Source organism: Mesocricetus auratus, unplaced genomic scaffold (genome assembly GCF_017639785.1).
Source record: "Mesocricetus auratus isolate SY011 unplaced genomic scaffold, BCM_Maur_2.0 Super-Scaffold_100015, whole genome shotgun sequence".
NCBI classification, from domain to species: domain Eukaryota; kingdom Metazoa; phylum Chordata; class Mammalia; order Rodentia; family Cricetidae; genus Mesocricetus; species Mesocricetus auratus.
This window is the reverse complement of record NW_024429198.1, coordinates 34,939,064-35,011,152: the sequence shown is the minus strand read 5'-3', so window position 1 is coordinate 35,011,152 and position 72,089 is coordinate 34,939,064. Positions and strand designations below refer to the sequence as shown.

Below are 72,089 nucleotides of genomic sequence, written 5' to 3'. Positions count from 1 at the left end.
GTGGGGGGTGTTTCTTTACCTGGCTCACAGGCCGCACTCCCCACCCCTAGCCCTTCCACCCACTTTCCCTCCAGCTTCCCACTGCCTTGGGAGGAGTCCCCCGTGACTCCCCTGGGCTCTGTACCATGGTTAGCCAAGCCTGTCGTGACTGAACATTCAAACAGACCTCTACCTGAGTGCTTCTCACCAATGTTACTGTCTTCTTCCTGGTTTCAGCTGACATGCTTTGCCTTGACACTGCCCTGCCAATGGAAAAATAATGAAGTCAGGCCTCCTTGCTCAGGGCTCGGACAGTACAACTTTTCCCCTTATCGGTGTGTTTCTCATCTACTCGAAAAGATACTGGTTGTCTTATATTTCTCATTCCTACCCTGGTTTTCCAAGAGCAGGGCCTACTTCAAACGTTTGCCCTCAGTTCCTAGAACCTTCTGGGGGCTGTAAGAGGAACTGAACAGTGTGAGTGATTTATGGGAAAGATAATTCCTGACACAGAGTGGCAGGGAGGACCAGAGCACTCTGTCTTAAGGGCTGCTGCCCCCATCTTACACTTGGCCAGTGAGGTCCTTGATGTTGCTTAACTCTCAGTGTGTCATTGGCAGATAACTCTCCAGGTTGCTGTCTTAGTTAGGGTTTCTATTGCTGTAAAGAGGCACCCTGACCACAGCAACTCTCATTGGGGCTGACTTACAGCTCAGAGGCTTAGTCCATTATCATCATGGTCAGGCAGACATGAGGCTGGAGAGGTAGCTGAGAGTTCTACATCTGGATAGGTGGGCATCAGGCAGAGAGAGTGACCACAAGGCCACACATCATAATCTTTTCAAATAATGGCATTCCCCATGAGCCTATGGGAGCCATTTGCATTCAAATGACTGGAGCTGTTTTGATTGTTTTTAATTAATAAAAATTGTGTTGCTAATTCAAGCTTCTACTTCTTGGGTAGAAATATTGGCAGCTTTATTTTAGCATTACTTCAGATCTTATCCCTGGCATGGACACATCACTTTACCATTGGATCAAGACCTGACAATGTTATCGTCACCAGAGGTAAACGTGCTGCCATGCTGCTTTTTCAGGCACTGTGTGAAAGGGCCATTTGCTCTCCAAAGGGGTCCAGACATAGAGGTTGAGAAACACTGGCTTAAATGGTGCTTCAGGGACAGGGACTTTGGAGGTCCGGCCTCCTGGATTTCCCTCTGTGGAGGGGGTTATCCTAGATAATGTAGCTCAGTGGCAGCATCTTGGTCCCCATTTACAAGATGTCAGTGCCTCATCTAACAGTTGCAGAAGCCATGCATGGGCCTGCTGACTTTACACCTCGTCCCACAGGAGATGCTGATGCCCCAGGTGAAGTCACTCTTGGACATGTTATGGCTGCATTGTCACTCCCTGCAGAGCCCCAGGCTTTGTTCTCAACCGTGAAGTTCTGAGGGAGATTATGTAGTATGACAAGTGATGACCAGGTCCTGGAGGACGAGTGACAGTTCATCAGGAAATGGTCTGTGATCCAGCAAGTCAATTAACCACTTCACTGAGCAGTACCAGGCCCCAGGACTTCTGGGCACAAAGGTCTCATCTGCAGTATTAGGATGGTTCTCCAAGGGTGATACTAGTTGTTGCCATAGCAACTCCACTTGCAAATAGAATGTTTAACCAGAGCCAAAGTGAGCAGCAGCTACATAGGGACTCTCTCCACACATATCTGTCTTGAAAATCAACACATTCAACCCCAATGACATATTTATTCCAATTAAATTAAAAATAGGCCCACTTGGAGAGGTGGCTCAGTGGTTAAGAACACTGGTTGCTCTTCCAGAGGACACAGGTTTGGTTCCCAGCATCCTTAGGGTAATGCATCTGGAGCTTCAGACCTAGGGAGTCTAATGCCCTCTTTTGGCCTTTGTGGGCATTGCACACACATGGTGCACAGACATACATGTAGGCAAAATACCCATACACATGAAAAAAAAAGGCCCACTTAACATCTTTTAACTTAACAAAAGTGCTCAGATCATAGGGTTTTGTGGTGATTTAATGAGACAATGAAAATATTAATCTCTTAATGTATGTTAACTATACTGTAATTATAAATCATATCCACAGTGGAAAATGAGGATTATCAATGGAAATAATGACCATATTAATAATAATAGTGATAGCTATGGTATCTCTCTGTAATTAGACATTGCTTACAATGGGAAAGGAGAGGCTCAGAGAGCCAACTGTTATGATGGAGTCCTTCAGAATATTTACAGTGTGAACTCAAGTGTCTTTTAAAGTTAAGCTAATGCTCCCCCTGCAGAAACATCCTGAACACATGAGCAAATGAGGCCAACATCCCTTCATGGGAGCTGGAGAAACTTGCAAAGAATGAAACTCTCTTGGTCACAGACTTGTTGCCCAGGGATGATCACAGACCTTGGAGCTCCTCTGTACCTTGGTTTGAGATAGGTGGGGAAAATGACCTGTATCATAGCGCAAGTGAAGCCTGAGTATGCCAGTCACCATAGCCCCTCCTGCCAACTCTTCTCTCCATGGCTCTTTGTGGTGATCCTGTACCGTGGCTTGCCTTTCCCAGAGGCCCATCTGAAGTTATATTCCCTTTAAACCTCCCCTGAGTTCTGGGCCTGTGGCTGTTACCATAAAATACCAGATCTTCAATGGGTTTGCAAAGTACTTCAGACCTGAGGTGAATAATGGAATCCTGTCTGCTCTGGAACCTCAGAGGTGTAGAATAGCTCCTGCAGGAATGGTATGATTGCTCCAATCCTTTGTCTCCTGGAGGGCTGGTGCTGGGACATGCCAGCCATCATGATATGAAGGCTGTAGAGATAGTATGCCACCAAATAGGTACAACTGTGGCACTACAACTCTGTGTTCAGATATGGAAACCTAAATTTTATGTGCCTTAAAATGTCATTCAGCTTAATTTCTCCCAAATATAATATTTTTAATAATTATTTGGGAATTTCATACAATACACCTAGATCACTCTTTCTTCCCATTTCTCCCAGATCTATCCTCCTACCTTTGCCCCCCCCAAATCCCCAACAAATCCAATTAGTGTTGCCCATATACTCATTGGAGCATGGTCAGATTCCCAGTGGTCAGCCCTGAAAGAAAACTGAGTCCTTCCCTACCTCCCTGACAGAAGCCATCAAGTGAAAAGAGCTACACTTAGCATCTTTATCATAGTTTTAATAACTCTCTTTAATAGATTCCTGCCTCGACTTTTTGGGAGGGAAGTTGGGGGAGGTTGTCACAGAATCTTCCAGTGTCTCTCATTCTCAGTTATGAGTCTGCAGTCATTGATACCACTACAAAAGAAGCTTCCTTGCCCATAGCAGCTGACGGCAGCATGGACCATGGACTTCCAAACAGTTTCCAGTGGTAGTATGGACCACGGACACCAACCTGGTCTCTGGCAGCAACAAGGACCATGGTCATTAACTCGGCCCCCAGCGGCAGCAAGGACCACAAAAGTCTTTCGAGGACACTTGTCCTGACCCACAGGACGTTAACCTGGAGCAAGAGACCTAAGGACTGGGGATAAAGGATGGCTATCTCCTGGCAGGAGGGACACTAAAGAGTGAAGAGCTTGGGTGGGGGAGCATAAGATGTGGGCGGAGAAATTGGAGGTTGCCTAGAAATTGCTGTAGGGAGTGTAGGGTGTAAAGGGAGGCTAGGAGGATCTGAATCTTAGGGGTAAAAATTTGATTTCCTCTGAGCTCATATCCGAGGTAAGAATAAGGCGACTGAAGTTGAATTTTTTGGGGGGACCACTTCAAGATTAAAATGGGACAGGGATTGTTGGAGATCTCTGAGGCATTGAAGGCTTTGTTCATAGGAGGGGCAGGCTAAAAGCACATCATCCATGTAATGAAGAATATAGGCCTGTGGCCACTGGGAACAGACAGGGTTGCTAGCTCTAGCAACAAATTTTGTGCCAGGGTAGGACTGTTTGCCATGCCCTGGGGGAGAACTCACCAATGGAACTGTTGCACTGGGCCTCGAAAATTAATTTCGGGGAGGCTGAAAGCAAAGTAAGGGCAATCCTGCGGATGTAAGGGTGTGGTAAAAAAACAATCTTTAAGATCAATAATAGCTTTGTAGAAATCATGGGGAATAGCAGAAGGAGAAGGAATTCCAGGCTGTAAGGCTCCCATGGGTGTCAGGACTTTAATAATGGCTCTGAGATCTTGAAGGAGCCTCCATTTTCCAATTTTTTTCTTGATTACAAATATGGGAGTATTCCAAGCAGAATTTAAAGGGAGAATTTTTTCTGCCTGTGAAAGCTCCTCTACCAGCATGGTGGCAGCGGGAAGTTTTTCTGTTGTAAGAGGCCGTTGGTCAATCCATACAGGAAATTGGGTGTTCCAAGTAATTTTTTCAGCATGGTATAAGGGGGTGGTCTGGAGTGCAGGTTGAACAATGGCCTTTAAGATAGAGGGTGTCCCAACCCCAGCAGGGCTGGTGGGAGGGAGAAGGGGACTGGTGAGCGGCGTCCCTGGGAGTGTTTCCCAAGGCCCTGACCCAGGAGAAATCCCTGGGAAGCATCTGTATTGTAGCTATCTCGTTGGGGAGCACATTGTTACATTCATCTGAGAGAGGATGTCCGTCCCCCAGAGGTTAAGGGGCAACCCAGGGACCACAAAGAGCTGAACCTGACCTGAATTGCCCTCGGAGTCACGCCAAGTAAGGATTTTGGAGCTCTGACGCGGGTTAGAAGTTTGGCCTATGCCTTGTAGATGAGTAAAGGTATCCGTCAGCGGCCAGGATGAGGGCTGATGGGAAGCGAGATGACAGCTGTGTCATCTCCAAAATCAAGAAGGCCTGAGAATGCCTTCCCACCAAGGGTGAGTATTAGAGTGGGACTGGCGGAAGAGATTTCGGGGACACAAAAAACATCCGTGGAACGGAAGGAAGAGGAGGGGAGGGAGGAAGACTTATAGTTAGAACTTAGGTGGGTAAGGGGTAGGATGACTGGGTGATCCTTTGTCCTTTTAAAAGGGTGTGGACGCCATGGGAAGCATGTACCAAGACATGAATTTCATGGGTAGTTTCAGGGTCAATAACTCCTGGGAAGACTTGGAGGCCTCGCTGAGCAGAGGAGGCTCCGCCCAGAATCAGGTCAAAGGTTCCTGGGGGAAGGGAGCCATGAACCCCAGTGGGCAGGGAGCAAACGCCATCCTCGGGGGTCAATACTGTGACAGAGGAGGGACTGAGGTCCAGTCCTGGGCTTGTTGGGGTTGTTCGCCAGAGATTTGAGACTGATTGGTGAAGGGATGTGGCATTGGTTGGGCGGGGGTAGGTTGAAGGGCAAGGTCCGACCCAAGAGCTCTGGGGGGTCGGATAGGCAGGGGTCTGGAGCGACCCCTGTGGGACCTTTCCCTGTTTAACAGGGAGGAGAGGGCGCCCATCAACATCTGTTTTGGATTTGTATTTATTTTTTCAATGTCGGCCACGCAGGCAGCGCTGGCAAAGAGTGGAGGGTGGAGGGTGAGGAGAGAAGCCAGGAGGGTCCAAAGGGGCGGAAGAATTATCTATCGAGGGGACAAGTGCATGGGCAGATGGGACGTGAGGGGAAGGTCGGGGGTGCGGGCATTCACGGGAAAGCTGACCAGGCTGTTTACAATTAAAGCAGGTTTGGGATTGTTGTTTTGATGTTAAACCTGCTTTTTGGAGTGCCGCTTCAATGGCCAAGCCTATGGCATGACTAGTGCCGGTCCCTGCGCAGAGGCGCACATAGGTTGACAGGGGCTCCTTGCGATGATGTCTGAGAATGTCCTGAAAAGCGGGGTTGGCATTCTGGAAAGCAAGTTGTTTAATGAAGGGATTGTCCGGCTCAGAGGCACCGAAAAGCTGTTCTGCTGTCTCGGTGAGGCGGCTATTAAAGGAGCTATAAGATTCGTCAGATTCTCGAATAATCTTAGTAAGGGACTCCATGGACATTCCCTTAGCAGGGGGTCTGCGCCAGGCACCGAGGCCTCCCTGTCTAATTTGGGCCAATAGTCCAGTCGGATAGGCAGTCTGTACCTGAAGGGTGTGAAGAGGAGGATTTCCTAGGATTTTCTCCATAGTCCGGTATCGGGACTCAGGTGAAGGGCACTTTTTATAGCTATCTCTTTGGCGTTTTCAGCAAATTCTGACTTCCACTGGACAAAATCTGCTTTGGCGCGGGCGAGCTGATGTCATTCATTTGGGGTAAGCCAGGTCTTGGTGGTATTTTCGAGCAGAGCAAAAGTAAAGGGAGCTGTTGGGCCGTAATTGGAAACTGCAGCCTTTAGCTTTTCTAAGACTGTAAGGTCTAAGGGTATATAATGAGGGGGAACAGCAGGAGGGTTAGTCACGGCTTTGCAGATGGGGCAGGCTTGGCGGGTACTTCAGAATCCTCATCAGGCGGCGGTGAGGAGGGGGAGGGGACCTGATTGCTGCTACAAAGGGGGAAAAAAAAAGCTATCATCATAGACTTTTTTGAGTCCCTCCCTTTGCTAGTAGAGAACAGAGACTGGAAAGTTGGGTATCAAGGTCCCTGAGTTTGGTGAGGAGGCAGATTTGTTTTTCTCGGTTGGAAATAAGAGTTTGGAGTGGGTCTAATTGATGGGTTGTCTGCGAAAACTCTTAAAACATTGCCTTGAAGGACCAAGTCTCCAAATAAGGGATTATAGGATGGAAGAAGTTGGGTGGTTGGGACTGGGTATTACTGGGAGGGGGTGGGGAGGATAAATTAAGGGAAGGGAGAGCAGGCTTGGAATAGCAGGCAGCCTCCTCCCTGAGGGTGGCCATGCCTCTGGGGTCAAGGGGCTTGGGGTTATTAAGAACGGGATAGAGGGAGGGTTTTAGGGGGGCTGAATCAGGATTTGGCATAGATATTTTTGTTTCGGGCAGGAAGCAGGGGTTGGGCATCCTTGAGGGGTCAGACAGGGAGTGGGATGAGTGGATGAATAGGGGGGAGTTCTGTCGAGATAATCTTTGGAGGTTTTTTTTTCTCCTTTTATCAGATCAGAACATTGGGGGTCGTGGACATGGACCTTGAGAATATCATTTATCAACTTGAAGTAATTAAAGGCCTCAATCAGTATTTTTTTCAGGGTCAAAGATCTAGTAATATTTCTGTAAAGTGGTCCCTACTTTTTTCCATTTTTGCTCATTAATAGTACCTTTCTGAGGGAACCAAGGACAAATCTCCCCTACAAAAGTAAATAATTTTTGTAACTGTTTTTTCTTGAGTGTAATTCCCAGTGTCTTGAGGGATTCTTTGATCCCAGAAAGATACAAATCTTTCTTGCTAAATTCCTGTACCATTACTCACCTCTCAACCTAGGTGGTGTTTATGAATCCTGGAGTCAGCGGAGAGCAAAGTCAGGCAATTGGCACTCCTCTAAGGGTTGCTTTCGACTGTGTCAGGGACTCCTCAATGCGTGGACGGCCTGTCCTTCTGATGAACACTGAAAATCCCCGGAACAAAGGTCTATTATTCCCCATGTTGGGCGCCAGTTGTCTCGACCTGCCAGGACTTCAACCTGGAGCAAGAGACCTAAGGACCTGGGATGGGAACAAGAGACACGAAAGAAGGGTCACAAGACCAGTATCTGATCAAGTGGCAATTTTTATTATTCTCAGGGCAGTTAATATACTTGGTAGAGCAGTAAAACAAGAGGGGGTTGAGGGGGTGAGAGTGTTGTTTTGTGTACTAGGTGTGCATGTAGCAGGGTATTGTTTAAGCACATAGAGCAGGATATTGGCAAGGTAAAAAGTTCAGGAGGGAGAGGAATGGGTGGGCTAACAGCCGTTGTCTAGGTAATGGTTAGGGCTGGCTGAGTTTGGACAAGCTTTCTGGGTCATGGCGTTCCTATGTTCTACCTATGTTGTTTCCCTTCTGAGTACTCCTTTGTTAAGGATAAGGCCAATTACGTAAATCTTTAGACTTTAGAAAGTACAGGTTTGACTCCAAAAGATCAAGGTACCTGAGGTGCTCCCAACAGCCACTTAAGCCATAAAATGAACCATTCTCCATCTTAGATATCTTGTTGTTCAGAGTCTGGGGGCAGGGCCTGTAAAGCTCCAGGATTTTGCACACCACCCAGCTCTGGGCTCCAGCAGCCCTGCTGGTACCCTGGGCACAGCCATCATGTTTGCAGCCAGTGAGCAGTTCTGAGGCTCCATACTTTCCTCCTCGCAGTAGGACAAGCAGCATGAGCAGCAGCAGCAGTGGTTCCATGCCATTGATCGGGCCTGTGGGCCAAGCAGCAACACTCTGATGGTCTGAGAACTGGCCCTACTCAGCAACGACATGCCCCTTTTCTGCCTTTTCCCAGCCTTTGCCAGTCTGTAAACAGTGTGCATAAGTACATGTGGTGTTTGTATGCTTCTGTGTGTACGTGTCTCTGTTCATATACATATACATACATGAAGGTATAGGGGTATGAGGGTGGTAATGGAAGAGACAGATGGTTCTGGACATTTGGGAGTGTGGGACTTGTGGATGGCTTTGGTTTGAGGAGAGATACATGTACTAATGCCAATGTTCTGTCTTACACAGGAAAGCATGCTACCAGAATGCTTCCCAGAGCTTGTCCATGCTTCTAATGAGACCTGCTGAGACCCGTTCTTTCTGGAACATGCCTACTCAGTTGTGGATGCTCCCTGTAAGCCCACCCTAAGAAGCCTGAAATTTAGCTGACATTTTCTCATCATCTTCCATTTTAGCTGTCTGTGAAGCTCACGGTTTCTGGATGCCATAATCGGATTCTTGAACACCAACTCTTCATCTCTTCTGCTGACCGTTGCTTTTTGTGAAACCATGACAACAGCCTGGGTCGTGGTACTTTTTACAGGGCCACAGACAAGTGCTTATGCTCTTGATTGCTGAAGTGCTTCCTCTCACTTGAAGACTCTACAGCTCTTGTTTACAGAATAGATTGGTGACAAAATTGATACTAACTCTATGGAGCCTGCCATTTATTAGCCTGTTCATTTTAACTAATGTGTTATAATTTTTAAAAGTCCTTACATGCTATGGATTATGAAAGAAACCACAAGACTGTGTGACTCAGCTTGTGTCATATGGCAGTCAAGGCCAGTTGCTTCTGTCATTCTCAGCCTTGGCCTGCTTCTTGTTTGCTTATATGTTTGTGGGCAGGGTCTCTCACTTGCTGGGAAGTTACCAAGTAGGTTAGGCTGGCTGGACAGAGAACTGCAGGGATCTGCCTGCCTCTGCTTCCCTGGCACTGGATTATAACTCACACCATCATGCCTGACTTTTTATATGTATCCTGGGCGTTGAGCCCAGGTCCTCATGCCAGTTTTTCCAACTGAGCTCTCTCCTGAGCCTTTGAGCCTTCAAATAGCAGTTTTAAAAATCAAACATTCCAAGCCAATACAATTAAAAAATACTGATTTGATATATGCCGAGATGTGATGGTAGGGAAGTATTAAGAGTCTTTCTCTGTATTTAAAACACTATGTTTTTGTAAGAGCAGAAAACTCTATGTGATGTTAGGAACCATTGTGATTCATAATAAACAATAGTCTCGAATCTGAGGGAAAGGACTCCAGGCAGGGTTCTTGCTTGTTGTGAGAATGTGCACCGTGCAGAGGGCTCATGCTGCATGTTCAGAGGCCACAGTAAAGTCACAGGATGAAACACGGGTGAGCCCCCATAGAAATACCGTGGACTCTGATTTTTAATTAGCTTTGGTTACTGTGCTAACAAAACCCTTTTACTACTACCCCCCACTTTCAGTTAGAACTCCCTGTGGGCTTGTGACCCACGCTATCACAATCTGAGTCCTAGGACATCCTCCCAAAGACCAGAGGCCGTGGTCACTGACAACATCTGAAGGTGCTCAACCTCGAGCTATGCCACCAGCCTGGAGTGTAAACTTAATAATTGCATTTATTGCTCCTGCATTTTCAATCTTAAAATGTACACATCTGAGTGATCTTGAACAATACTCAATATTTCCTTAGCCATATTTTGTATCATAACATAAGAAGAAAAATGCTAAGAACAAGGGCAAGCAGAATGTCCTAGCTTATGGGCCACACCTCATGCAGACTGGCCAGGCATCATACCTGCTGTGTCATTGACTTTCCAGCTTCCCTGGAGACTTCACATGAAGTCAAGGTACAGAGTCATGTGTCATGGACCACAGCTCCAAATGAGCATTGGAGGGGTGGAGAAGAGTTAATAACTGGATGACCCCAAATCTCATTACTGTCAAACCAAAAGAATATTACAAATTACAAATAAACTTCACAAATGACATTTCAAAGATACCTCCTTAACCCAATTCAAGTGCATGCCATTGTGATTAGCTACATGAATAAAGATCTAATTATTGTAGCTAGACAAATTAAAATGTTTCTGGAGGCAGCAATCTTTTCTTCCTTCCTTCCTGGGGCAGATGAGAAGGCTGGTCCTGTAGGAAGCAGGGGCTGACATGGAGCCATTAAGCGGAAGGGCCTGAGAAACCTCCCTGTACTTGTCATTTCTGATAAGCCTGTCTTGATTCAGTGAGTGGTCCTCTTGGAAACAGCAATGAAAAAGTTTAGCATCAGGGCTGGAACTGTTCCCTTTTGGGAAGTGTTGAAGTCACATTGTCGTTCCTGTGTTCTGACTGCGATGTTTTCACAAGACAAAAGACTTAGATCTGAACGGTTCTGCAGAGGTGCATGCTGGGAATCATCACACATTTCCAAGGTCTTTGATGGGCAATTAATATGTCTATTTAAAAATTTAAACAGTCCTGGGCGTTTCTGGCGCACACCTTTAATCCCAGCACTCGGGAGGCAGAGACAGGTGGATCTCTGTGAGTTCGAGGCCAGCCTGGTCTACAGAGTGAGTTCCAGGACAGCCTCCAAAACAATACAGAGAAACCCTGTCTAGAAAACCCCACACACAAAAAATTAAACAGTAACTGTGTTGGCTGCTCTTTGAAGAGTCAGAACTCAAAGAGCAGTGGGTTGCAAAGTTTCAAAGTTGCAATTCTAGCCATGGGAGGCTGAGGCAGGAGGATCATGAATGTGAAGCTAGTCTGAGTACTGGTGAAACTCTCCCCCAGGAAAGCCCTCTTCTTCAAGCTTTAAAAATATGAGCTAGGGCTGGTGAGATAATTCCATGGTAAACATGCTTGCTGCTAGGCCTGGTGACCTGAGTTTGATCCCTGGGTGCACATGGTGGAAGGAAAGAACCAATTCTCTCAATGGTCCTCTGACCACACTTGTGCCAAGGCATGAGAATCGCCCCTCCCCAAGTCCTCCAACACATGCACACAAAATACGATTAAATAAATAGAAGCAGGCAGATCTCTGTGAGTTTTAGGCCAGCAGGGTTACATAATGAGATGCCTTTCAAAATAAATGAATAAGCTAGCACATACATCAAATATGATAAACTTTTAAGAGCTGTGTAGAAACACGTCAGGCACCCTCCTCCCACTCACTTAGAACTCAGTTCTGTGATTTGTATTTCTTTCCGTTGGGGTGTGTTTCCACCCATTTTTTAGCTAAGTGTGTTGCCTTTTGTACTGGCTGATTTTGTGTGTGAACTAGAGTCATCAGAGAGGAAGGAGCCTCAGGTGAGGAAATGCCTCCATGAGATTCAGCTGTAAGGCATTTTCTCAACTTGTGATCAATGGCAGCAGGCCCAGTCCATGGTAGGTAGGTGGTGCCATCCCTGAGCTGCTGGTCCTGGGTTCTATAAGAAAGCAGGCTGAGCAAACCAGAGGAAGCAAGCCAGTAAGGAGCTCCCCTCCATGGCCTCAGCATCAGCAACCTGCCTCTGGGACCCTGCTCTGTTTTGAGCGACTGTTCTGACTTCTTCCAGTGATGGACTATGATATGGAAGTGCAAGCTAAATAAACCCTTTTCTCCCTAACTTGCTTTTTGGTCATGGTGCTTCATGGAAGCCATAGAAACTCAAACTAAGACAAATTGGTACAGAGGGATATTGCATTGGGGTCTTGCTGTGACAGACCTGACCATGTTTTGGGGAGGATTGTGAAAGCCTTTGGAACTTTGGACTAGAAGAGCCACTGAGTGTTAAGAGCTCAGGGATGTTCTGTGGAATCTTGAAGATAAGAATGCTGAGAGCAGTGCAGAGGATGGAGGCCTGGCTTGTGAAGTTTCACAGGGAAGGTTAAAGATTCTATCAGGGTCATTTGTTATTTTGAACTAAGAATCTGTAACTCTGGTTAGCTGGGGCTGAAGAATCAGCTGAGATTAACAAAAGACCAGAACTACTGAAGTGAATCTGCTTTACTAAGAAATTAGCGATGATTATGAAGAGCCCAGCATCACTGGTGAAATCTTCTGGGAAGTATTTCCTGAGAGCACAGAGAAGCTGCTGTGTTCCAGAGGTGGCCAAGGCTGTACCGCATACTGGCAGCCAGACTCTGTAACATGTAAGAGTCACCCAGGTGGTACTGGTTTTGAAGGCATGAAGGAGTTGTGGAGAGCAGCTTGGCACTGTGAGAGGCCACGAGAGACCACTGGTGAAGGTGCAGCCTCAGTGGCAGTTGAAGGCCCAGGGCTGAAGGGGTCATGCAGAGAAGTTGAGGCTTGGCAACATAAAGAGAGATTATGAGAGGCTATTGGTGAAAGTGCAGCCCAGTTTCACCACAAGACCCCAGTGTTTGGAGATTCCAGGACCATGGGATGACCACCAAGAACAACAGCAACAGTGAAGTGGAGTCGGTCAAGCCTAGAAGACAAGCTGTGTGTGCTGCAGAGCACAGAGAAGTGAGCTAAGCCATTTGCAGAAGTCCAGAAAATCATGAGTGGATCCCAGCCATTCGGCAGCTGGAATTTGGTTTTGTTTTTATTTGATTGTGACTGCACCCTGATTTTTATCTCTTAAAGTAAGAAAATATTTTTAAAGGAACCTATGGAAGAAGGACTTGAACTTTGAGAAGAGACTAGATGTTTCGAAGGGACTGAAAATTTTAATGTGTTTAAATGTGTAAAGACTGTGGGACTTTTAAATTATTTATGATTTTAATATGAGACCTTAAGGATGAATAAGAAAGGAAGGGTTGTTGTTTAATAGTGATGTGTGCAAGACAGTGTGGTCATGTGCTCTTGAGTGCAGTGTGAGGTCAGTGTGGTCATGTGTATGAGTGCAGTGTGAAGTCAGTGTGGTCATGTGTCCATGGGTGCAGTGTGAAGTCAGTGTGGTCATGTGCCCATGAGTGCAGTGTGAAGACAGTGTGGTCATGTGCACATGAGTGCAGTGTGAGGTCAGTGTGGTCATGTGGGTATGAGTGCAGTGTGAGGTCAGTGTGGTCATGTGGGCATGAGTGCAGTGTGAGATCAGTGTGGTCATGTGCTCTTGAGTGCAGTGTGAAGTCAGTGTGGTCATGTGCTCTTGAGTGCAGTGCGGGGTCAGTGTGGTCATGTTCATGAGTGCAGTGTGGGGTCAGTGTGGTCATGTGCTCTTGAGTGCAGTGTGGGGTCAGTGTGGTCATGTGCATGAGTGCAGTGTGAGGTCAGTGTGGTCATGTGCCCATGAGTGCAGTGTGAGGTCAGTGTGGTCATGTGCTCTTGAGTGCAGTGTGAGGTCAGTGTGGTCATGTGGGTATGAGTGCAGTCTGAGGTCAGTGTGGTCATGTGCCCATGAGTGCAGTGTGAAGTCAGTGTGGTCATGTGCATGAGTGCAGTGTGGGGTCAGTGTGCTCATGTGGGCATGAGTGCAGTGTGAGGTCAGTGTGGTCATGTGGGTATGAGTGCAGTGTGAGGTCAGTGTGGTCATGTGTCCATGAGTGCAGTGTGAGGTCAGTGTGGTCATGTGCACATGAGTGCAGTGTGAGTTCAGTGTGGTCATGTGGGCATGAGTGCAGTGTGAGTTCAGTGTGGTCATGTGGGCATGAGTGCAGTGTGAGGTCAGTGTGGTCTTGTGGGTATGAGTGCAGTGTGAGGTCAGTGTGGTCATGTGGGCATGAGTGCAGTGTGAGTTCAGTGTGGTCATGTGCACATGAGTGCAGTGTGAGGTCAGTGTGGTCATGTGCATGAGTGCAGTGTGAAGTCAGTGTGGTCATGTGGGCATGAGTGCAGTGTGAGTTCAGTGTGGTCATGTGGGCATGAGTGCAGTGTGAAGTCAGTGTGGTCATGTGCCCATGAGTGCAGTGTGAAGACAGTGTGGTCATGTGCACATGAGTGCAGTGTGAGGTCAGTGTGGTCATGTGGGTATGAGTGCAGTGTGAGGTCAGTGTGGTCATGTGCCCATGAGTGCAGTGTGAGATCAGTGTGGTCATGTGCTCTTGAGTGCAGTGTGAAGTCAGTGTGGTCATGTGCTCTTGAGTGCAGTGTGAAGTCAGTGTGGTCATGTGCTCATGAGTGCAGTGTGAAGTCAGTGTGGTCATGTGCTCATGAGTGCAGTGTGAGGTCAGTGTGGTCATGTGTCCATGGGTACAGTGTGAGGTCAGTGTGGTCATGTGTCCATGGGTACAGTGTGAGGTCAGTGTGGTCATGTGCTCATGAGTGCAGTGTGAGGTCAGTGTGGTCATGTGCATGAGTACAGTGTGAGGTCAGTGTGGTCATGTGCGCATGACTGCAGGTGCCCACAGAGGTTGGGGGTGTCGGATCCTCCTGGAGCTGGAGTCAATGGGTGGTGATGAGCCAACTGACATGGGTGTGAGGAACAAAACTCTGCTCTTCCATATGAGCAGCCAGTGCTCTTAGCCGCTGAGCCGTCTCTGCATCATGATGATGAGTTTTAATTGTCAGTCTGACACAGTGTGGAACCTGGGAAGGCTTTTCGGTGAGAGACTGCTTAGATGAGGTTAGCCTGTGGACACATCTGTGGGGAATGCTTTGATTATGTTGGCGGAAGTGGAAAGAGCCAGTCCATTGCGGGCAGCACCATTCCGGCTTTTGGTTCATGACTGTGTGAGACCCGAGAAAATAAGGTGATTAGTCAGCACCCACACTCGCTTTTGCTTTCTGCTCTTGGTTGTGGATATGATGACGTTACAGCTTCAAGCTCCTGCCACCTCGACTTCCTGCTAGGATGGACTGTAACTTGGAGTCAGGAGATAAAATACCCTCTTCTTCCCCTGTCCCCTACGTTGTCCTTGGCCAGGGTGTTCTATCACAGTGACACCAGTGACACCAGGACACACAAGCTCGATTTTGCTCAGGGATTGTGGCTTGTTGTATTCTTTCTGTCTCTGTAGAATTCTCACTTCGTTCTCTCTGTTCGTGGACCATGCAAAGAGCCAGTCATTTGCCGTTACTTTCATGTTCATCCCTCAGATGCACGAGAAGGTTAGCATGATGAAGGCAGTAGAACATCAGATCAGGGAAACCCAGAGGCACACAGGTGACCATGGCATCTTGTTTCCTGCTAGGCAAGAGGTGTCCTCCTGTGAACACCAATGTTCTGGTTGATAACTGTATTTTCCAGATACGTCACAAACGTCCACACAATACTTTCTTCATTTCTACCTTTATTAGTTTTTCTGAGATAAGGTCTCACTATGTAGCTTGGACTGGCCTCCAATTTGTGAAACTTGTGATCTTTGTACCTCCAGCTTTCAAATCCTGGAGTTACAGCTTCTTCCTCCTTATTTAAACCAATTTCCTCCTGCAGGTGAGTTTTTAGGGTTTTTTTGTTTTTGTTTTTTGAGACAGGGTTTCTCTGCATTTAAAAACTATTATCTCTTGGAAATCTACATATTTGTAATAATAAATTTATTCAGTCCTGTTGTAATTAAAATATTTGCTTAAAATATCTTTGTGATACCTCAAATGGTAATACAAAAAGGCTGATGTGGTTGCTCAGACTTGGAATATCAACAATCAGGAGGCTAGGGCCTGAGTGTTCATGGGAGTTTGAAGCCACCCTGTGCTATAGGGAGAATAAGGCTCACATTGGCTACAAAATGAGATTCTACCTTAAACAAAACAAAAGAAAACAGTCAAAAGACCAAACCAACCAACCAACCAACCAACCAAACAAACAAACAAACAAAAATTCCAAAACAAAAACTACTAATAGGTCTTTGGACAAAAATTCTGGCCCCTCCTCAGCTGTTGTCATTGGAAACACAGCTTAGATCTCTTTCTACTTTTCATTCTCCTAGAAGGTTCTGGAACTCCAAATCACATGTCTACACCTACAATACAAGAATTGCAGTTTCAGAAAATATTTGTTGGCTTTCTGACTGACAGGTAAATATTGGACTCTTGAAGACCTCCTGGCCTGATATTTGATCACATTTCTTTACCTACTTAAAATATTCATCCCTGTCTTCATGCTTAACTGAAGATATCAATGTGTTGTGAAGTCATATTACAGACCACAGTTCAGTAGTTCTTGTTCGTGCTGGGAAAAAAATTCTACATGGAACATTCCCTCCTTTCCCTCCTGCAGGTCCTGGCAGTCACTAAGCTCTTTTCTGTATCCATGAAACATACAGTTTATGTTTTTTTGTGCCTGACTTTGCCCAAGGCATAGAGCTTGCACAATTTATCACCTTGTAGACAGAGTCAGTCTTCCCTGCTTTGAACTGCCAAACTGTACTCCATTTTATGGATGTGTCATGTTTTGTTTACCTTTTTACTAGTTAATAGACACTGTTTTCCATTACGGGTATTTTGAATAATGCTGCTACAGAAATTAATGGGTAAGATTTGCATGGACAGCTGGGCATTGTGGTGGCGCACGCCTTTAACCCCAGCACTAGGGAGGAAGAGGCAGGCGGATCTTTGTGAATTCAAGGCCAGCCTGGTCTACAGAGCGAGTTCTAGAACAGCCTCCAAAACAACACAGAGAAACCTGTCTCAAAAACAAAAAACAAAAACAAACAAACAAATGACTTGCATCAACATAAGCATTCAATTCTCAATTTGTATAGAAGTAGGATTGTTGGGTCATATGGAAATTGGCACCAAATTATCAGCAATGTGTGACTGTTTTGGCCTCCTCCAAGTCCTAATACCCACTGTTAATAGCAGCCATCCACGTGTGCAGTGTTGGATCTCAGTGAGGTTTGATCGCCCCTCCTTGCTAGCCCAAGATGCTGAGCTTAGCTTTCTGTCATTAGCTATTTGCAAATTTTCTTTAGAGAATTCTCTTCTTGAGGCCTTTTCCCTCTTCAGAAACTGGTTGTCTTTTTGCTAGGGAATTGGAAAAGGTCTTTATAAACTGTTGGTTCCTGGATTTCTGGGTTATGAGTTATAAATAGTTTCTCCCATCTTCTAAGTTGTCTCTTCTGGTAAAGGAAACTGTTTTTAAATAATTGTTCTATTTAGAAACAATCTTATTCTACATATCAATCCCTCCCTTCCCTCTCCCTGCCATCCTTCCATGCCCCCTCAATCCCTCCAACCAAGCCCCCATCCACACCCCAAGAATAGTGAGGCCTTCCATGGAGGATCATCAAAGTCTGTTACATCATCTGGGGGAGGGCCTAGACCCTCTTTCGTGTATCTGGGCTGAAATAGTATTCCTCTATAGGGAATGGGTTTCCAAAGTCCATTTGTGCACTACGGATAAATACTGGTTCCACTGTTAGAGGTCCCGTAGACTGCCCAGGCCTCCTAATTGGCACCCACATTCAGAGGGTTTGGTTTGGTCCAATGCTGGTTCCCCAGCTTTACAACTGGGGTCTGTGTGCTCTCACTTGATCAGGTCAGCTGTTTCTGTAGGTTTTTCCAGCACAGTCTTGACTGCTTTGCTCATCCCCCCTCCCTCTCTACAACAAGATTTGAGGAGTATGGCTCAGTGCTTAGCTGTGGTTGTCTGCTTCTGCTTCCACCAGCTACTGCATGAAGGCTTTAGGATGGAAATTAAGGTAGTCATCAATCTCATTATAGGGAAAGGGCATCAAAGGCAGCCTCTCCACTACTGCCTAGATTCTTAGTTGCGGTCATCTGTGGATCTCTGAACATTTCCCTAGTGCCAGATTTCTCTTTAAACCTATACTGGCTCCCTCTACTAGGGTATCTCTATTCCTTCGCTGATTCAGTCTTCCTGATCTCTCTTGTTCTCCTCCCCCCTCCCCTTCTCTCTTTTCTCCCTCCCTTCTCTCTCCCCCCATGCTCCAAATTTGCTCAGGAGTTCTTGTCCCTTTCCCCTTCTTTGGGGGATCATGTATTTTTCTCTTAGGGTCCTCCTTGTCTCCTAGTTTCTCTGGAGGCATGGATTGTAGGTTGGTAGTCCTTTTTAAAGGGAACTTTTGGGGTGGTGGAATTTGCCATGTTGGTTGTGTTGGTCTCACAACTGCATTCTCTTATGAAGCTCATAGAATTCCAGGCTTTAGGATAGTGACTTGTTATGTATGTAAATTATTATGCAATTAACCCAACATTGAAACAATAAAATGAAAAGGGAGAATAGGTATTTCTTTATTTCTATTTTCTTTTTATACAAACTCGATCACTCTTCACCCAGAAACAAGCTGTGCATTGTCAGTCACAATGGGAGACCCAATGCCAACTGTTATTTCTTTCCCATAGTTAATGATTTGACTAAATCAATTCAACAAGTCAGAGGGACCACTGCAAACCTTCCCAGAGCCTGAGTCCCATGCAGTGATGGGGATCCACAGGTCACTCTAGACAATTACGGTCTTTCCGACATGATCACAGTTTCATGGGTGTCAAGGGAGGAAACTTGTAAGGAGGGTCTTTGTGGGCAGAGTTAACATTTGAAGACTCTTTGGGTGCTTGAATTCCATCCAAGAATCCACCCACTCATCTGTTCATCTATTCCTCCACTTGTCAATCTGGTCATCTACCTACTTACCCACCCAATTATTCAAACTAAAAAGTGTGTGATGTATTGAAAACAAAACCAGATAGGGAAAAGTGTGTGTGTGTGTGTGTGTGTGTGTGTGTGTGTGTGTGTGTGTGTGTGTTTTCAGTGTATTTGGGGTTGAGGTTGATGAGAAGCTGCTAATAGTCCAGAGGGAAGATATGCAGGGGATTCATTCTCTCTTTAGGGACTTTGGACAAGAGGGTTAGACGTTCAATATGAAAGAATGTTTGATGATTTTTAGGATGATTTTGTTGCCTGTGGAGCAACTGGCATAGCAAGGAAGAGAAACCAGAAACAAGAAAAGAACTTTATATTTAGAAATAATTAACTTGCTTAAAATGATTTTCACAACATATTTTCCCCATCAATTAAAACCTTATCCATCAATTGTGGACCATTTGTTGCAAGAACTGAACTGAGATGCAATTTCAATGTATGGGACTGAGAGCTGTGTCCTCACTCAGTCTCTGTGAAATGGTGGGAGCTGAGGTTTTCCTGAAGCTGATTCCTTGCAGACATGACCAGTGGCAGAGTGACTTGATTTAGATCACAAAGACTGGAGAGACATGCTTTAACTGGCCAGGGGGAGAAACAGCTTCAGATTACTTGGAGGCTCACCATAGAATAGGCTGAAGGTCTCCTCCAGGGATAGTTTTTCTCAGTACCTGTAAAGTATCCACTGCTCTAATTGGAAGGCTCGATGCAGGCAGGGTAGGGGGGTGAGCACTCTTCCTAGCTCAGCCTAGTTTGACCAATCAGCTCAGTGCACTCTTCCTATTTTAGCCTAACCTGACCAATCAGCTCAGTGCATGCTTCTTGTCTCAACCTAAACTGACCAATCAGCTCAATGCACTCTTCTTATCTCAATCTAACCTGACCAACCAGCTCAGTGCACTCTTCCTATCTCATCCTAACCTGACCAATCAGCTTAGTGATCTGGAGTGGGGTTAAGGACTCTGGTGTGTTTGATGCTCTGAAGGTCAAGGGGAAGGCACTTGAAAATAAAAATATAATTACATTAGAACTCTTGACTCTAGTCCCAGAGTAACAGCATGAATTCTGTCTTAAACATTACAATTGATGGACCTTAGAGTCCTAAAGTAAACTTCTATACTTACACTTCAGTGTGTGTTAGAATACATAGACCTTAGCTCATCTTGGAATAACTTTATTATCAGAGGGCTTGCCTCCTTCTTAAGTATTTCCCAATGGGCTGGGAAGAGTTGCATGCGGTGAGTGACAAGCTAGCAGATTGAATGGTTATGAATATGACTAGATGGCACTATGATCATATGGTGGCTACTGATTTCTCTATTTCTACTAGTAGGGGTGTCCAGTTTTTTGACATTTCAAAATAACGTATCTACAAACATTGGGCTCCAGTCATAGCTGTTCTGGGATGCATGTGGCCCATGATCTGTAGGTCTGAGATGTCTGCAGGTGAGCATAGTAGGACTAAAAATGAGAAATTAAAAACTATGAATGCACAACCGAAAATGTGAGGAAACAGTCCCAGCTGAGATCAGAAAGTCCCAGTGCAGCTCAGGCAGGGGCCTCATCTCTGAGAGTGTGGGAAATAGGAGCTGCGGCTACAGCCAGATGGCCTCTTGTGCCAGGTCAGCACAAAGGCCAGCTACAAAATCCTCATGTTCATACAAAGGTGCCAGAGCATGCAGTGGAGTTTGGCAAAGGAGAGGTGCACTTCGCTCACTGGTTTAGAATGGGCTCTACATTTTTCTCTACTCTGGAAAACACACAACTTATGTGTAAATATCTGTGTTCACATGCAAAATATGAGCGGGTCTCATCGTGTTCCATAGCTTGACTCTTTTCCACTCTTGAATGTGTCCCTTGACACTTCTCCTAGCTGGCACAGACCTAGTCACAAGTCCCTTGCTATTTTTTCAGGGTCTTACACCACACAGAAGGGGTAGGTGCTACTAGAATAGATGGATCATAGCTAATTTTCTTATTCTCGTAAAACATGGCAGGTAGCATCTCTCGTGTACATCCACTGCAATGTATTTATTTCTGCAGAACATACCCCCTCTGGGCTTCTCAGGTGGTTCATGCCAGAAGTTTCCAACATTCTTTTTTAATTTTTCCAATGTGTCCTTCTAGATGAAGATGGCAGTCCTATGTCTACCCCCCCCCCAGCCTCTTCCAAATGTAACCCTTGACCTTGAAAGTGTGGGTATCACTTCTCACTGTTGTCTGTGTAGCTACATGGAGGGACAATTCATCTCCAGTATCAATCTTATCCCTCCTTTGAGCTTTTTCATTTGTTAGCATTTTTAAAACTTTCCTTCTACCTGTTTAAATCATCATCCAAAATAAACTTTGTTCTGTTTCCCATTGTTTTTACTTTATCCTTATGTCCAGCCACGCATATTCCATTAACACAAAGACCCTACTTTCCTGTTCCCTTTTGTCCAGATGTTGTTGCCAGCCCTTACCATGTAGAAGAACTGGGGGAAGTGTCTAAAATTTTTTTATATTGGAGAGGAGGTGGTGAGCTCCTCAAATGATTGACAGACACAGCCTGTGCTGAGCACTGCTACCTCCGCTGTGAGCCGCCCACCCCCTTTCTCTTCTTGCCCAGGGATTTCTCATCTCAAGGGAGCACACACTGGGAAAGTATAATTTCCAAGAGCATTAAAATTTTAAGCACAATGGCTAGAAATTAGTCGATTGTATGTATTCTCTCATCCTTTTCAAAAGTGTGTTTAGTTTTTCACCTTAAAATTCCCTTGACTCCCTACTTGTTAATTAGCCATTGCAATGATCTATGGTGATTCACTTTGATTCATTGGATTGAGAAACACCTGGGGTACTAAGGAGGTGCAGCTGTGCCTGTGTCTATGGAGTTTCTAGAGAGATGTAACTGAGAAGGCAAGTCCCACTCGTAAAGTGGTGGCTTTACGGACTGGTTGCAGAGACTGAGTAGAAAGGGGAAAGAAAAAAGTCCAGTTGATTCCTAGAGTTCCCTATTTCTTGTTTTTTGGTCACTGCCAAGGGCCAACTTGTTCCCATTGTGATTCCTTCCCCTCCACCATGGACTGTGTTATTCTGACCTGCGAGCCCAAGGAGCCTCTCCTCCCTTACATTTGCTTGTTTATTCATTTACTTATTATTTATTTGTTTTTAACTTCAACTAATAATCACAGCAATAAAAAGTAAGCAATAAATTTTGTTTCTCTCTCTTTTTTTAAAGTGCAGTATTAAGAATTTCACATTCTAAAAGGGCAATACCACTTTCTATCTTACAAAGCTCTGGCTGAAAAATTCTCAATTGAAGTACACTAATTTGCAAATTTCCCCATAACAAGCAGACTTTTGATAGATAGCCTTAATGATACATCTTTATTCACACGGTTGACTTCCCCCCTAGGATTAGCTGCTGCAATTGTGGCGACATCCAATAGGACTAATCATGAGGCTTTGGAATGTTTTGAATTTTGACTTGCAGGAATATTATTTCATTTTTCTCTCCCACTGGTTTATGAGCTTCTACATCCTTATTTTCTAGACAAATGCAGCTCTCTTCTTTTTGGCTGGTCTGTTAAGGGGCAATGCGTTATGCTATTTTTTTTTGTGAACAATGTTCTGTGGTAATGGCTGTGGGAAGTGCCTTTGTTTCCTTCCCAATTTCTATGGGAACATCTTCAGTAAAGTCTGCTCTTACAGTATTCTGTTGTTTCTTGGTCTTAGATATGAGTTTAAGAAAAAAAAACATTAAGAAAAATAATTGGGGATTACATCAGAAATCAGAAATGGGAACTTCTGGTCAGATTATTTTGCTACAATCATTAAGTGGGGATTTATTCTTAATATATATTTTAATATTGCCATTATATCATCTTTATTGACATAACAAATTAGATTCAGCAATTTCTTTTTCTTAAACTGTTATTGGATTATTATGATCAGTCCAAGTTATTATATTGCCAGTATGCATTTGCCAAAATTGTTGAGCGAGTCATTATTTTATGCAAGGCTGGGTTTATTTCCCAGCAATATATCTTTTGCTTCAGTCTCTGCAGCGGGGAGAATGGTTCCCTTCAACGCCATTTCTGCTATTTCTTTTAGGTTGTGGCAGCGGGATCAGTGCTACAATTGAGATGCAGGTCTTGTTAGCCCTCTCAACAGTGAAGAGGCAGTAAACAAGCTTCAGGGACTTTATCCGGGTTTGGGGCATGGAGACAGCCAAGAGGTACAGGCATTACTCCCACCTGCTGACTACCAGAGGGGATGTAGGAAGTGGATAGGCTCCTCAGAGCTGGGGTCAGGGCAGTGTGTGGACACCAAATGAGTTCCTTTCCTTAAGGATGTCCCCCATGTCAGGCTTGAAATTCTGTCAAATTAATGAGTTCCTGCTTGTCTTTTTCTTGCAAGAGAACTATGAGTCTCCAGTGTCTCATGGAATGCATCAGTATCCTGTGCACAGAGCGGGCCACACGGTATCTTTTACAGGAGGGATGCCCTTCTGTTACTCCCTCAGCTAGTTTTGGAGGAAAGGAAAACAAATTGTAAATTCCCAGGTTTGGAGTCTTGACTGCAGCCTTCCCTCTGACTGGTAACCCCTAAGGTACTAACTAGTCCTGGTGATGCTGACCTTGGGTCAGTCTTGGTGCTTTCCCGATGGAAGGCCTTAGAAACTTTCCTCTAGGCATGGAGTGACTTCCTTCAATCTGAGCTTGTATGCTCTTCTCTGCAGCCACTTGTGAGCCCTTCCTGTTTATTTGAAAATTTCACCAGTTTTCCCTTTTGAGAACATGGCTTTGTTTGGTCACGTGCTGGTGTTTATCTCTATTGCTCTTACAAGTTACCTATGCATCTCATGATTCTGGATGGCCTTTTACACTAGGCTGATTATTCTGAACTGACACCACATGGGGGTGTCTGTTTCTTAGACTGAATACGTAGATGTTTTGTCTTTACTCACTGAAGGATCCACAGCGTCTGTGGATGCCACGATGCTGGTCCCTAGCTCTACAGGCATCAAGGTCTGCCTTTGAGCAGATCTCATGACCATCTCAGTGGGCCACCTCTTTCTGGTCCATTTTGCCCCATTTATTTTGCAGATGCTTGACGTTGCCTGTGAGTGGTGATAAGAGATGGAGTTTGATGGGTACAGGGGATGTACGGGGCAGGCCTCTTTTGCAAGGTGCTGCTCAGCTTTTGGGCCAAGGGGAAGCATCTAGATTTCTAGTTGGTTCTGCTTGCTTTCCATGAGGGAGTTCTGGGACTTGTGACGACAACTGACTCCTTGTCCCCTCCCCTAGTTGCTTACATGTTTTGAGGTGATTTAATGGAGTATTTGTGGTCATCTTTGTCCATTTTCCTTCCTTTGCAGTTCAGATAATATTTGGACTGCCAATCTTTCTTTTTGGTTTGATATTTGCTGCAATTTGGGAGAGAAACATGTCTTCTTTGCCACCGAGAGTACTAGCCCTTTACTAAAAGCGAGCGCCGAATGTCAAAATTAGTCACATTTATTCATCTCAGCTATTGCAGAAGGCTCTCTTCTGTAATAATTGTGTTCCCATGGCCCATGCTATCTACAGCTTGTTAAAACCCAGGAAAAAAGCCGGGCGTTGGTGGCGCACGCCTTTAATCCCAGCACTCGGGAGGCAGAGGCAGGCGGATCTCTGTGAGTTCGAGGCCAACCTGGTCTACAGAGCGAGTGCCAGGACAGCCTCCAAAACTACACAGAGAAACCCTGTCTCGATAAAACCAAAAAAACAAACAAACAAAAAAAAACCAGGAAAAAGAGACAAAGGGAGAGTTGAACACAAGTAGAGGAGAGAGAAGATGAGACAGTGTGGTTCAAAACCGCTTAGGGTCACTGGGGCAAGGCTTTGATGAGGCAGATGTTTCAGAATTACTAACAAGACACATCTGTTTAGCTTGAAAGCATCACACCGACATCCTGGTCTAACCTGGACCAACATGTATCTTAACATAGATTGCTTTCTTTTCGTGTGCCCAGACTACTTCTTGTATCAAGATGGTATGTGTCTAGGGAAAAGAAATGTACTTTGACATAAATGTAAGGAAACACATTTGCAGTGACATGGTGAACTGGTGTAAACTTAAAATCCTAAGGTATGTTGAATTGTAGGGGCTAGGGGCATAGCTTAGTCAGCAGAGTGCTTGCTTGGCATGCAGAAGGCACCACAATGACCAGGTGTGTCATCACAGCACTGTGGTGGTGATGACAGGAGGATCAGAAGTTCCTGATGGCTACATATCAGCCCCAAGGCCATACTGAGATACCTGAGAGTCTGTTTTGAAAAATAAACTAAAATAGAAAGATGTTTTGAATTACCTGTACTTTGGTGATGTTTATATCAACTGGCCATTGTATCAGCGGATACCCAGCAGGTCATGAATATGGAGAAATATGGCAGAATACTATCAGGAGGAGTGTAAGATTCTAAGATAATGTAAGTGATTTCTGTTATAAACACAGAAAATGCTATCATGATTAATGTAAGTACTTTTTAACAGCAAACAATTAAAATCAACACAAAACTTCAAAATAGCATGTCTCCTGTACTTGTTCTTCAATAGCATCATTCTTGGCATTTTATAGAATAACCTCATTAAATCTTCAGAAAGACCTGCACAAGCCAGTCTGCCTAGCTTGTCACCTCTGCTTAATCAAGAAAGCACTTGCTGCAAGGGGAAGGTGCACCTCAGTGACTGAGGGAGCAGAGTCAGGACAACCTCTGAGGAATGGGTGCTCTTCCCTGGCCTTTCCCCCTGTTTGGGGCTTGAGGCCTTTGTGGAGATGGGGGTTGGGACCATGCAGCTCTAGGGAACTCTGTGTTTTATGGGGATGGGGGAGCAAGAGGAGGAGCTGGGAATCCTCAGCTTTCACTGTCACACCCCAAACTTCCCTTTCACTTCAGAAAGTGTCACCAGTTCCAATACTTCTCAGAGAGGTTTCGTGGGTGCAGCATTGGATATACTCTGTTGGGGCCCGTAAAGATGGGTCCCCTTCATCTTGCCTCAAGGTCAGAGAGTGCAAAACTGTCCTTAATAAGTCTAAAGACTTAAAGGTCTAATGCTTGGCTACTGCAGGATGTTTCTGCCTGGGTAGTGGATGTCTTATCTAAATAAAATGGTCGTGGGCTTAGATGTGTTTACTCTTGACCCTGAAGGCTGGATAACAGATGTGGCTACCAAATTCCTGGAGGATTAAAGGAAATAAGTTTGTTTGCTCCTTGTACATGATAATAGAAGTCCCCTGCCATGTTCCCCCTTTTGGTTGGGTACTTAAGAATGTTGAAGAATAAACTAGAGGTGTTCAGTATTCACTCGCTTTTGCCCTCCTGACTCTGTCCTGTTACTCTGTCCTTCTCTTAACATCTTTACTTACCCTTTCTCAATCCACACTCCCCTTCTCAGATACAAACCAGGCAAGTCAGTTGGCTCCAACTGAAGGCCCAAAAAGACAGCTCCCTACAATACTCTCAATATGTAACTGTTGTAAGAAAAGTTCACACAGAAAAATGACAGGAATGAATTTCCTTAACCAGACAGATGGCCATCCATGAAGTTCTCAGCCCATTGCTATCATACATGCTATGACTCTACACACACTTTGTAATTTATATACAAGTAAGGCATGACTGGTTGGTCACGCTTGGGCAGTCTGAAAGCCTTTTTTCTCTTCTCTGTTTCTATTTTGTGGAGTAATTTGAGGAGTACTGGCATTCACTCTTCTCTGTTAGTCTGGTAGAATTTGTGCTAAGTCCATCTGGCCTTGGGCTGTTTTTGGTTGTGAGACGTTAATGACTATTTCTATTTAACTAAATATGTCTGATTATATTTCTACCTGATCATGATTTAACTTTGGTATGTGGTATGTAAAGAGAAAATTACTTAGATTTTTCAATTTGGTGGTTTTAAATTATGTCCTTAGGAGTCTCTGGATTTCCATGGTGTTTGTTGTTATGTTCTACTTTTCTAATTTTGTTAATTTGGATATTCTCTCTCCACCCTTTAGTTAATTTGACTGAGGTCGGGTTGTCAGTCTTACTGAGTTTCTGAAAGAATTAGATGCTAGTTTTATTGATTTGTATTTCTTTCTATTTATTGCTATCAGCCCTGAGTTTCTTTCTGCCTGCCTGCCTTCCTTTCTTCTTTCCTTCCTTCCTTCCTTCCTTCCTTCCTTCCTTCTTTCCTTCCTTCCTTTCTGTTTTTTGAGACAGGGTTTCTCTGTGCAACATCCCTGGATGTCCTGGAACTCACTCTGTAGACCAGGCTGACCTCAAACTCACAGAGATTTGCCTGCCTCTGCCTCACGAGTGCTGGGATTAAAGGCGTGCACCACCACTGCCTGGAGTTTGATTATTTCTTGACATCTACAGCTTTTAAGTGTGACGACTTCTTTTGGTTTAGACCTTACAGGTGTGAGGTTAAGTCCCTAGTTTGAGATCTCTTTGATTTTTAAATGTAGGCACTTAGTGGTATGGATTTACCTCTTAGAGCCACTTTCGTCGTGTCTGATACTTTTGGGTATGTTCAGCATCCATTTTCATTAAATTCTACCAAGTCTTTAATTGCTTTCTTAATTGCTATCTTGACCTATTTTTAGTAGTGAGTTGTTCAGCTTCTACAAGTTTGTAAGCTTCCTGTTGTTGCCAGCTTTAGTCTATGGTGGTCAGGCAGGATGTGGAGTGTTAATGTCAAACTTCTTGTATCTGTTGAGACTTGCTTTGTGACTGAGTATGTGGTAAATTTTGGAGAAAGTGCCATGAGGTGCTGAAAAGAAGGTCTATTCTGTTGTGTTTGGATGAAATGTTCTGTAAATATTTGTCAGGTCCATTTGTTTTATGATGTTGGGTAGTTCTAGCATTTTTCTGCTGAGTTTTTGTTTGGATAGCCTGTCTTTTGGGGAGTGTGGGGTTTTGAAATCTCCCACTATCAATGTGTGAGAATCAATGTATAATTTAGGTATAGCAGAATTTCCTTTATGAACCTTGTGTGCCCTTGTGTTTGGTGCATAGAAGTTAAGAATTTGATTATGTATGCAGTGGCCCTTTTTATCTCTTCTGATTAGTTTCGGTTTGAAGTCTATTTCATCAGATATTAAAATGGCTATACTAGCTTGTTTCTCATGATCACTTTCTTGGAATATCTTTTCCCATCCTTTTGCCCTGAGGTGATATCTGTCCTTGATGTTGAAGTGTGTCTCTTGAATGCAGCAGAAGGATGGATCCTGTTTTTGCATCAATTCTGTTAGTTTGTGTCTTTCTATTGGAAAATTGAGACCTTTGATATTGAAAGACATTAATGAGTGTTGTTTGTTGATTCCTGTTATTTTGTTGGTGTGTGTATTTCCCCTCTTTTGTAATGATGGTCTGGGATTATTTATTCCTTGTGTTTCCTTTGGTGTGCTTAATCTCTTTAGGTTGGAGTTTTTCTTCTAGTGCTTTCTGTAGGGCTGGATTTGTAGACAGATATTATTTAAATGTTTTATCATACAATATTTTATTTTCTCCATTTATTGTGATTGAAAATTTTGCTGTGTTCACAGGAGGCAGGAAAACAGGGTTTTCCACTAGTATCTGCCTATACCCCTGGGAATGGAGGCAGAGGGTGAGGACAGTCCACAGCTAGAGAGCTGGGGCTGAGACTGGGGACTGGATGTGGAGGAGAGGAGGGAGAGGTGAAGATCCACAGTACTTGATTCCTTGGCTGAATCCTCAACCCCAATATCATCCAGTCCTCTTCTTCCTCCTGGTCTCTTCCTCCAGAAACCAGATACTACTGGAGGAAATTTGATCAAACATCACCTTTGATGACCTCTCCTAGATCATCTCTACCTTCCTAGAAGGCCAGTACACCAGCTGAAGAATTTCTCTGGCTGCTGACACTGCTTCCTCATACTGGCTATACTCTGTGTGGTGTTTTGTCACAGCCTTTCCAGACTTCCATTCGATCTTGGTGGCCTTTGAAGATGGATCACCACTCTCACTCGATGAAATTCTTTGCAGACAACTTCATTTTCAAAGTAAGGACTTTCACCAAAATACAAATGTATTCTGTAACCTGATTTTATGTCTTCAAATTCTGTCCTTTCAACTCTGGTCAAATGATGTAGAACCTATTGGTCCTCCTCCCCAAGCACTTGTGGGTTGTTGACAAATGTCACCCAAAGTTCAGGATTTCGGCAATCAATTCTGACCTCTTTTAAGGGAAGAGTTTGTATTTCAGTTCTGCTTTCAAATTTTTCTTGCTGGCTCATGAATCAAGTCTATTTCATTTTGAACTTCATCATTACATTTGGCTACTTCTTGCTGTACTTTCCCTCGTCTTCAGCAGGTTAGGAATGGCTGAGTTTTCCACTAGCCTTTGGGGCAGAAGCAGGTCTGGGATTCTTGGGTTTAGACAAGAGTACAGGTTGTCATTCCTGGGCCATGCAGGGAGGGAAGTGTCCAGAAGTCAGAAGCCAGAGCTCAGGTACTCACAGAAAGAGGAAACTGAAACTGGAAAAAAAATCAATAGAATGGATCATTTTAAAAACAGAGTCAGGGTTGGAAGTCAACTAGAGGAATTGGATAACTCAGGAAAGGTCAATGGGAAATTAAAAAAAAAACAAATGAACAGAACTTGGGAGCACTTTGGGACCCCATGAGATATCAAATTGCCAAATTACAGGCAGAGAAGGAAAATACCATGGTGATAGCATAGAGAATACCATCATTAAAATTGTAGAAGAAAATTCCCCAAACCTAGAGAGAGGGATGCCCATATAGCTACAAAAAACTTACAGAACACTACAAAAACAAGAACAGAAAAGAAATTCTGTAATGTTTTAAAAATTCAGAAATAAACAGAGGTATTAATTTTAGGATCTCGAATACTGTGTTACTTTGTATAAATAACTCCTTTACATGTTTTATTACATTCTCTCTCTCTCTCTCTCTGTGTGCACATGTGTGCACAAAGTGTGTGAGTGCATGTGCACATGCATGGCCCAGTGTGAGTATGAAGATCAAAGGACAACTTTAAAAGTTGGTTCTATCCTTTCACCATATGGATCCTGGGATTGAACTCAGGTTGTCAGACTTGGCAGCATAAGCCATTTCCTACTGAGCCATCTAGCCAGCTCCTATGCACAATTTTACTCATTAAAAACAAACTTGGTAGTATGGAGACTCTTGCCATGGAATACATTCCTTGGTGTAATGAGAGGCAGAGAACAATTTCACGGACTTCAACCCCAAGATGGTCCCTCCTGATTTCCAGCTGGGGAGATGAAGGCTCAGCATGGTGACACAGTGGAGATAAACATGTGCCTTATCTTGAAGCTGTGACTTCTCCCTGCCTTGTTCCCCTATTCACAGTGTCAGCCAAAGCCTAGCTGCTAAGAGATGTCACCACAGTGGCCATAGCTCCAAGCAAACAGAGCTTATGTCCTGTCCTTCATCCCTTGTACCTCCTGATGACTCAGTGGTCATGCCTGAGTGTGGAGGAGGGGCTGGGCCAGGCCAGGCAGGACTGGAAGCTCAGGGTTCCCCAAATAGTAATGTGCCAGGTTGTCAATAATAACAAGAGGAGGAGTTTGTTTCTCTCTGGTACTTTTCCTGGGGTCAAAGTCGACATCCCACGCACCAATCACTGTATTGCACGGTTGGGAACGTAACATAAGAGACAGGGAGTAAATTCATGAAGATAATTGGAAAGATGAGAGCTGTCATTCTCTTTAAACCCTGGAACTCACATTGGCTTTAAAGGAAGAAATTGCAAAAGTCAAAGGGGGAAAAACGCTGCTTCAAAAGAATACTGAAGATAAAAATATCACGTATGTAAGTGGGAGATAGCCTTTTCTTGTTCTTAATTAGCTGGAAGTCAGTGCTGTGCTGCAGGGGGCATCACACCACGTGGGTGAATTCACACTGCTGGAAATTGCTACAGCAACATCTGTCTGTACTCATCTCATGGAGGAGAGGGCCTGGCTTGCTGGTGTTGCAGAACAGGCTTGTTAAGATAATGTCGGGCAGGTGCTTGCCCACTGGCAATGACTATGACACTGGTGTGCCTACCTCTTTTAACTCAGAAAACCTTGTCTTTCTTTTCATCTGATACTAGTCAAAGCCGGGATATGATTTCCCTGATGTTCCAGGCCGTGTCACTAGTTCTTGCTGAAACTTTAACCTTTGTCCTTTCCTACCCTGCAGCTGCTTGCCAAGCTCCATTGCTGAGCCCAGTCGACTTTCTGGGATCCCAACTTCAAAGGTATGCTTTTCTTTCTGTTTGTCTTTCAGGTAGTTGCATGTTTCACAGCTTGACTCTCCTGATTTTGTTCTTTCAAATTTCAATAAAATTGTCCTCAACCTTAAAACAAATCTTTCCTTTTGCTTGATGAGAGGGTGTGAAGGGTGCTTCCGAGGAGACCACACGGTTCGGGGGTGTCTTGCTTTCTGCCTCTTAGATGTTTGTGTCACTATGTATGACTTGAATTTCAAGTGCCCCGGCAATTTTTTGGGTCATGTGTAGATAAAGCTTTCAGTGGCCATTATGAACACTTGAACAATTGTTGATTTATAGAAGTTCAATTTGTGTACTATTTTGTCTGTGTTCATCACACATTTGCGGCAAGACACACTGCACTTCAGAAAAGCTGTGCAGTTCACTCCTCCTCCCTCCTAAGTTCCCTGCACTTCATTCTAAAGAAGGGAACCTCATAATGACTAACTAATTAATTAATGCACTAGAGACATATAAAAAGGTTGCCCTGAGGTCACCTGAGCTAATGAGTGGTATGAGATGCTACAGCACTCTATAGTTGGATGACAGCACATTCATGTAGAACAGGTGCTTCTGAATGAAGAACAGGATATTAGTTAGTCCAAGACTACATGCTGCATGAAAAAAATAAGCCTTTGTGGCTGTAATTGACTTGACTTGTTGCTAAGGTAGTCATTATGTAGAGAAGAGTTGCTCGTGGTGGCTGATCCTTCATGGGACTGAAAAATGAACCTTTCATGTTAAGTTTAGGAGTTGCTCTTTGAGTGCAGCAAAGCTTGCTGGGAGTTGGCGTGACCCATTTCTGCCTCCAAAGGAGCTCATAGACCTCCCCCCAGAGAATGAGGATAGATGACCTCAGAGAATGGGGGTAGGGTTACATGAATATACAGCAAGACAGCAAGGCAAGCAAACTATCAGAGGAGATCTAGAGAGCTGTGTTGCATTCTAAGATCAGGAAGAAGGAACAGGTTCTCCCCTGGGGTCTTGTGCTGCTCTGTAGTATAATTCCCCTTTGTGTGTCCCGAGGCACCTAGGTTAAATCACCTTTAATATGTCGTGAGCTGTGCACAGTCTTATGGGGATAGACCCAGAGCTCAGGGTTCATAAAGCTCACACAGATACAATATAACAGGATAAAAACGCAACGACAAATTAAAAGACAAACAGAAACTGCAAACAGGATACATAAATATCACCTATGGAAAAATGACAGGAATATATTAGGTGTCAGAGTGTTCAGACAGTGTAATACTCAGAATATAAAATTATCACATTAAAAGTACTTGAATAAATAAGAAGTGTGATTAGAAGCATAGATAATGAGAAAAATATTATTAAAAAGCTAGTCCTGGTATATTTGGCAAAAACGTCTATTGGAATTCAAGAGCAGTAGTGAAATGGATGGTTCATGGCCCAGAGAAGAGATGAGAGATAAGATCAAACGACTAAGAGACAGAGGAGAGAGCCGCAGGTCTTTCAGAAATCCAGGGCAGAAGAGCAAGAATTGGGAAACTCAACAACTAAAGAGATAACAGTCAAGAATTTTCTAGAACTGATGAAAAATATTACTTCTGAGTTCTTGAAACTCAAGGCAGGGGTTCTGAAAAGTAAATGCCATTACAAACACTGAAGCAATTTCAAAACACCAGTGCTGAAAGGAAGACAATAAAGCAGAGAAAAGAAAATCATCTACAAAAATTTACGAAGGCCAGGGAGCCAACTTCTTGGGGACAAAAATAAGCACTGAGCAAAGAACAATTTGGTCAAGCGCTGCTGGATAATAAGGACCAAGCACTTTCTACCATTGCCTTCCTCTAAAGGAATAATTCAAATGTGCTCTCTGATTGAGGGAAAAGGGCTTCCAATGGGTAAATGGATTGATGGTTCCAGGAGGCAAAGGCAGCCAGCTACAAGTTCTGGAAGAAGAAAATGGGCTTTGGCTGTCTAGTGGTGATCACCAGCAGAGGGCAGTCCATAAAGCAACTTGGCTACAGAGCCAGGTGAGCTAGGTAGAGGAGTGACGAGAGTTACAGTGATCTGAGGCTGAACTGTTTGGGAGTGAGTCATAACAACAGTTAATTTTTAATTTCTATTAGCTGATGGACAGATAGCAGATCTAGACTCATGTATCCAGCCCTGAGTGTTGCATTATTTCAAGACTAACCCACCCAGCTTCATGCTTGTCAACACCATCTGTTTATGGATAAGGCATCTAAAAAGATACAACCCTATAGTATGACCTGTGACAAAGACTGAGAAAGGGGAAGAAAGCAGCGGAAGGACACACAGCAGCTTGGGAGTGAGATAGCAAAAGGATGACCAGGGGAAACCCCTGTGTGAAGTTGAATCTTGCAGAAGTCAGAAGAAAGCTCTCTGGAGGGGGCTATAGAACATCCCAGGGAAAGAGCAGCAGAGGGAGCAGCTTGTAGGAAACAGAACAAAGATGCCAAGTGTCCAGGGAATGTCAACAAACCAATTCACTTGGATCCCTGACAGCAACACACAGAAATGGACCAAACTCACCAGTTAGGAAACAGATGGGCACATTGGATTTGAGTCTCTCATTTGTGCACTGCTCTGAGGATATCACAGGATGGGGAAGACTGCAAAAACAAAAGATAGATGCAATCCATGGTGCATCTAAACAAGGACAGATGAGTTACCTTCTAAGGGCAAACCAAGGCAAAATGTACATCATAGTGCAAACCAAATCTCATGCTACTAAAGCAAAAAAAGAAACCCTAAATCCCCACCAGAGAATACCGTTGAAGGACATATGCACATATCACATGTACATTTGGAAATGAGTGATGGACCACACAGGTGGCTGTGGTGGAGGTTGTCATTAATATATGCAATGACTTAAAGCATATTGACAAGTTTTTAAGTATTTTAAGCTGGGTGGTGCACTTGTGGGTACAATATAATCTCATTATATGCCTGTCATGTCAAAAATAATCCATAGAGGGCCGAGGAGATGTCTCAGTGTGTAAAGGAACGTCCCAAGAAATCCTGATGACTGAGTTCTATCCCCAGAGCCCATGGTGGAAGGAAGCAACTCTTAAAAGGTTTGCTCTGACTGCCAGCACACACACACACACATACACTCATACACACACACGCACGCATGCACACATGCACGCATGCACACACATGCACATACACACACACACACTCATACACACACGCATACACACGCACATGCACATACACGCACACACTCACACACACTCATACACACACGCATACACACGCACATGCACACACACGCGCACACACACATACACTCATACACACACATGCACACACACACAGAGAATTGCAATTAATTAATGAAAAGTTTACATGAAAACAAAAACAAGAGCAAAATCCCTATAAGTTCTTGCTGGGTGTATTAATCACTGGTAGAGTGTTTTCCAACATGCCTGAGGCCCTGGGTTCAATTACCTCCCAGAAAACACACACACACACACACACACACACACACACACACACACCAGAACAAATCAAAATAGAAATCCCAAGGATAAGCCACTTTCCCAAGTCATATTACATATGACCTTCATAGCAGAACTAGGAACAGAACTCTGAGCTGCAGGCCACAGAGCTGGGGAGAAAGGCAAGGCAACTGATGTCCTTAGGATGCTTAGATGCGTGCTAATAACAGCTGACAAGTCTGCCCTCCATAAAATGAAAACAACATCTTTTTGTAAGGGAGCTCTCTGCATTAAGAAGAAGAGAAAAGAGTTACCAGGTATGCACTGCATGGCAAAAATGTCCCAAGAGAGCTGGTGATGGGGAGAAATGAGGTCGAATTGTCCCCAGATTCCCCAAGGTACAGCCTCTCCTGCCTCACCATTGGGCACATTTCCCTGAAGTGCTGGACTGTGCTAGGAACCAATGTCCTGGGCACAGAGCTTCTCCGGGATCCTGCCCGGCCATTCTGTGTTTACGCTTCCTCGGGCCTTGTGTCCAGCAGTGTGGTCACTCACACGTTGGAGGACACTGGTATATTTGAAAGCGATGTAGTTACCGCCTACCTACACGGAGTACGTGCAAGGACAGGTTTTTCTTTCGGTGTTTGTACTACCAGATATGCAGTTATTTCTAGTTGGTTTGCCCTGGTTTCAGCGGCGGTGGACGTCCCACACCGCTTTACAAACACACCACTTGTCAAGGCTTCCGTTCATTCGTGTCACTGAGATGAGTAACGTTTGGTGGAAATGACTGATCTCTGAAGTGTAGAGTGTGCGCAGAACACGCTCCTAATGAAAACTCATGCCTGCGAGGCTCCATTCATTGCTGCCTCTTCCCTCCCCAGCTTGTGACTAGATGAGGGAGGGAATGAGGTAGCGAATGTCACAGAACCTCCGGTAGCAGAACCAACCTTTGATTTTTGTGGGGTTTATTTCTGCTTTTGCAGGGAGCGGGAAAGACCAAAGGTACCAGTTGACAGAAGGGCTGCGCAGCCTGTTGTTGCTTCAACCAGTAACGCACAGGAGCTCACTCAGCTTGGCTGCCGGTGCAAAGTCGCCTTGAAAGGACCAGGAGGACTGCACTGAGAGCAGCGCTCCAACAAGGACGTGGACTGCCACCCATTTGGGTGAGGGCGCCCAGGCTCAGAAAACAAACTGTGATTTTTTCAGGAGGGACTCGAGAGGCACAGAGGGGAAGTAGTTGCGTCCTTATTGTCCCTCCAGCGCAGCAGAAACTCTGCCGCCATTGGAAACCCCAGAGAGAGGTTTGCCCTGCAGAGGACTTGGGAGAAGGCAGTAGGGAGCCTCAGAGCCAGCACAGCAGGGAGGTGGCTCTTAGTGTGGGAAGCTCGCGACTCTCTCCACTATCCAAGGTGTGTGCCACAGAGCCCTGAGAGCTCAGTTGGAAGAAGAGGCTCAGAGCAACAGGTGCGACCCCAAGCACCACGGGAGCGAGGGGACACGGCCAGAAAGGGATTAGAACCGGTAAGGCTCAAAAGATTCTCCACCTGCGGATCGCGTGGACGAGTCCTACCCGCCCAGCTCGCAATCCGAGTCGCCCAGACGACCGTACCTCTTGTGTTGTGGAGCCCGCCGCCCCCGCATGGGAAGGTTCAAGTCGGTACTTGCAGCACCGCCCCCTCTGTAGCCAGGCCGGGAACAGAGGACAGTTCGCCCAGGCGCGGCCCGGGTCGCTGTCCCTTGCTCTCTTTCTGGTTGCTGGAGGTTCTGGCTGGAGATACCCGCTCTCGCTGCACTGTGCTGGGGCACCCAGAGATCCTCGGCTATCCCTAGAGCCCGCCTTCCCTGCCTGGCACTCCTTCCCAGCTCTCTCAGTTGCATAGACACCCAAGGGGTGTGCCAGTAAGTGATGGAACTGGCTACCTTGAACCTCAGCGAGGGGAACGGGAGTGATCCAGAGCCTTCCGCCGCCGCGGAGTCCAGGCTGCTGTTTGGCATCGGCGTGGAGAACTTCATCACGCTGGTGGTGTTTGGCCTGATATTCGCGATGGGCGTGCTGGGGAACAGTTTGGTGATCACTGTGCTGGCGCGCAGCAAACCCGGCAAGCCGCGCAGCACCACCAACCTGTTCATCCTCAACCTGAGCATCGCAGACCTGGCCTACCTGCTCTTTTGCATTCCCTTCCAGGCCACCGTGTACGCACTGCCCACCTGGGTGCTGGGCGCCTTCATCTGCAAGTTCATACACTACTTCTTCACCGTGTCCATGCTCGTGAGCATTTTCACCTTGGCAGCGATGTCTGTGGACCGCTACGTGGCCATCGTGCACTCGCGGCGCTCCTCCTCCCTCAGGGTGTCCCGCAACGCGCTGCTGGGCGTGGGCTTCATCTGGGCGCTGTCCATCGCCATGGCCTCGCCAGTGGCCTACCACCAGCGCCTCTACCATCGGGACAGCAATCAAACCTTCTGCTGGGAGCTTTGGCCCAACCAGCTCCACAAGAAGGCTTATGTGGTGTGCACTTTCGTCTTTGGCTACCTCCTGCCCTTACTGCTCATCTGCTTTTGCTATGCCAAGGTGAGTGGGGAGCACTATCTCCTGACCAAGCCCCATCTCTAGCACCCTGCTCCTCTGTCCTTTCTACCTCTCCATTCCACTTTGTCTCAGCTTGCTCTGTCATGATTTGTGACACAAGAAAGTTAACTTAGGGTTTGAGAGGTGCTGGGGAGAGTTTGCAGTTCCTGTCTGGAGAGGTGGCCTCACAGAGCAGGAAAGAGTTGTGTGTCTCGGATCTGCTGCTCAAAAGGCTATACAGCCTCCTCGGTTTCAGCAGCTTTTAAACAAGATCCGTAGATCCCAACAAACTAATACACAACGGGACAGAGAGAGCTGGAGAGAGCCTGTGTTCTCTCTAAGAGCCAGCAAGGGCTCTAATTGCCCCTGCTAGCTCTTTGCTGAGACCTGCTGGTGTAGCCCCTGGAGCAGGTCTGCACACAGCAAGTTAGCTCCTGTACCTCAGTAGGTTTTCGGAGTCTAAGCTCTGTGAGCCTCTGCTCAGCAGGCCAGGGCTTTGGATTTTAGTTTAGCTTCTAAAATCCAAGTGGGAGGCCCTACTCCTGCACAGATACTTGACTGAAGTCCCTAGGGAACCATGGGTGGAAGGACAGGTGCTTTCCTGGGCAAGGTTGTGTGGACAGTGTTAGGGATTCAGGTGGTGAGCTCGTTCTGGAGAGGGACAGCAAGAACACACAGCTAGGGAACCTATGTGATTATTTATCTTGTCTTCACGATTTGGGAAGGACCTGTGGCTCACAACTCCTAAGGAATTACAGAGCAATGGGCATTTACATTAATCAAAAGCCTTAGACTTCTTAATCACCACTTGATGCTCCATTAATCACCCACAGTGTATTTTTAGTGGCCACTTGATGAGGTTCTTGGGCTAACCTCAGTGCCATATCTCCTTTCAGGGTACTATGAGAACCAAGCAGGAGGGAAAAATCCCTGCAGGGCAAATTCTAAAGTTTCCATGCAACTTTATCCTTCATTGACTCCCGATCTTTTGATCTGTGACAGTAGGACCATAAACAACCTCCTGTGTAGAAAAGCAATGGTTTCTTACATCCCACTATAAGTCACCCCTCCCAAAATGCATTTAAAAGAAGCTATCCTCCCTACACCTATGTGTCTTTTGAATGGTTGTATTACCTGAATGAGTACACTGGCTCCAAAGATGCTTCTACAGCCTAGCTGTCTGGAAGTATCCAGTTTATTCCCTTGGTCTTTTCAAATGCAAGGCAAAGGTTGCTTTGCCCAGTGAGTTGTGGGGCATGGGCTTGGTCTGTGAACCTCTGGGTGGGAACGGCCATCTCCATTTTATTAACAAGAAAGGGGACTTTCAGAGGGATGTAGCAACTGACCAGATGGTGAGTCTGGTAAAGGGAGGGGTTTCAGGAGGTGACAGTTAATTGGTCCCTGGAGGACAGGGGCTAGGAACTAGAACCGTACTTAAAATATTGGTCTTTTAAATTCTTAACTGCTACTTTGAAAAGGAAACATTTCTCCTCAAAGTCCCTAGGGGGAAAATCATCTCCATCTTTGTGGAAATGAAAAGTAAACTTTTAGGACTAAACAGTCTGTAAATAAAGAGTCTCCAAAAGTTCCACAGAAGACAAAGTCTAATAATTAATGAGTAGATAAACATTTGATTATTTTACATCCAGAAATAGTTGGCTTCTCACAAAGTCGTCTAGATGCAAACAACTTTGAGCCAATGTTAATACTTGCACATTTATCCCAGGGCCTAGATAGCTGGAGATAAGTGATCCGGAGTTGCTGTTTTCTGTCAGCCACTAAGTGTGTGTCATCTAGTTAATGACTCTAGAACTTGAGTGTCAGGTTCTGAACTGGCTGTGTGTTCAAGGAGCTGGGCTGATGGCCAATGTGAGGAACCACATATGGCCAAAACAGCACTTGAGATTACTATGTATTATAGATTTTTCTTTCTAAAAATCAATGAATGAGTTGCATTCCAGAGATGATCTCTCAGCCATGTTTAGTGAGACAGCTCTTTGCACCTCAAAGACCCTGGAGAGCACAGTGAGCTGGAGCAGCCTCTGTTCTTCAAGACAACTTCTCTTTGCACCGTGGGGCTCTTGCCTGCCACTCTCTGCCCTCAGCATGCATTCTGCTTAGAGCCCTCCTAGGTCTAAAGTGAGGGCATGCCCACTGTGCGCAGTCTCGAGTGATGAAATCATAAGGGGTCCCAACTACAATCTCTTCCTTGATGGCAGGATCTTAAGATATGTCTCAATGTGCCACTGTGTGCTCATAGCCTGATCTGTGGGAGGGAAGCAGAGCTAAGAAGAACGCATTTAGAATAATCTCTGTGAACTGATCAGCAAAATCAATATTCTTAGGTGCTGCGGAATTCCTGAACTGGGCCCCAGCTTAGTTGACATGACTGTGTAAACCCAGTTAACATCAAGAAGCAGGTCACCCATACTCATGCCCTCCAGTGAACTCTTTTGGCATCTCCTGTACCCTTTCCCTTGTAACCCACAGTACTGTGATCTGGGGGTCTTTAGAAAACTTCCTCTAGGGATTCAGCATCACTGGTGATGTCTGACCATCTTACAGGTTTTGCACTTAGCATATCTGTTTTAATTTTAATAAGTCTGCGAATATTAACATCTATGCAAAAGATGTTTCCAGCTAGAATAGCTGCCTAGAACCACTTTCTTCTCTCGCTGCTGTCATGTTTGGGAGAGATGCTGTGAATGTTGTTGTTGCTGTTATGCATGGGAATTTACAATCATGGCAGCTGTTGTCAGCTAGCTGGCCAGTCCTGACTCCATCGGCAGGGTCCTGTCTCCAGCGCTCACCTCCCTCTTACAGGCTTTTCCCATGGCTGCTATTGAAAACTTCTCAGTGACTGAGAAGTCTGCAGAACAGAGCTACTTCACTGTCAATGCACCAGCGAGTTGTCCACTTGCTCCCATAGCAAGCAAAGGTTCGTGTGACTGATAGACACTGGCTTGTTATCAGCAGTGAGAAGTGTCTCAGTAGTGCAGGGAATCTGAAGGCAGAGACTCACACCGGGAGAAGGCACCTTGGTTGTCTGCTCTGGCTGCTAGGGTAGGGAAGGCTGGTAAATGAATCCTGAGGATTCTCGATTAGGACGTGACTGATGGTGCTGTCTCTAGCAGAGTGGAGAAGGCTTTGGCAGCGAGGCCAATTCGATGAAATTATTTTCATGCTGCGGTGTCGGAGGGAAACATCCAAGTGGCTGGAACATGCATCCACGTCCTGAGAGCCTCTCCAGAAATCTGCAGCCCATTTCAAGCTTTTTGCCATTTATTCCTGGTTCTCCAACAGAATAGAGAAAATAAGCCTTGGACCAGCTCTTCAGGTTACATGCTGTGGAGCAAGTTCAGATTGTAAATTCCCATATATAATAGCAACAACAACATTCATATAATTTCTCCCAAATATGACAGTGGCGGCAAGAGAACATAGTGGCTTCTCGTGTATTAAAGCTACCTTACCTCCCTGACAGGTATGGTAAGGGTAAAACCTGCAATCACCAATGATTGATGCCGGATTCCTAAAAGCAGTGTGTGTGTGTGTGTGTGTGTGTGTGTGTGTGTGTGTGTGTGTGTGTGTGTCTAAAGACCACATAGCTGGGCTGGAGAGATGGTTCATAACCCAAAATATAAGACCACACAGTGTTTGAACTACATGAGAAAGCAGCATTGCTGGCTGGCACTTTGCTCAAAGAGATTTGAGATAGGCGGGGTTCATAGCAAGCATCGAAACTGGCGCAGGACTGGGGAGTCACACGCAGTAACTGTCAGGTTATAGTCTCTTCCTTGTTCCCTTGGTTTCCTCCTCTGGATCATGAACTCCCACAGCCTGGGCCTCTAGTTTTCAGTGGGCCTCTGAGCTGTCATTGTGGCCTAAGTATAGTAGGACCTGCTGCTTTTAGGCATGTGGATTCTTGGGCAGAAAGAGCCAAGGCAGGTAGAGCAGTGGATTGCAGGAGCAAGCCCCACCTCCACCCCAGGGGAGGTTCTTTCCCCCAAGAAACTCTGAGCATGTTAGCATTTTCTGTGGCTCTCTCATGTCTGGGTAAGGTCTGTCTTCCAGGGATGCCTCTGAACGTATCTATCGGCTTTGATTCAGGGCTGTTTTGATCTAAGATGCATTTCTATTTTCATTGTTTTGTAAACAATAGTGTGAACACAGCAGAATGTTCAGTGGTTGACACTAAAGAAGAGACGTTGTGTAAGCAAAGCATGAGGTAAATCCATCCCATCTGTCTCCATTTTGCAGGTCCTTAACCATCTGCATAAAAAGTTGAAGAACATGTCAAAAAAGTCGGAAGCATCCAAGAAGAAGGTAACATTCACAAACAGATGCCGTGGCTGTCAGTTTTGGAGAGCTCAGCTTCCTTTTTGTTTTAAATTATCTTCACATCCAATCACAGCCATACCCTTTTGGAGGAGTGGATGAGGGTGGGCTGGGAAAAAGCTGCCTAAGAATTGATGACTGTCTTAGACTTCTGTCCCTGGCCCTTCCCTAGCTCCCAGCAGTTATTAGGTGGGTTTAGTTCTAAGCTTGTGGGTCTTTCTTTATAACAATTGATGAAGTATGAGTTCTGTGACAGCCCTGAATTCTGTGCTACCCTCCTCTGCTGCCAACTCTGTATTTTAACGCCATTTTCACATTCTCTTAATCTCTTAGTTTCCCTTCCAGTACAACTTCTCACCTCTAAGAAAACGAGTCCTTAAGAACAATTAAGGACTTGGTGTAATTTCTCCTTGGATGGCTCTTTATAGTGTGCAGTGCTGTGCAGGAACAAGCCGACCTCTGGTTTCTAAAAAGAATTGGCTTCCTTTGGGAGCCAAGCATCATGAGAAAAGCATGGATGTCCAAAGACGTTTAGTAGGATGAGTGTTTGGAGAGTAACATCCTGCAGGGAGTTGGAGAGATAGCTCAGTCAATAGCATGCTTGGTATGCAAGCAGGAGAATATGAGTTTGGTCTCCAGAATCCATGTTTTTTTTTTTAAGAAGAGGGCTGGAGAGATGGCTTAGCAGTTAAGATCAGTGGCTGCTCTTGTAGAGGTCCTGAGTTCAATTTCCAGCAACCACATGGTGGCTCACAACCACCCGTACTGGAATCTGATGCCCTCTTGTGGCATAAAGTCACACATGCAGATAGAACACTCACATACATAAATAAATCTAAAAAAAGAAAAAGAAGAGAAAAGAGCAGTTGGAACTTGGTGGTGTACCCTTGTAATCCTGGAACTGGCGAGGCAGAGACAGGCAGATATTCAGGGCTTGCTGGCCAGCAGCCCAGCCTCGTCAGTAAGCTACAGGCCAGTGAGGGACCCTGCCTAAGGAAAAAAAAAACATGGTAGATTGTTCATGAGGAAAGATACCTGATGTTTGTTGTCCTCTAGCTTCCACAAGCACATGCTCACAACTGTGACTGCGTGCACACACACACACACACACACACACACACACACGAGAAGTAGGGGCTAATTGGGATTCAGTAGTGAAGAAGGTATCCATCATTATGCTACATATTTAGTATTAATTCAAAAGATTTAAGCCAGGTGGTAAAATCAAATCTCAGCTACTTGGGGAGCTGAGGCAGGAGGATAGCAAATCTGGAGTTCAAAGCCAATCCTAGGCACTTATCAAGACACAATTTTCTAAAGATACAAAATGAATGGAAAAGGCCTGGGATGCAATTTCCTGGTAGAACCTACCCTGACATGTATGAAGCCTGAGGTTTAATTCCCATTGCTACAAAATGAAAACCAGTTTATTCTGATTGAGAGGATGCAGCTGCTCTCCTTCAAAAACGTTTGCTGAATCTCATCTTTGTCTTTGAAGAGATGTTGGTGAGAAACTGTAAAGGTCCTAGAAGGAACAATGTAAGAGAAGATGAGGAAAACCTCTCTTATTTTATAATGAAGATCATAACGACCATTTTGTAAGAGAAGATGAGGAAAACCTCTCTTATTTTATAATGAAGATCATAACGACCATTTTGTAAGCTTGTGTGCATGTAAAATGAATGCCTATTTACATAATTTTCCTTTTGCTCATTCCCACTGTATGAGGAAGAAAGCTTGAGCATTGTAAAGGGAGATGTTTCTCCTCCCTTCTCAGACTCTACCCCTTTCATGGCTGCTGAACAGATGTCGGATCTCGTCTGATAGATTTAATTGCCTTTTTGTTTGCATAGGACAAATACACATGATGGTGAGGCGTGTGTGTATAAGAAAGGGGTAGGAAAGAGATGCCAGGGAGGGGGAAGAAAAGAGAGGGCAAGAGAGAAGCAAGGGGATGGGGAGAGGAAGACAGAGGAGTCTTAAGGCAGACTGAATGGAAAAGAGCCTTTCTGGCAGAAAGCATCCCAGACCTTGGCATCCCATCACAGATGGCCTCCAGGGACCCTTTTCTGGATCTCGGCACAGGTCATCAGGACACATGCTCAGTGCTTACTATGTAAGGGATGACTTGGTACTCTGATGGAGACTGATGCAATACACATCTCAATGGTCAATGGCTGTGTGTTACTTACCTTGTTACTGTCATCAAATACCCACACAGAGGCTATTTAAGGGAGGAAGGACTGTTTGAGTGTTCAAGAGGGAATAGTTGAACATGTTAGAGAAGGCATGGTGGCAGAAGCATCAGGTGACTGATCACATTGCATCATCATTAGAAATCAGAGAGGGACAGGAAGTGGGGCTGGGCTGAGAAACCTCAAGGTCCACCCCCTGTGATTGACTTCTTACAGTTAGACCCTACCTCAAGGCCTAGCCTCAGATGGGTACCAAAGTTTCAATCCTGTGAGTCTTGGTTAGAGGACATCACATATCCAAACCACATCAAGGGATTGATGGGAAATAGGGTCCAACAGAGAACGGGTCAGTGGAGGGTAGATTTTAATAATTTTCTCATTCTTACATCATTTATTTCTGGGTCTTCTCAGTGGCTAAGCAGTTTTCTGTCCACGTGTTGAACCCATTTGTTAATGTGACAAGAACAAAACTATTCCACAATGTGTAGCTTCTAAACAGTAGAAATCTATTTCCTACAATTCTGGAGGCTGGAAGAGCAGGGTGTAGTGTGGCCCCAGCGTTCTCTCTGCATCCACACATGCTGGATGGACTGGGTAGCTCTCTGGGCTCTTTTATAAGGATAAAGATCCCACTCTGGAGGGCTCTTCCTCATCCTCTCCCAATGGCCTGACCTCTAGATACTGTCATCTTGGTCATCAGTTTTCACCCCGTGAGTCTGGGGGGATATACACATTCACATCACCAGACAGAGCTTTCTGTGTGAGATCCATCATGGGTACGAAGGGCAAGTTCAGCCCTTTGTGATGGACATGTTGTACAGCTAGTCACACATGGTGGAAAATGCAGGAAGAAGGTCGGATTTCTTTTCAGAAACAATTGACGTTTTAGTTTATGTATCATGTACAGGTATTTGGCCCCGTGTGTATGTATATCTGTGCAGCATATGTGCGCAGTGCTTTTGGAGGCCGGAAGAGGGTTTTGGCTCTCCTGAGACTGGACTGAGAGTTGTGAACTGCCATATGGGCACTAGAATTGATCATAGGTCCTCTGGAAGAGCAGCCAGTGCTCTTAACCACTGAGTCATCTCTCCAGCCCCCCAGAAATAATTAAAAGCCTAATGACCTATTAAGGATTTTGCTGAAGCATTGCTGGCAGAAAGAGATGCTGCTGGCTTGAGGCTTACTGGCCTGAGACAGGAACCTTAGGTACTGCAGGGAGGATGGTGGGATAGGCTAGGCGGCACACTGGGTGGGTGCAGGGTGGATGGTGGGATGGGCTAGGTGGCACATTGTGTAGGTGCATCTGAGAGAAACCTGGTCAAAGGTCAGCTGATATCTCATGAACTTCTAGGCTCTTTCAACAGATGCATTTTGTTACTGTTTCCTGTTTCCTGACTTGTGCAGTGAGCTTTCTGGCTGTTGTTCACACAACTTGCATGGGGCTTTTCATGTATTCACCTTGTGTTCGTTCTTTGCTTCCTAGCCGAGTTCTGTTAGACACATTGTGAATGAGATTATTTGAAGAAAAGGAGGATGTCTTGGATTGCTTGAAGAGAGCAACTCACTGCTCAAGGGAGACTAATTATTTTTGTTTTGTTTTTCAAGACAGGACTTTCTCTGTCTAGCTTTGGAGCCTGTCCTGGAACTCGCTCTGTAGACCAGGCTGGCCCAGAACTCACAGAGATCCACTTTCCTCTGCTTCCTGAGTGCTGGGATTAAAGGTGTGCACACCACTGCCCAGCTTTTTAAAAATAATTTATTTATTCGTATTTTATGTACATTGGTGTTTTGCTTGCATGTATGTCTGTGTATGAGGCTCAGATCTTGGAGTTACAGACAGTTTTAAGATGACATATGGATGCTGGGAATTGAACCTGGGTCCTCTGGAAGAGAAGTCGGTGCTCTTAACCACTGAGCCATCTCTCCAACTCCCAATTCTTTTTTAGATGGGTCCAGTGTAAACCACGCTAATAAAGGGCCAAACTCAAGTGTGTATACTGCTTCTCTGTCCATGGTAGTCAGCATTCTGCTCTCCACATGCATGAATGGTGTCAGTAATGAATATGCTGAGCACCATGCCATCTCCGGTAAGGAGAAACGGTTTTGTAAGAAACAGGGACACAATGTTAGACATGAAGATTAAAAACTTCCTTTCTCATGTAGAGCAGTGTCTCTGTTACAGCCTAGCACTTCTCGTACAGGGGATTCCATGCTATATCTGATATTCAGAGGGACATACACATCAGAGGTAGCTTCTCTTGCTTTGTCTATGAGTAGAAATGCTTCTGCCATGAGAACTGTCAGTATCAAGAGAAACCTCTTTAATTGCTTTCACTTAAGGTCCACGAGATAACCCCAGTTTTATTGTGGCTTTTATGCAGTTCATTGGGGATTCACTAAAGCTCCCGAGCTTTGTACACAGAGACAGATTCCAAGGTAACTATCTAATAACTGTTCAGTCATAGTGACAGGGCACAGAATACTCTGGGTTAACGATGGGCATACTGATCTACTACAGTTCTGAGGCTGGAATTAGAACAGATTCAGTATTCGGATGAGATCTTTAACTTTGAGCTGATGTATTCTTGGCATATTGCTTTCTGAGTTATAGACTCAAGGAATCATCCATCAAGAAGGACAGTTTCTAATCAGGGCAGAGTTTTTACTGCTAAATTCTGCTTTTTTCAGTTCCATCAGCATTTGTCGAAAGATTAAAAAAAAGAAGGAGAAGGAGGAAAAGAAGAAGGCGATTAATTCTTGGGAATATCTGGCTTTTCATACTCCTGTGGCTGAAGTAGAGTGAACTCATAGACTAGGGCCAAGGCCAGAGTTTGTGTGGAGGACACAGACATGAGGAAGCTAAGAACATTTACTCAGGTGAACTTTGGAGCTTAAGGAGACATGCAGGAGAGAATAGCATCTCTGAATTTCCCAACTGGGCTGTTGTGTACTCAGAAGCATTCTAGTAAGCTCTCATAGAGGCCCTCGTAGGTAGATGATAGTTCTTATAATTATGCATCTATAAATTTTCCTAATATTTGTATCATAAGTTATGAGGCACTTGCATTCAAAGCTGCTAGTTGACCACAAAAAAGAAACTGGCTCATATGCATGGTTCTGAGAAAAGTAAAGGGATTACAAACATTTAGAGTTCACATTTGGACGAACCACAAATGCTCAGAGAAACAACTGCCATGAAAAATATTGCATACTCAGGGCACACAGCCATTTGCATTTCAGATCTTGATAAGATATGAATCTCATCTGAAGGCTGCCAAGGTGTAGACCTGCTCTTAGCTTTGTACTTAGTACCTTTTCCTAAAAGAAGCAATGACATGGAATATTGACAGGGAGGTACTTTTGTAGAGAGACAGCCTGGTCATCTTAGATGGAGGAGGCTATGTTATCCTGTAGTGTGGGCATAATCGTTTCTAGATTGTTTGATGAAATCACAAGAGAATGGCAGTTCTCACACACTAATGGGCAAATGGATTGATAGCAAACACTTCCTTAATATGTGTGAGCTAATTACGTTTGCTCTGTGGCCCAGGTCTTAAGTGGGCTTAATAGGTAAGCTTTCACTTTGTAACACCTGCCTGTGGGTTTTTAATAGCTGAGCTGGTTTAGTGCTCACATGGTCCAGGCACAATCTGGGACTCATTTTGTTGGTTAATTTCCTTCATTAATGAGGAAATCAAGTCATGAGGTTTTGTCATCTTTGAAAGATGATGAACAGACCTGCTGTCTAGCCAGTAAGTCTTGCAAAATCCATGATGCCTCTCCTGTCCCCATGCCCCATAGTGTTTGTTACTCCTGACCTGAAATTCAGCTTCCCTGCCTCTACCTTCTCCACCAGAAGTCTGGTCATTTATTACCTGTTGGTTCTCAACCTTCCTCAGCGATGAACTTCTACTGTTATCTTACCTTGCTGCCAAGACTCAGTCCTGGATGTGTTGGCACCATGTCCTATATTTCAGACTTTACATTCTAGAACAATAGGATCCCCTTTCATAAGAAGCAGTAGAGGAAGTCCTGACATGTACTACATCCCTGTCAGAAGTGTCCTTTATAAAAGGTCTTCTGAGGTTTCCCTTGCTTTCTAGGTCGGTGGCCAGTTGGGAGGCCTTGCCTGTGCACACAGTACATAGCCCAGTCAGTATGTGTTCCCTGGGTTGAGAGCACATGGAAACCCTCCCCCAAATTTCTGAGTGATTTTGAATTAGGAGCAACTAGAGGAAGGTCAATGTTAAGGGAGCAAGCAATAGGACCTGTTGGTCTACAGGCTGCACTTAGAATGACTCTGTGAGAATGTTAGCCCCCCAGTCTCTATCTTGTCTTCAGTAATGAGACAAGTAATGAGGAGATACCAATGCCCCCCACTTGTTATTCCAGTCAGTGCTTGTCTGAGCTCCAGGCTCTCCACGGATCTTGGTGTGTGCACACTGGATGAAGCTTGCGGTTCTGTTGCTGTTTGTTCTCATGAGTCAGGATCTTGTATATAGGTCACATTTGTTCAGAGCTCTGGATCCTCCTGATCTGGATCTCACCGCTGCTGGAAGAGTTCTGCTAGTGTGACTGACAGTCCTTAATCTTGATCCTCTTCCAGCCCCACAAGCACTGAATACATGCTTAGGAGTCAGGACCATATAAGGCCACAGCTGGGTCTTAAGACGAAGAACAGAGGTGTTATGGGAGGTCAAATTTAACACTTTTGTTTGATCCCATTGAAGTTCTTAGGGATGCTATTGGGGTGTGTTTTACAGTGCTATGTTCTTCTGATGTATTGGTGTGCTCACACAGTTCCTGTCTCCTCGCCAACCCTCTGCCATTACTCCTCTCTTCCAGACCGCACAAACCATCCTGGTGGTGGTTGTGGTTTTTGGCATATCCTGGCTGCCCCATCATGTCGTCCACCTCTGGGCTGAGTTTGGAGCCTTTCCGCTGACTCAAGCTTCCTTCTTCTTCAGGATCACTGCTCACTGCCTGGCATACAGCAACTCCTCTGTGAACCCCATCATATATGCCTTTCTCTCAGAAAACTTCCGGAAGGCATACAAGCAAGTGTTCAAGTGTCACATCCACAAAAAGTCGCTCCCCGGTGATACTAAAGAAATCAAGAGCCGAATAGACACCCCACCATCCACCAACTGCACCCACGTGTGAAGGTTGGTGGGGTGGGGGGGCCTCCCAGCTCCCATGTGGGTTAGAACGAAGAGAGTACAGGGAACTCTCGTGAAACATGGCAGCTTGTTCTCCTTGTGGCAATTCATACCATCCTAACTACATTCCACAGCTGTTAAAGTACTTGATCGTTTAGAAACCCCTGGGTCCACTGAAGATTATTTTCTAGCTTTGTTTCATTTTATAATTATATTTCTGAAAGAAAAGAAAGTTCTGTTATATAGTTCATGTCTCTCAAGAAGTGAGAGGCTAGTAGCATTCTACAGATGTGTTCAGATCTCTGTGGAATAAAGCCAGTTCTGTAAAAACAATGAAGAGTATTTGAAATCTACATTTTAAAGTCAGCTAATTTAGGGAAAAACTTTTTTCCTTTAGTTTTGAGAGGAGAGGTAATATTCTAGGCCGTATGTTTTCAAATGCAATTGTGATGCAGAATAGTGGATTTTATTCCATTGAACCTTCATAGTCAGGCACATCTTCTGTGTGGAAGAGGGGTGGCTTTTCAAAGTCAGCTTTTATGGGTAGCCAGAGGTCTGTCTGGGAACATGAGGACCACCAAGTTCACCTCAGGAGATCAGCAGCAGCTCTACTTTGAAACAATCCTGTGAACAGGGAAGTGTAGGGCAAACTAAGCAATGTCCAGGATTCTGCTGGGGACTTCCAATCTGGCACAAGCACCAGAGCGTGAGTCCTGAGAAAGAAAACTGCGTGCTGTAACTGTAAGAATGCTCTTGGAAAATGCATCAGCTATGCCTCCCAAGAACCCATGAGACTAGTCATCCCATAACCTCTGTGGGATTGAAAACTGGACAAAATTAGACCCTGGGTAATATCCATACAACTTGGAGAAAGCAAGAGAGACATTTGACTCAGAATGACTGAAGGTAAAGAACCATGTGGCTTCTACCCTTCTGCTCTAAGATAGAGGTGGTGGGCAAGATTTCATTTTTAGGTTCCACAATGCTCACATGATCAGGCAGAGGCTTCTTGGGGCCAGTCTTATCACTTGGGTCCCAGGGCAGCATGATTTTCACTTTGATGCCCAGCACACCCTGTCTGAGGAGACGTGGTGCACAGCAGTGTCAACGTAGTAGTTAACAGGGTCTCCACTGTGGATCATCAGTCCATCCACAAACTTCATGGACTTGGATCTCTGTCCTCGTAGCTTCCCAGGCACCACAATCATTTCCCTCAAATATGATTCCCGGGGTAATGTTAATTTAGAGTTAGAATCTTTACCACTTAACTCACAAATGTAATTTTCATGACAATTTCATATTTATTTATATTTAACTCACAAATGTAATTTTCATGACAATTTCATATTTATTTATATTTAACTCACAAATGTAATTTTCATGACAATTTAATATTTATTTATACTTGCTGTAGGAAAATGCTGTGAAAATACTAAATTGTCCTATCTCAGAAGAATAATGATTAGATTCAAGGCTTTGATATATTTTAGGAGGCAGGAAACAAAAGCAACATGCTTTGCTTTTTTTTTTTAACCAGAAAGGATGTTGTTTCTGTGCCAAATCAGGACTTCCTATGATGTATGTAATTTAGGTTAAAATACAAATGTAATGTAAGTTTTTGGCTTGTTAAATTTCCTAGCTCATCCATTTATTCTCATGACTATCTCCTCGTAAACAGTGTTTACATTTGCAAAGGCCTAAGTCATTCTCTGGACGGAAAAAGGAAAACTGTTAAAATCACGGGGAATGATGAGTTTTCAGTGGTTGCCAGGGAAGAACATGCCTGCTGGTGTAGGTGGATATTTTAAAGAGAATTTTAAGCTCTTTGCATGATTTTTTTTGGTCATTTGTTTGGACTTTATTTAGTGTTGGAACAGAAGTATTTTGTCTTGAAACAGATACCTCACATGGATTGTGGAACCGGAAGCTCTCATTGTAGATGTCGGCATGCCTTCTTCATTCACACTGTCCACAGAGAGGCTTGGTCAAACCCGTGTGTGAGAGAGATTTTTCTGTGCTGTAATGATTCCCTGGTTCTCTCATGGTCAGAGGCGTTTTTTGATGCAAGTGTTTAATGGCAGTGTGGCTAAGGCAGAGCTTGTCTATAAGGTGTGTTGGTGTGAGTGTTGGCATCATGTGTTCATACACCTATAGCTGTGCCCTCCCCAGATAGAAGCATCTAAAGGTCAGAGCTACAGCAAGAGAATGATAACTTGTAACCACAAAGGCCAAATTTGCTGAATATTGATGCTTCCTGTGGATCTTAGGCTACTTCCTGCAAAGACAGGAGACTAAGTGGGGTTTTCTGGAAAGTGTCCCCAAGACCTGGGCCAGATCAGTCATCCAGATGGATAAAGGGAGAGCCCATCAATGTGCCAAACGTCTTTCAATGTAGCTCTTCCAAGATCAGTTTGGAGGCACACTGGATGCTGGTGACCCCCTTCCATCCCACACTGCATGCTGGTTACATCCCTTCAATACCACACTGGATGATGACCATCTGCCTGATACAACAAGCATGCATCCTATAGCCAGGAGGAAGAGGAAATGTGTGGGTCTTTGAAGTCGGGTGGCTGAAGAGCTCTCCTTCTTAGGGTGTTTCACAGAAAATTGATGTTTTCTCTACAAGCTTTTCAGTTTCAGTGCTATTATTCTGTGGGGCCTTTCTTGGGAATATTTAAATAGCAGAAATGCTTGCTGCTACACACACACACACACACACACACACACACACACACACACACACACACACCCTATTCTAGTTCCCACTTAGGAGTACAGTCAGCAACATTCCCGAGAGGTATTGTAACAGACTTGTTCTGTGCTATTCTGACCACATATGTATTCAGCAGTGTCAGAGACTGAGGCTCCTTTTTGAATATTTTAGGCAAATTATTATTGCTTTTGACTAAATTGTTCTATTTACACATTGGGAGTACAACGATTTCCTGTCCCCCTCTGTCCATCTTTTGTACTTTTATCCTCTTGTCTCAACTTCTTACCTCTCCAGAAATCCTTACCTATGGTTTTCACAGTTGTCTCCCCCAGGCAGCAGAGGCTGGAAGAAAGAGATGGCAGACTGCTGGTTTCATGAGTCATGCAGTGCCTGGAGCTGCTTACAAGTCAGCTTTGAACCAGGATGGGGGGGGCACTGCTTTCCCCTATCTCTCAGGTGCACAGAGGTCCAGCGGTGATAGCTTCCCTCTGCTGACTGATACCCCAGGTCAGATGCTTCTATTAGGAGAGGCCCACCTGCCTAAGTACCTGCTTCCTTCCATTCTGGACTAGAGTCCTTCAGCACTGCCATGCTTATAGTAAAACCATCTTGCATAGTAAGAACAATGGGCATGCGACTGCATCATGCTCTTAGCTTTAAGGGTTCGTTACATGTTTACATATCATAGAGCATGGAAACTGAAGAAATGCATGAATAGGAAGATTCCATGGGGAAACTCAGCTGTCTAGAGTGTGCCGGCTCTCATCTGTGTGGGTTGCAAATGTTTCTCATGTTTTCAATTTGTAAGTGGCTGTCTAGGGAAGTGAGTCAGATCCTACTAAAGAGTGGCATGTTGGGTTTCTTCTTGATGCCCTGTTAATAATCTGTCTAGTTAATACTTTGTTTATTGTAGGACCACACACAGCAGGTTGCCAACGGACCTTGTCATTGAAGCTGATTGGCTTTCAAATGGTTGTATATGACTTAAGTTAACACCATAATTGAATATTTTCCCTCTTAAATGGAAAAGTTGGTTATAAAGAACTGGTTAAAAGGCTTCCCATGTGGATGCAGGCTGCTTCTGTGTGAGACTAGCGTGTTTCAGGTAACATGTAGTCGAGGTGTTCGGTGGTTCTCTTATGCACACGTTGTGCCTCTGACTTCTCAGTGTTACAGGCTCAGAAGCTGCTCTGTGGGTCTAAGGTGATGCTGTCTATGTGCTGATGGCATGGAGAAACACTAGCAGCCCTAGACATCTGCCCCTGGATGGCCTTGGTGGCTGGCTGTGTCCTGTCAGTCCTCTTGCTGGTTCCATGAGCATCCCAGACTCTTAAGTGCTGTTCTGGGTACAGTGACAGTACTATGGCCACATGAGTGAGTGAGGAGAGGGGAAGGGAGTGAGTTTCCCACCGCTACATGCCCAGTAGAAATGACTCTGTCGAGATTTCCTGAATCCACACGGTGCTGGCTGGGGTTGGTGGGTTGAATGGTTGCATGAGAGTCCATCCTATTGCTCAGGCTTTTGACATCACCTTGGGTGGAAAGTCTGATCTTTTTCTAGAGAACAGACATCAGGACACTGCAGGCTGTACTATGTAGCTTTGGATGCTCAGAGATGCCAAAGTATTGAAAAGACTTAGATTGAATCTGGTCTTCACCATGCATGTTCTCTAGCATCTTGGAGTATGGGAGTCAGTGTGATAACCCCTAGTTGACTGAGCTTTGAGCGCTGTGGGTTTCTTTGAGATGGTGTCTACAATAGCACCGCACTTCAAAAGATTAGACACTAATTGTTAAAACTGGCTCATTTGTGTGGCGTCAAATGCCTGTGGATCCACGAAGCCTTTTCTAGCTTAGCTTGTTTTGGGTATTGAAGCTTCCCAGCCACATGGTGACAGAGGAGGAAGGACTGCCTGACTGCCTGATTCAGGCTGGCTGTGGGTAACCCTTCCACATAGTATAGTCTCAGGGTGGGGCCAGCCTTTCCAGGGACAGTTGACCATGTGACCACCCGTCATTGTGTTCTAAGAAGGAAGAACTTTGTTAGTGACTGGAATCAGTGCCAGTCCTGGACCTTCAGAGGGAACTCAAGGAATCAGGACCCTGGGATTACTCAGGATCTGTGGACTACAAGTACACGGACCCTTGCTGAACTGTTCAGGAAACCCCAGGCGGGTTCCAGGGCTTGCTTCTGGGTTTCTGCACTTCAGGGGAGTTCTCCATGGGAGGACAGTAGGCATGAGATGGTTGGTCAAGCAGCCTCCAGTTACTCTGTCTAGCAGGTGACTTCCAGGCCAGTCAACCGCAGACATCTGTGAACTATTCCTCTGGAAAGAGAAGGGCGAACACGAGGCATGTACTGGTCCTTGTCTGTGTGAATTTTTCTATCCTTCCGCACTCACTGCTTCTCAAACGCCCCTGGTGTTGCTTGCCCCTACAGTTTTCTTAGCTTTAGCCATAGTTCCACACTTGGGTAGACTCTGTCAGTAAGGAGGGATAGCCAGAGCTTGGCCATGCTTTTCACATTCTCGTTGCTTGCTTTGGACTGAGGATTCTTCTCGGCTCTCTCTCACAGCTAAGTGTGAGAAATGCAGGATCTAATAGCAAACTGTTTCCGTAACAGATCAAAGGTGGCTCATCAGTTCTTCCCCACAGTCACAGAACACAAGAGCAGGCCAGACATGACTGGCATAACACCCAGGCCTTGAGCATGCCACACCTCTGAGAACTTATTCCTGGTGTGTTGTTACTTCTGAGATGCCCCAACTCAGTGGTGGAGGTGTGCCAGCTGAATGAGAGCAATCTCAACTCCCGCATCATCAGAGTCTCCCGGGGAAACTCCACTATGCTCTGGAGAGCCCTGAATTCCCTGCCCTTCCAGGATCCATCTCTATAGGAACATTGTAGCTGGTGATGAGTTTCCATAGCCCTGTCTTATTTATTCTTCCTAGCATGCCACAAGACAAGATGGGCTGTAGATGCCTATGTCCCAGGGAATACCTGGTGACCTTGAGGAATCAGGGTGATCTTGTTATTGAACTTGTCACCTTAGGTGTCGCTGGTGAAACAAAGACTCCAGTTACAAACAGCTGAGGTTCAAGAAGGTAGAACTAGGAGGGGCTCTATCTAATTAGTATGGAAGGAATCACTGTGAACAACATTGGAAAACATTGGACAACATTGGGAAATCCACCCAGCATTGGCTATGAGAGTGTTTCTGTGTTGGAAAGCAAGCAGGTTTTTTCTCTTTTTTTGTTTTTACTTCTAGAGAATACAGATGCAGTAAAAGAAAGCAGCTTCCATGAGCAAGCTCAGTGGCAGGCAGGGACACACAAGCTTCGAGGCTTCTGTGCTCTGGGTCTGTGATGGGAAGGAACACACCATTACCAGGACTGCTTCATCATGGCCTGTGGTGGGAAGGAGCACACCATTATCAGAGCTGACATGGGATTTATTTATTTATTTTTTAATTTATTTGTTTAATTTAGAATCCATCTTATTTTACATATCAATCACTAACCCCCCCATCCACTCCTTAGAGAGGGTGAGACCTTCCATGGGGGATCATCAAAGTCTGCCACCTCATTTGGGGGAGAACCTAGGCCTTCCTCCATGCATCTGGACTGAGAGAGTATCCTCCATGGGAAATGGGCTCCCAAAGTCCATTTGTGCACTAGGGATAAACACTGGCTCCACTGTTTGAGGTCCCACAGACTGTCTGAGCCTCCTGACTGGCACCCACATTCTTGGTCCAATGCTGGTTCCCCAGCTTTATGACTAGGGTCCGTGAACTCTCACTTGGTCATGTCAACTATTTCTGTGGGTTTCTCCAGCACAGTCTTGATCCCTTTGCTCATCCTTCCTCCCTCTCTACAACTGGATTCCAAGAGTACGGCTCAGTGCTTAGCTGTGAGTGACATGGTATTTAAATCGCTGTGAATTTCCACTGTTTGCATTGATCAGATTCTTCTTATCCATTCAGCTACTAGCATTGAGGTAGCTCCCGAAACATAAGGGGACTGTAGAGATGATGACAGCCATTCATCAAAAGGGCACTTCAACCATCCCCTCCACCTAAACACCAAAGTTTAAAACAATATTCATAATTGTTACATAAGAACTCTTGAAGTCAGTGTTTTAAACTCACTGTTAATTAAGTATGTGCATGTTTTTGCCTATATTACTATCTCCAAGAGATAAATATAATATTGCCTGTGGTTCTCTATAGTTAAAGCTTTTGGTTAAATAAGCAGGAAGAGTAAAGAAAAAAATCTATGTGTGCTGTAAATTGACTTTTATTAATGATATTGCTTAAATGCTGCTATTAAACACTGGTGTGAGTTGCCTGGTGCCTGATGATGTTGTCTTTGTTCCTTAAGGAGCTGTCAATCAAATGTATCTCTTAATGGCAGCTCTAGCATGAATGCCATTAAAATTACAAAGCAAAAACACCAAAAATTCAGAGTCCACATTCCTGCACTCAAGCCAAATAAACCCTTCTGGGGTCCCCCTCCTCAATTTCTGCATGGAACCTATACTTTGTGATTTGAACTGATTTTCTTCAAGTGAAAATAAAATTTGTTCTTTGAAGTGTCCTGACTGGAGTGTACTTCCCACTGCAACTAGATTGAAAATTGTGTAATTTTTTTTAAAGTTTGAGAACACAATAAAAAGTTGTTGAAGCGTGTCAAATTCTTTAGTAATGAAAGCTCTATGTGAAACAGAATGAGTCATGATGGCTCGAAGTTGACACCTGTGTTTGCAAATATTTTCTTACTTTCCTCTTTTTCTTTATTATTTTATCTTCTTTATTGCTACTTTTGGTTTTGTTCTTTTAAAAGCTATTTTTAATTTTAAGTATCTCTCTCTCTCTCTCTCTGTGTGTGTGTGCTTGAGCACATGCATGTAGGTGTCCATGGAGTCCCCTAATTAGCTATGCAGAAATAACCAGCAGTCATCCCTAAAATCATATGCGTTCAGGTAACACTAAATGGACTGAGCAGGTTATACACATGTGGCAATACAAATGAAAGAAAAAGAGACTATGATTTCAAGAGAGTGCAGTGAGGGTTACAGGAAAGGAGTTGTAGGAAGGAAAGAGGGGAGAGGAATGATGTTATATTTTAATTTAAAAGTTACCACAAAAAACAGGGCATTTTCCAATCCTTCTCGCCTTCATTTTTTATTTAGACAGTTATTTTTCTACTTTATGAAAAATTGCTTTCCATTATGACCTTAGTTATGTACAGAGATACAAATTGATAGATTGCTTGCCAGTGAACTTTTTTTTCTTTTACATTAGACGTCTTATCTCTTCCACTTTTTTATATGTTGGATTCTGCTTTTAGATTGATTTATGTGCCAGGGTGCTGGTCTTATGTGGATATCTTTATTGATGACAGTTGAACACACTCATGAGGTTCACTGTGATGTTTTGATGAGTGAACACATTGTGTAAAGATTCAGTCAGGACACAAAGCACATTTGTCTCTTGAACATTTATCATTTTTTTATTTTGCAGTAAATTAGTTTTTTTCCCTGTGATAAAATATCCTGACAAAAACAACCTGTCTTAGTTATTTTTCAATCTCTGTTGACAAAATGCCATTACTGAGGCAACTTACAGAAGAAAGACTTTATTAGATACCTCAGATGGTGAGTCCATGACCATTATGGTGGAGAGCATGGCCTAAGAAGGCAGGCATCGTCCTGGAGCAGTAGTTGAGCTCACATATGATCCATAGGCAGGCAGGAATGGTGCTGGAGCAATAGTTGAAAGCCCATGTAAGCATAAGGCAGAGAGCCCCTTCTGGGAATGCTATGGGCTTTTGAAACCTCAAAGCCCACACCCTAGTGAGACACCTCCTCCCAAAAGGCTGCATTTTCTGGTTATTCCTAAGCAGTACAGTCCACCAACTAGGGATCAGGTATTCCTCCACGTGAGCCTAAGGAAGCCATTCTCGTTCAAACCACCACACAACTTAAGGAATAAAGGGTTTATTTTGGGTTAGGATTGCAGAGAGCTAGAGTCACTTGCGATGGGGAGGGCATGGGGACAAGCAGACAAGGTATCACTGTGAAAGCAGGAAGCTGGCTGATTACTCTGTGTCTTTACTTAGGAAATGGGAATGGGGGGGATGGGGCCAGGCTATCAGCCTTTGGAGCCTGGCCCCAATGACACACTTCTTCCACTTAGGCCCCGCCTCCTGAAGGTTCCGTATCTTCCCCAACAGTGATACTGAGGATTAGGTGTTCATACACATGAGCCTACAGGGGACATTTCCTATTGAAACCACCCAGGTGTGGTATTGTTGGATAACATGGTGGTTCTCTTTTAAATTTTATGAGGTACTTCATACGCCATGTGCCATAAAAGTGGTGGTGCATGCCTTTAATCCCAGCACTCGGGAGGCAGAAGCAGGCAAATCTCTATGAGTTCGTGGCCAGCTTGGTCTACAGAGGGAGTTCCAGGGCAGCCTCCAAAACAATACAGAGAAACCCTGTCTGGAAAAACCAAAAAAGAAAAAAAGGTGAAATGGATATGTGTGATCATTGAGCCTAGCTATTTCCAAAGTTTTTAAAATAAATAAGGATATTTTTCACGTATATAACCCCAGAGTTACACCTGGGACTAGCTGCCCATTTCCTACATACTGATGGATAAAAGACAGACTATGGACACCCCCATGGAGGGCCTCACCCTCCCTGGGGGAATGAGGGGTTAACGGAGGGGGGGGTTTGGGGGAGGGCACGGGAGGAGGGGAGGGAATGGGAGAGGGACCTGGAACTGACTTTTGAAGCAACCTCGTTTCTTATCTAAATTTAAACTGGAAAATAAAATATAAAAAAAAATTCTGTTACCAAAGGGTGCTTTAATTCTAACCCAGTGCTTTGGTTTCTAATTTACAAATAAGGCCTTTTTGCCTAGGAGTGGAGTGTACTGATGCTTCAGAATAAAATTCAATAATAATGACATGTGTATTAGTGATGAAATTTTAAACAGTTGATAGAAATTCTCTTTTCTGCAATTTTCATATTAAAGGGAATGTTAAATTCTAGCATGAGCATATAAGTCAGAAAAGAATCTGAGAGAAGATCTCTTTGCACAAAATGATCAGCTTTCCTCATGTTATTTAGAAAATATAATTAATATAAATAGAAATTGAATTTTAATCTTAAGCACAAATTTATTTAACCTATTTCTCAAAATCACATACATAGAACAATCAGACCAATTTGAAATGATCAATATCATAAAAGTATGTAAAAGCATAGTATTTTCTGACATATTTACATTATCATACATTTCAAAAGCCCTGATCTGTCTCATTGTAAAGATCTGTATAAGTACTGAAATGAAGTTTGTTTTTCATATATAAAAACTATAAAGTGTTGAAAAAAAGTAGAAAGTGAAAATGTTGACCAATATTTCTAATGAAAATCAATAAAATATTATGGGTTATATCCAGCAATATTTACTTGACAATACCCAAAACTATGTACATTTTAAGTATTTTTTAAAATCACGTAAACAAGGAAACTGTGAAATGACAGATATATCAACTTGCTTAACTTCTATCATCATTTTACCATGTGTATGTATATCAAGACAACATCTTTCATCCCTTAAATATATACTACATTAAAAAAAGATTTGTACTTCATGACTAAGGTTCAGTCTAAGATACAAGATTGGATCAACATCTAATGCCATTCTAGTTATCCACTGGGTCATTACTCTACTAAAACATGATAATAAATATAGAAGATATATAGTCAAATTCAACAGCCAATCATGATGGCAGACTCAGCAAATTAATAGTAAAGGAAATGCCTGGACTTGGAAGGCAACATCAAACAACAACAGTATCCCATAAACTCCTACAGCTTTCCACATAGTCATGAACAAAATATTGGATGTTTTTCCCTCTATCTAAGGAAAAAGGTAAGGATACAGTAAAAACACTTAGCCATTGCAATAAGGAAAGAAAAAAATTAAGTCACAAAGCAGATCAAAGGGGAAGGGCTAAAACGTCTCTATTTGCATCTGACAGCATTGCCTATGGAGAAATTCTTTGAAGCCCACAAAGAAAATACCTTAAATGGCTAATGATTTTAACAAGATCACTGCATATTGGGTCAACACATAGAATCTACATAGAATATAAAACAAAACAGGAAACCCAACCCCTACAGCTATTCAATCACCTTTAGGCTTTATCAAACCACAACCTGCAGGCATTTATAAATAGTGAGATGTATTCTTTAATTTAGAATGCTATTTAAAATGTACATGGAAACGTCAGAGCTCTTATCTTAAATTGAAGGATGAATTTGCAGCCTTTAAGCAGGATGATTGTGCCAGAGCAGAGACCCCACGTCTACTGTCTCCATCATTGTTTGAAGGTCACTGACCTGAACTCTACCTTGAGTGCAATGATGCTTTTAATACTTTCCGCTCTGCACAAAGTCCTTGTTCCCAGGCCTGTAATGCTGAAGCAGGTTGCACACTATCAAACATCTCCCTGTCGTGTTTCTTACCTTGTTTAATGAGAATAAATTCCACATTATCCATTAGAATAATGCACAGTTTTTATGATTTTCTCTTTAGTTATATATGAAAAGATTGTGCTCCTTGGGTGTTGTTATATACTGTGAAAACAATAAAAAAGAAAACAAACTAAAAAAATACTGTAGCCATGTTTGGAAAGAGTAGCGTTAGCAGATAATTTATAATTCTTTTAAGTGAAAAATACTTATCAAAAATTTGATAGACTTGGAAGTTATGAGAAAAGCCACATTTTTAGCAAGTATTTAAATGTTTTCTATGGGTGCCAGAGAGATGGCTCACTGAGAAGCACCTGCACCCACATGTTTTTTTTTTTTTTTGGTTTTACAAGACAGGGTTTCTCTGTATTGTTTTGGAGGCTGTCGGTCCAGCCCGGCCTCAAACTCACAGACCTGCACCCACATGTACATAATAACATACATATGAATAAAAATAAATTCAAAATGGTGTTTTCTAAAATCATCTTCCTTTAGTATTGGAGAAAAAATCTATTCCTTGTGTTATTGGAGCTGGCAGCTCCAAGAAACCTCTTCAGCCACCCATCCCCAGTAGGTGAACTAAACAGACAAATGACAGTGACACCATAATGCATTCACAGTGAGAAGAGGGGCAAAGAGGTCCAGTGACTCTCACTTGCATCTTTGGGATCCTGGCATTGGGTTCAGTCTTAAATAGAGCCTGAGAGGCATGATGGTGAAGCAGTCCTGGTAATGGTGTGCTCCTTCCCATCACAGGCCATGGTGAAGTAATGGTGTGCTCTTTCCCATCACAGGCCATGGTGAAGTAATGGTGTGTTCCTTCCCATCACAGGCTATGGTGAAGCAGTCCTGGTAATGGTGTGTTCCTCCCCATCACAGGCCATGGTGAAACAGTCCTGATAATGCTGTGTTTCTCCCCATCACAGGCCGTGGTGAAGCAGTCCTGGTAATGGTGTGTTCCTTCCCATCACAGGTCCATGGTGAAGCAGTCTTGGTAATGGTGTGCTCCTTCCCATCATAGACCTAGCATTGCCTCTATCCTAGTTTCTTCTGAAAGGTGGTCTGGCAAGATGTCAGAGTTATGTGAAATCTCTTCATGGGAGACAAGTTCCTTCTCTGGCTGGCCCCAGCCTTTTCCTTATCCCAGTACAAGATTCCTGTGGAAATGCCAATTCCTTGGAGATCTTCTTTTTCAGTAGTTTGATAGCCAAAGGAAGAGGCACAAGTGTCACTGAATATTTTCATTCCTTTCAGGAAGGTTACACTAATGGCATTTTGAAGTCTTTCACCATGAGGACAAAAGGGTTGGGATTCCATATGTAGGACTCCCACCAAGCTGTAGGCATCAAGACACGACTTCTCTGTCCTAGACCCCTGGGGCCACACTCTACTGCAGTGGCTCCTGCTGTTCTCTCTGCCGTACCCATCGTCTCTGTGTCAACGGCATCCTTGAGAAGGTCACCAGATTTTTGATGGGTTGTATTCTGAACAACCAAGGCTGCAACTACCTGGTGTGGTTTCAGGTCAAGGAGGCTATCTTTAGTAAAAATATCTGTGACTATTTATATGAATAGAGATTTTCTGGGGGGGGCATTCTCATTTTGCAGGCTTAAATTGTCATATTTAAAGGAACTTGTGGCTTTTATGCTATTATGTGAAATGTTATTTGAACATGTTTGACCTATAGGACTAACTCTGAGAGAAGAAAATTCTAGCGAAGCATGAAGTAAGAGTCTTAATATATACATGTTTGCTAGCCTTTGAAGTCTAAATTGACCAGGAGAAGTGTCATGTTGCTTCTTATCCAGAAGTGATTTAATTTCTCCTAAGAAGTGAGGAGAAAAATGAATGAAATTCTTGGAGTTTGTTTCTGCATGTTCCTACATTTGTTCCTACATATGGAATATAGTACATTGATCGTTGTGTAAATCTTAAGATACATTATCTGATGATTGCAGAACTAACACATAGGATTTGGGACAAACTATTTTCCTATAGTTTCTTTTCTTTTATTAGATAATTTTTGATAGATGTAACTTGCCTAAGCTGACATTGTCTGGTGACTTGTGATACAAACATAGTAGCTTCTGGAACTGAATCCTTGATCCACATAGCCAATCAATAAACATTTTAAAATGATTTGCACGTGCCATGTCAAGCACTAGCAGAGCCAATGTGAATATGATACACAGTTCTTGTCCCCAGTGAATGCAACTGTGTAGTTTCAAGGACACTGACTGTGATGCATTTAGCTGGCAGCATCCTCAGCATATTTGACATTTAGAAAAGTAAGGGATTTTCTTTCTACCTCAGATAAAAGGATAATTGTTACCCAAGCAGCCTAAGTCACAGGTAAGGAGCAGGGGCGGAGGCTGTAGTTGGTCTTTCTCCTCAAAGTATATGAATCCAATACACAAAAGTGCGGCAAAACCCTGTGAATTGAAAAGGTGCAGATATGACTTCTCAAATGTGTTGCACCATCTCTCCTCACACAGCTTGAGAAAATAGAAATCGAGCCTGTAGACTCAGATGTGTTAATGTAGACAGCTGAGGCTACACGTCTGTTTCCAGAAGTGGCGCAGTGCTCGGAGACTTCTGGCCACTCTAGATGATTTTTAAATATGTGCCCATCAAGATTCAGGGCATCAGTAAAGAAAAGTAGAAGACAAAATGAGTCATTAGACCTAAATTCTAAAACCTCCACCTCCTTGGAAAGACAGATAGGAAACCAGCTTTTTGTTTTGCTTTCTGCTTGTGAAAATTAACCAGAGATTTGCAGCAATCTAGAGAGAGTTATTAAGACAAAACAACAATTGAATTTTAAGAGAGAAATCGGAAGAGACTTATGGAACTTAGTTACTTGGATCCCTCTGTTTCTTTACCAAGTCATCTCTTTGAAGAAATGACAGCTTATGTTCTGGGGACCAGAGGGAGCAGGACAGGGATAGAGCTGTCTCACAGACTGTTTGCTTCTTTCCCTGTTGTGATAAAAGCCAAGTAAGGAAAGGAGAGTTCATTCTGTTACAAAGTTCAAGATGCACCCCACCATGGTGGCTGGAGTGGTTTGAGTGAGATTGGTCCCCTAGGCTCCTGTATTTGAATGTTTGGTCCTCAGGTGATGGACTGTTTAGGAAGGGTTAGGAGGTCTGGCTTTGTTGGAGAACCTGCGTCACTGGAGGTGGCCTCTGAGCTTTCAAAAACCCATGACATTCCCAGTTAGTGCTTTCTGCCAGCAACTTATGGACCATGTGTGAACTCCCAGCTGCTACTCCAGTGCCACACCTGCCTGATGCCATGCTCTTTGTTATGATGGTCACGGACTCACCCTCTGCAACTGTAAGCAAGTCCCCTATTAAATGATTTCTTCTTTAAGCTGCCGTGGTCATGGTTGGTGTCTCTTCACAGCAATAGAACAGTGACCAAGTAGGCAAGGAATTGCAAGTAGCTGCTCACATTGAATCAACAGCCAAGATGCATGCTTTCCCTTGGAGGTCCTGTGAACTCCAGTCCTAAGTGCTGCTCCCCGGGAGAGACTCTGTGAAATGCTTTCCTGTTGTATCTGCATGAGGCAACTCAGGAGAAGCTGAGGAATAAGATGTGGCTATGGTTTGCTTGGTTTGTTTTGGGAGAGTTGACAGGACTCTTCAGAGGCGGGGCCTGGGGCAAGATGAATGGATCAATGGGGACTCGCCTCCAGAAAGGATACAGTAGTTCTTGCGGGATGAATGGATCAATGGGGACTCGCCTTCAGAAAGGATACAGTAGTTCTTGCGGGATGAATGGATCAATGGGGACTTGCCTTCAGAAAGGATACAGTAGTTCTTGTGGGAGCCTGGTTGGTTCTAGGCATGAACTGTTATGAAACTGTTATGAAAGAGTGAGCTTGACATGCCCTGTTCTCTGGCTTCCTGTCTCACTTTGTTATGGCTCTTGCTGCTATTGTGATAAACATAAGATTGCTGCTTTGACTGGAAAGCTAAATAAACATATTTGCTTTGTAAGTTATCCAGCCCTGGGTATTTCCTTGTACTAACAATAGAAAATGAACTAGCATAAACGCTTATATATGTTTTGAAAAGCTCAGATACCTGGAATTTTAGAGGTCATACCCATGTGCAGTGCTGTGTGCAGAGAAGGGTGTTGTAAGAGCCTAGAGGTCAAAAGACAACCAAAGAGTGTCAGGGAAGCTCTCCTTCAGCTAACCTCAAAGTTTTGAATGAGGAGGAAGTGGTGGCTGAGGCCACAAACTACCAGGCTGAATACCAGAAGTGTGACCTGACATTCATTGAATCCCCAACAAAGAAAACGGGAGATTTATAAGCCCTGGGTGTTCTGAGGTCTCTGTAAAATTTATTTATAAAATTAACTTAGAAAACTCGGTGAAAAAACAGCTATAAGGTAACAACTTTGCTGACCAGCTTTTGGAGGGAAGATTTGATCTCCAGAGTTGCCACATCATATTATTAATAATATCTACCTTCAATAACAACGAAGAGCTGTATGTGGGAAAATATTCTGCCAAAATCATCCATGATGAAGACTGGACATATGGCTCCCTGAAAGGAAGTTATTTTTAATATGTGCCTATTAATTTGTTGAGGACTTACAATGCAAACAGTATATTTCGATTTTGTTCGCTCCTCCCAGACCTCTCTCTGGCCTTGTCTTCCACTCAACTTCACGTCCTTTTTGTATGACTCACTGTGCCCATAGACTCATGGGTGTGATGCCATCCCCTGGATCATGCTCAACCTTTCATGGGCCACTCAGTTATAAAAATACACCCCCTCCCTCCTCCATCAGCCATCACTTGTCAGTGAAAGGTTGGGGGTCTTTTGAGTCCTCCCCTCCAGGTTGGATTGTTGTGTGCCGGTCTATGCAGGCAGCTACAACTGCTGGGAGTTTGAGACTGAAGCTATTATTATTGATGTTTAGAGAAGCTTTTTTTTGTTTTTTGTTTTTTGTTTTCCTATATTGCCTATGTTGTTCTCAAACTCCTCATCTCACATGAAACTCCCTGACTCAGTGTGCTGAGCAGCTAGGACAACAAGCTCATGCCACCATAGCCTAGACCAGGCCTTATCAAAACCTGCCCACTGAGGTATAATCAAAGATTTTAAAAAAGGTGATTTTCAAATGCATGGGTAGTATCTCAAGAAGCAGAAGATGTTGGGGAAATGATAGAAATTATAAAGGAAGCAAACAGAAATGATGAAGTAGAAAAGCATCCCATACAAAATGGAGACCTTGCTAGACGGGTGAAGCAGCAGACCAGTCAACTTGATTCCAGGTTGGTTCTGATAATGGAGTCGAAGAAACAGGAAGAGCAGCATGAATGAAATAAATAATGAAATCTCTGAGATTTGCAAGCCACAGTGTGCCATGATATGAGGAAAATGGCTGGGCTAGGGATTGGCTGGTTTGTGGGGAAGTATCTGGAGACATGGAGACACTGGCAGAAAAGTCCTGTAAGATTTGAAGGATTGGGAAGCATCTCTTTTTATTCTCTATGTTTTCAAACATATGGACTCACAGCTGTGTGGGTGTACATATATCCTGTGTGTGTATTCGAGTGGTGGGTCCAGGCTAATTTTGGGAAATTTTCCCATCACTCCTCCACTGGAGGGCAGAGTCTGCTTAGTTCAGATCACTAGCTTGCTCTGGGTATTTCCCCAGGAGTCACAGGTGGGTGCCACATTTCCATCCACAATTAGGTGTGTTTTTAGGATCTGAATTCTAGTTCTCATGCTTGTAAGGCCTGGGCTTTAACCATTGAGTCATCTCCCTCATCGTAGCTAACATCATAAAGGATGAGAAAACACATAGATTAAAAGCTATATAGAAAGACTCAAGATAAGACCAGATTGCTGGTAGAATTGGCTGCCGAGTCTGTACTCGACCTTGGTTTATCCCATCATCACTGACCAGCCACCCAGAGAGTTCTCCTTTCTCCACCTAACTCCCTTTGTGACAGAGAGCTAGCTAGGAAGGCAGCCCTTTGACACTGATTTCAAAAGAGGTATGTGTTGGAGGTTGATTACTTTTGCCTTGTGTTAGACAGAAGCAAACAACCCCAGCCCAGCACCTTCATAGGAGACCTTTGTCCTTGAATGAAGACTTGCAAATTTTTTTCTACCACTCTAAGCCTGTGTTTGGCAAAGGATGAATGCTGCTCTGCCTGGAAAGATCTTTAAATCCTCAATTTCCTTCAGCAAGGACGAGAGAGACGGGGCTGATTGTTGCTTTGTTTAGTTTACATTTGTTTCTTTTACTCACTATGAGTTTTTAAAAAGTTGTTTTTGCCAAGAATGATACCAGAAACTGCCCATGTGTTTGGGTCATAGCAAAACTTCCATTTTCTAAGTACGAATGCAATAGGTACAGGGTTATTACAACTAGCACAGAGTCCGATCTCATATTTGTGTAGTTACTGAAGACTAAGTGACAAGAGTAGCCTTCAGTATCCGTTAATTTAGAAACTGCAATGTGAACGACATGGCTATGTAGTTTGCCTGCTCTGGCTGTGAGGGAGCATAAATGTCACACTACAAAATGCATCCCTAAGTCTGTTCTTTAAGGGTTACTGGGATGACTGCGAAAGGTTATGGTAACTAAAGGATGTTCAAATGTTAGCTACTGTCACCATCACTGCTCTGACCATATGAGAGATGTTAGCATGCCTTCTAAACTCATTTCTTTTCCTGTCTCTGTGATAAAGTGCCCTGAAAAAGCCACTTCTGGCAGAAAGGGCTTATTCAGGCTCCCAAATGAAGGCCACAGTCCATTATGCTGAGAAAGTCAGAGGAGCAGAGGTCACATGATATTCACAAGCAGTAAGCAAAGAGATGATTGCAAGTCACTGCTCAGCCTGTGCCCTCCATTATCTACAGTCCAGGATCCTGGCCAGGAAATGTGCCACTCACAGTGGGTGGTCTTTCCACCTCAGTTAAAGCACTAAAGATGCCTCTGTCAGCCCCAGGCATGCTCTGAGGTGTTTATCCCAGGGGATTCTAGACCCTGTCAATATTAATTGTCACACCAATGAAATAACAAGTCTTCTCTCTTTGTCTCACTTCTGAGGAGAGAGAAATGGGGTGGGGTGGGGAGGCTACTTTTCCATGCTCAGTGTTCAGGGATTTTCTCTGAGGTGAGCTCTTCCTCATTGTGGTTTGCCAGCTCCCTCCTTCCTACTCTGCCATCCACAGTGTCCTCAGCGCTGTCTCTGCTCTGGCCACGAGGTGTGACTTCCGTTCCATGATGACTCAGGTGCCCAGGCCTTCTGTACCCATTCATGTCTCCCCTTCACCCACCTGTGTTCTCTGCATCCTTGTTGTCAGCCATCTTCCTCCTTCCCTTCTACTGACAGGGTAGCACTCACTCATGGCTTCCAGGTCTCAGTTTCCATGCCACTTAGCCAGGAAGCCTGTTCTGACTCACGGATGGACAGTGTCATATAGGTATATTTAGTGGTGACTCTGAGCCCATACTCACTGATGTCTTTTCAGCTGTTTTTGTAGCTTAACAAATGGCAAGCTCAGGAGATCAAGCTCTGTGATATCACTCTCACACCTGTGTCCCTAGAATATGACATAGTGCATTATGCCTTGAGGGTGCTTACTGCTCAATGAATACCTGCATAATGTCAGATGTTGCAGACATATGTTGGTAAAATCCAGTGCTCAATAAGGAGAAGTCCTATAGAGAAGTGTTTAGCACATGGATCGTCATACTAAGGGTACCCTGCAGCTGTGTGACCTTAGGCATGAGATATTACTTTTTGCTGTCCTCACCTGACACCTGGTGAGCATGATATCTGATGTTCACATAGACATAGCCTCTAGGATACTCTGGTGCAGTATGGTCAGTGGTGACTTAATATGTCCTTACTTTGTACATGTAAGTTAAATTGTATCTTGGTTGGCATCATATGTAGAAGTTATAATTATATATAATATGTATATACATATGCATATCATAGGTATTTGTTACTTTGTTGGAGTAATTTCAGTGGCTATTGATGATTAATCCAAATGAAGTTATTTATTTTTAAATTCACAAAGGAATAAGATGAGATGTTGAGATGTTATTAAGCACAGCTTCTTTTGGGGGGGGGAATAGCTAAAATGTTAAGGCCCCATTGTTTGAGAAATAATTCTTTCATAAGTTGTGTTGTGTCAGATTTTAGTTCTAAGTACCTAGTCATCTTGTGAGCAATAAGGTTTTGTGATCTGCAGTCGGATAACATTTTCAATGCCAGGTGTCTGTTTCTTTTTTTTTTAATAGAAAAATCCATACGTTTTTGCTAATGTGTAGCAACCACAACTGGGGTGCTGTCTACTCTCCAGGAGTGTAAAAATCAATGACTCTACTTTGAGATGGCTGCTCTGCATGGCTCATTAGGTGTCCAGACTAGAGTACCAGCCATAGCTACATTTGACCTTGTAGGGTTTTACAGGCCATCAATCTTACCTTTCCTCAGCTTTTCTTTGTAGCTCTCTCACTGTGGATGTGAAGGCTCAGGGGAATACAGGGGGCTGCTTTTTCAAGTTCCTGATATGGAGCTCATCCCAGTTAAGCTGTTTTATTTGACATTGTGGGGTGTGTGTGTGTGTGTGTGTGTGTGTGTGTGTGTGTGTGTGTGTGTGTACCAATCATTAATTCCTGGGCTTTATGTCCTCTCAAGGACTGTCTTGCCCACCTGAACCCTGAGAATTTTGGACTCTGTTGACCAGATTACCATCTTAGGGAGCTTTAGGTCTGTTAAAAAGAACTTGGATCCTCGATCAGAACCTTTAGGATCTGTGAGCTTCTCCTCCTACGTCTGGTGACTTCTCTGAGCTTAGGTTTTCTTGCAGGCAATGAGGGTTATTAACACCTGTATCATAGGGCTGTGTAGGGAGTAGATGGAAAAATATACCAGGCGAAGCAAGCTGTGCAGCCAAGGTTAGGTGTGAATGAGTTTGTTGAAAATTGATGTCTTAGTCCTGCTGATAGCAGCATGGGTAACAGAATGTATGCTGTAAACATTCTTCCTAACCCACACCCTTGCCATTCTCTCTCCATAGTCTTTCCCATACCCACATACCTGCCATTCCCTCTGCAAAGTTCCTGGTTGAAGAAGTTTCCCTCCTTTGTGACACAATGAGGTATCAAGAATATCAATGGCAAGTCTCGGCATGTTGGGGTGAGGAGAGTACCCAAGAGTACAGGTGTCTCAATGATGTAATGACCACAGCATCCAGGTCTGGGTGGCATCACTGGGAATCTCCTCTTAGTTTGAGGTCAAGAACAAACATCTCAGTCAAGGCCATGGAATGACTATGCCTGACCAAGAACTGAATCTGAACTCTGGGATTATTTTACTAGAACCTTCCCCAACAGGCTGACCCAAGTACCCCATTAACTGAAAACATGAATATGACCAATATGGTACAAGAGGAAGGAGGGCAAGTGGGGGGAATTTATAAAGTGTGTTTGCTGAGCAGATGTTGACGGGCATGATGGTTTTTCTGAAAAAGAAAAGGTGGGTGTATCAGTTTCCAGAGTACAACTAGCCTGTGGGGGAGATGGAGAAGCTGGGGAAGATGTGGAGGGCCATATGGACATGAACAAATCTGTTTTGCACACTCTCATCTCCCACCTTGTACATAGCTCTGAAAAGATTGGCTTTGGGATCAGGTGTCCTGCATCTAGTTCCTCACTACTTCCCAGATGTATGCTATTTTTCTAAGTTAGATAGCAGTGATGTCTTAGGGCTTTGGGAAGATTTAAATGTGTACAAAATTCCTAGGACAGTGCCTGGCACATTTTAGAGTCTCACTGTAGGTTGACTATTGTTACTTGAATTATATTTGCATCCTGAGGCACAATTGAATACCCTCAAGGAACATGTTAGAAGCACCAAATGGCAGACCCTGGGGAAAATCTGAGGATTGCTACTCAGTGACTTGGGAATGCAGATGATTGTGTGATCAAAGATCATGCAGTGGCCCAGAGGAAACACAGTTTATACATTAAAACATGAGCACCATCACTCACATAGCTAGGCTTATTTTAGTTAGGGAAATGTTCTGTTTCTACTTGGATGGTTGCATAGCAGATAGGAATATGATTCCAGAAGCTACACCACACAAGGCTGGCCACCAGCAGTCTCTACCCACTGAAGCAACTTAATCATCTTGGCCTGTCATAACTGAGTTCCATAGGAAAGGTGCTTAAAAAATAGAAATTTCCTTCTTGTAGTTCTGAAGCCTGGAGAGGCCATGGTCAAGCTGGTGCCAGGACTGGTGTCTACTGAGAATTCTCCTTGTAGATGACTGCTCTATTGTGTCATCAATCAGCATTTTCTCCATTCATAACGAGAGAAACAGGCCCAGATGTAGGGCCTGTTTTACCTGGTCCCACCGGAGCAGCTGGTCCCCTGGTCTCCCCGGGTCCGCTGGTTTCCTGGTCTCGTTGGTGGGACTTGAAGCAGGGCATAAGCCTAAGAAAGACACCTCAAGATGGAGACATTTAGATGGAAAAGATTGCCTTCTATTAAATGCTGAAGGAAAGCATTTCAAAGGTCACTCGAGGCTGAAGCCCAAAGATGAAGATGTTAGCCATGTGCAGAGCAGGGTGTAGTTTGTCAGAACTAAGAGAAAGTAAGAATCTTCTTATAGTTAGGGGAGTTTGGACCCATGGAGGAATGTTCAATGAGATAGTGAGACAAGGAAGATGAATACCAGGGAGGTATCAGAACAGACACAGGGATGACTGGACCAAACTGAAAATCTTCCCTATTCTAAGGAATGTAAGAAACACTGGAAACCATCATGGCTGAAGTGACCAGAGCTGTAAGTAATGGATGAGATTGCTGTGGTCTGGTGGGAGAGGTAGGAGACAGTGGTGGTGGAGAATCCAAGTCGTAATGCGACTGTTTCCTCTATTTCCTTATTTTTCCTGGTGCTTCTTTTGCAAACTTTGCTGGATGTTTAATTTGGGTGCAGTTTTGATTAAGTTTTAAACAGCTGAATTTATTAGTATTTTCCTTTAAGTTCTTTTGTCTTTTGCTATCCTTAATCAGAATTTACCTGCACTCTGCTCCGAGGCTTTTGTGTTTTCAGTTGATTTGCATGCACAATTGAAGTATTTGTGGATACACTGGGTTTAATAAAAAGATGCAATCAAGTAACTTTACATTTAAAAAAGTTATTGTGCTAACATTATTTTTGAACAACATGGTATGAATGGTTTATAATGAAACATTCACTTCTTAGAATCTCTTGATTCTGTGTAAAAAGGTGCCCACTTAGTGGATAACTGTGCTCTGTTCCCACAACAGGTCCTGTGGTCATGCCACCTGGAGAAAGCAGGACTAGACGAAAACTGTAAGTGGCAGAAAGAATACTTCCTCATTCTAGTAAGTCAGGAGGCAGGAGAGGTCCAGTGAATTATTTGATTTGGGATTGATTCTTGAAAGTTCAGCCCACCCTGCTCTGTCCTGATTAGAATATCATTTATCGTCTGGGCTACAGTCTGGCATTTATAAATCATTTTTAATTGGTAGTTAACTTTGCATAGGTTTTCATTCCGTTTCAGCAACTCTCCAGATACTTAATCGCTCCTACCATTTCCTCCTATTGGCCCCCCTGTAGCTCAAGAGAGGAGGCCCAGCAGCAGCAGGCATGGAAAAACAGGGCTGTGGCATGATTTGCCTGAGTTCTGTTTGTTGTCACTTTTTGCATAATTGGAACATCACAGTCAAACATGCACCTCTCAAATTGGCTAATATATTTGTCATTGTCATGGGCAGAAGGCTTTTCTGTACTCAAGAGAATATCCCAGCTGGTGCCCTGTTCCTTTGGAAACATGAAAAATGGGCCTGCTTGAAGATCCAAGTCATTATTTGCAAAACCTTTCCCAAAGTGCTGCGGCCACCAATGCATTCAGCACTTGATTTTGGATACCTAGTGTGTGCCAGAAGCAGTGATAAATACAGAGCTAGTTAAGTGTGAACAAGACACTAAGATTGATCCTTCTGGAGAGTCCAGAATGAAAACAATCTAGTAAACCAATGGCTCTATGCTGGGAGTAGGCAGCAGGACCTGGGGGCA

The 72,089-nt window shown here is 44.2% G+C and overlaps 1 protein-coding gene across 1 annotated transcript; it reads left to right on the top strand.

Moving 5' to 3' along the window:
* The first annotated feature begins 36,208 nt into the window (after window positions 1-36,208).
* Galr1 (galanin receptor 1) lies at window positions 36,209-55,020 on the top strand. Its single transcript, XM_021235282.2, has 3 exons — window positions 36,209-37,042; window positions 41,300-41,365; window positions 48,418-55,020. Exons 1-3 carry the CDS (start codon window positions 36,377-36,379, stop codon window positions 48,733-48,735), a joined length of 1,050 nt encoding a protein of 349 aa, XP_021090941.1. The 5' UTR covers window positions 36,209-36,376; the 3' UTR covers window positions 48,736-55,020.
* The last annotated feature ends 17,069 nt before the right edge of the window (window positions 55,021-72,089 follow it).

Excerpts from the sequence above, each read along its gene's own strand:
- Galr1 (XM_021235282.2), top strand. The coding sequence starts at position 36,377 with ATGGAACTGGCTACCTTGAACCTCAGCGAGGGGAACGGGAGTGATCCA. Across the intron at positions 37,043-41,299 it reads TCTGCTTTTGCTATGCCAAG|GTCCTTAACCATCTGCATAA; the intron begins GTGAGTGGGGAG and ends TCCATTTTGCAG. Across the intron at positions 41,366-48,417 it reads CGGAAGCATCCAAGAAGAAG|ACCGCACAAACCATCCTGGT; the intron begins GTAACATTCACA and ends CCTCTCTTCCAG.